The sequence below is a fragment of the Ricinus communis genome, chromosome 1, assembly GCF_019578655.1.
Source record: "Ricinus communis isolate WT05 ecotype wild-type chromosome 1, ASM1957865v1, whole genome shotgun sequence".
In the NCBI taxonomy this organism is placed as follows: domain Eukaryota; kingdom Viridiplantae; phylum Streptophyta; class Magnoliopsida; order Malpighiales; family Euphorbiaceae; genus Ricinus; species Ricinus communis.
Window position 1 is genome coordinate 7,157,107 of NC_063256.1, and position 66,368 is coordinate 7,223,474.

General features: G+C 34.2%; 9 protein-coding genes and 3 non-coding genes across 24 annotated transcripts; 5 read left to right on the forward strand and 7 right to left on the reverse strand.

Moving 5' to 3' along the window:
* Positions 1–339: 339 nt before the first annotated feature.
* Positions 340–3,541, forward strand: LOC8287201 (rho GTPase-activating protein 2). Its single transcript, XM_015720211.3, has 4 exons — positions 340–906; positions 1,706–1,826; positions 1,914–2,264; positions 2,431–3,541. The coding sequence occupies exons 1-4, from the start codon at positions 566–568 to the stop codon at positions 3,046–3,048; spliced, it is 1,431 nt and encodes a 476-aa protein (XP_015575697.3). The 5' UTR covers positions 340–565; the 3' UTR covers positions 3,049–3,541.
* A 684-nt stretch (positions 3,542–4,225) lies between these two features.
* Positions 4,226–5,070, reverse strand: LOC8287200. Its single transcript, XM_002520656.4, has one exon. The coding sequence runs from the start codon at positions 4,900–4,902 to the stop codon at positions 4,447–4,449; it is 456 nt and encodes a 151-aa protein (XP_002520702.1). The 5' UTR covers positions 4,903–5,070; the 3' UTR covers positions 4,226–4,446.
* Positions 5,071–10,154: 5,084 nt separating this feature from the next.
* On the reverse strand, positions 10,155–15,332 carry LOC8287198 (RNA-binding protein BRN1). Of its 2 annotated transcripts, none has more exons than XM_015720200.3 (9): positions 14,837–15,332; positions 14,625–14,707; positions 13,449–13,500; positions 13,149–13,274; positions 12,973–13,052; positions 11,527–11,706; positions 10,990–11,290; positions 10,752–10,895; positions 10,155–10,613 (listed from the first exon to the last, which is right to left on the reverse strand). In XM_015720200.3, the coding sequence occupies exons 1-9, from the start codon at positions 15,003–15,005 to the stop codon at positions 10,486–10,488; spliced, it is 1,263 nt and encodes a 420-aa protein (XP_015575686.1). In that variant the 5' UTR covers positions 15,006–15,332; the 3' UTR covers positions 10,155–10,485. The 2 variants fall into 2 exon arrangements, with proteins under 2 accessions (XP_015575686.1, XP_002520700.1); XM_002520654.4 differs by having other exon boundaries at positions 10,990–11,338; positions 14,837–15,325.
* Positions 15,333–21,529: 6,197 nt separating this feature from the next.
* LOC8287197 (mitochondrial substrate carrier family protein ucpB) lies at positions 21,530–25,848 on the reverse strand. Of its 4 annotated transcripts, XM_015720170.3 has the most exons (9): positions 25,376–25,848; positions 25,144–25,263; positions 24,937–24,998; positions 24,595–24,831; positions 24,329–24,499; positions 24,110–24,159; positions 23,611–23,743; positions 22,649–22,686; positions 21,530–22,217 (listed from the first exon to the last, which is right to left on the reverse strand). In XM_015720170.3, exons 1-9 carry the CDS (start codon positions 25,407–25,409, stop codon positions 22,121–22,123), a joined length of 942 nt encoding a protein of 313 aa, XP_015575656.1. In that variant the 5' UTR covers positions 25,410–25,848; the 3' UTR covers positions 21,530–22,120. The 4 variants fall into 4 exon arrangements, 3 of the variants coding, with proteins under 3 accessions (XP_015575656.1, XP_048230529.1, XP_015575657.1); XM_048374572.1 differs by lacking the exon at positions 23,611–23,743; XR_007215993.1 differs by lacking the exon at positions 21,530–22,217 and having other exon boundaries at positions 22,661–22,686; positions 23,611–23,726.
* Positions 25,849–26,149: 301 nt separating this feature from the next.
* LOC8287196 (U1 small nuclear ribonucleoprotein C) lies at positions 26,150–28,785 on the forward strand. 2 transcript variants are annotated; one of them, XR_007215995.1, is made up of 6 exons: positions 26,150–26,422; positions 26,533–26,575; positions 27,003–27,044; positions 27,156–27,426; positions 27,884–28,304; positions 28,465–28,785. XR_007215995.1 is itself a non-coding variant. In XM_002520652.4 (5 exons), the coding sequence occupies exons 1-5, from the start codon at positions 26,415–26,417 to the stop codon at positions 28,138–28,140; spliced, it is 621 nt and encodes a 206-aa protein (XP_002520698.1). In that variant the 5' UTR covers positions 26,150–26,414; the 3' UTR covers positions 28,141–28,422. The 2 variants fall into 2 exon arrangements, 1 of the variants encoding a protein (XP_002520698.1); XM_002520652.4 differs by lacking the exon at positions 28,465–28,785 and having other exon boundaries at positions 27,884–28,422.
* Positions 28,464–33,766, reverse strand: LOC8272072. Of its 3 annotated transcripts, none has more exons than XM_048374568.1 (8): positions 33,532–33,766; positions 32,699–33,064; positions 30,587–32,361; positions 30,236–30,526; positions 30,047–30,127; positions 29,831–29,933; positions 29,678–29,744; positions 28,464–29,124 (listed from the first exon to the last, which is right to left on the reverse strand). In XM_048374568.1, the coding sequence occupies exons 1-8, from the start codon at positions 33,596–33,598 to the stop codon at positions 29,070–29,072; spliced, it is 2,805 nt and encodes a 934-aa protein (XP_048230525.1). In that variant the 5' UTR covers positions 33,599–33,766; the 3' UTR covers positions 28,464–29,069. The 3 variants fall into 3 exon arrangements, with proteins under 3 accessions (XP_048230525.1, XP_048230519.1, XP_048230521.1); XM_048374562.1 differs by having other exon boundaries at positions 30,587–32,538; positions 33,532–33,765; XM_048374564.1 differs by having other exon boundaries at positions 30,236–30,505; positions 30,587–32,538; positions 33,532–33,762.
* Positions 33,767–33,833: 67 nt separating this feature from the next.
* Positions 33,834–33,905, forward strand: TRNAP-AGG. The gene has a single exon. It is a non-coding gene; the product is annotated as a tRNA-Pro (tRNA).
* A 288-nt stretch (positions 33,906–34,193) lies between these two features.
* TRNAP-UGG lies at positions 34,194–34,265 on the reverse strand. Its single transcript has one exon. It is a non-coding gene; the product is annotated as a tRNA-Pro (tRNA).
* A 962-nt stretch (positions 34,266–35,227) lies between these two features.
* On the forward strand, positions 35,228–36,861 carry LOC112535135 (F-box protein At3g56470). Its single transcript, XM_025157616.2, has one exon. The coding sequence runs from the start codon at positions 35,753–35,755 to the stop codon at positions 36,647–36,649; it is 897 nt and encodes a 298-aa protein (XP_025013384.2). The 5' UTR covers positions 35,228–35,752; the 3' UTR covers positions 36,650–36,861.
* A 1,233-nt stretch (positions 36,862–38,094) lies between these two features.
* Positions 38,095–38,186, reverse strand: TRNAY-GUA. Its single transcript is given in 2 exon segments — positions 38,095–38,130; positions 38,150–38,186. It is a non-coding gene; the product is annotated as a tRNA-Tyr (tRNA).
* Positions 38,187–38,509: 323 nt separating this feature from the next.
* On the forward strand, positions 38,510–40,511 carry LOC8287193 (zerumbone synthase). Its single transcript, XM_015720205.3, has 3 exons — positions 38,510–38,715; positions 39,048–39,107; positions 39,593–40,511. Exons 1-3 carry the CDS (start codon positions 38,696–38,698, stop codon positions 40,392–40,394), a joined length of 882 nt encoding a protein of 293 aa, XP_015575691.1. The 5' UTR covers positions 38,510–38,695; the 3' UTR covers positions 40,395–40,511.
* A 72-nt stretch (positions 40,512–40,583) lies between these two features.
* On the reverse strand, positions 40,584–46,803 carry LOC8287192 (bifunctional 3-dehydroquinate dehydratase/shikimate dehydrogenase, chloroplastic). 6 transcript variants are annotated; one of them, XM_015720201.3, is made up of 10 exons: positions 46,332–46,803; positions 43,040–43,210; positions 42,743–42,944; positions 42,328–42,668; positions 42,153–42,216; positions 41,948–42,056; positions 41,653–41,847; positions 41,410–41,558; positions 41,160–41,322; positions 40,584–40,982 (listed from the first exon to the last, which is right to left on the reverse strand). In XM_015720201.3, exons 1-10 carry the CDS (start codon positions 46,529–46,531, stop codon positions 40,939–40,941), a joined length of 1,638 nt encoding a protein of 545 aa, XP_015575687.2. In that variant the 5' UTR covers positions 46,532–46,803; the 3' UTR covers positions 40,584–40,938. The 6 variants fall into 6 exon arrangements, with proteins under 6 accessions (XP_015575687.2, XP_015575688.2, XP_015575689.2 ...); XM_015720202.3 differs by having other exon boundaries at positions 42,743–42,961; positions 43,102–43,210; positions 46,332–46,801; XM_015720203.3 differs by having other exon boundaries at positions 41,653–41,802; positions 46,332–46,801.
* Positions 46,804–66,368: the final 19,565 nt, after the last annotated feature.

The following is a 66,368-nucleotide window of genomic DNA, read 5'->3' on the forward strand; positions in this document are numbered from 1 at the left end:
TTTAAATTTTATTTTTTAATTTAATCTAATATATATCTAAATTTTATTTTTATACAATATATGTAATTGTATGGAAGGAAGACCGCATTAAAATATTACAAAACATGGATTGATCATTTTATTTCCTTCTCCTGCCCGAAAATCAATTAATGACAGAAGCTGTGCCTTGTTAATTGCTGACAGTTTTCATATTAATAATCCCATGAGCAATTAAAGAACGTCAAATAAAATTTAATAGCGCAAATTAATGCAACAAACAATTATGGCGTTAACGGTAAAACCAGAAAACTACAAGGACAAAAATGTCCAATAACACAGATAAAGCAAAGAGTTCTTTAAAATTTTGAAACAAGTGGCCGTTTAAACTGCAACTTCAAAAAACTTCAAAACCCAAAAAAAAAAAAAAAAGCCTAGCACTCTTCTCTTCAATGCAACACTCCCTTTGCGATAAACTAATCCACAAAGATTTTCCCCAGTACAACGACACTAACCCAAAACCAGAAGCAAAAAACCCATTTCAAATATTCATCTGTTGAGTAGAAAAGCTAAATTCTTGGTGAGAATTATGACAGGTCTTGTAATGGTGACAAAGGGAGGTAGTTGTGGCGGCAGCGGCGGTGTTAGAGCAGCAAGAGGGACAACAAAAGTGAGTAGCGAAGAAGAGCAAAACCAGCTATCTATGGTGGCACTTTTGGTAGCAGCGCTAAGGAAATCACTAGTGTCATGTCGTTTTGAGGAGAGAGAAGATGTGATACCTACTAATATTCATCATCATCATCATATGGAGATTGGATGGCCAACGAATGTGCAACATATTACTCATGTCACTTTTGATCGGTTTAATGGGTTTCTAGGTTTGCCTGTTGAGTTTGAAGTTGAGATCCCTTGTCGTGTTCCAAGTGCAAGGTACTCTTTCTTCTTTTCTTTTTTTGTTATTTAATTCTGTTTTTATTTTGTAAAGTCGGGATTTTTGTTTTTATTTTTATTAGGAGAGCTTAAAGTCACGAGATTTGAACTGGCTTTTGCTTAGAATTATTAAAGTGTCCTTGATTTTGAAGGAAACTAGATCTGAGAGATAGTAAGGAACTAGAGTGGTGTTTGTTTTCATTTTGTCAGAAGACAAAATAATAGTTCAGAAAGAGTGAGGTTCGTACATGAGCTGCGATTCTTAGCTGCAGTTTCACTAAATTTTATCTCTTATAGTTCAGTTGTTGTGGTTTTGCTAATATGGTCATCGGTCACTGAGGATATAAAGGACCAAACCCCAGTCACAAAGTCTCTACCTTTGTGAAGTAATTTGGCATGTACTTGATACTTTTCTGTAGCATACTCGAGTAAAAAGTTTCCTTTCTATTTCTTCACCTTTCCCCCCGTCGAGATTCTTTTTCTGTTAACTTCATGTTTAAAATTTTAATATTTTTATTCATCGGTTTCCCCTTGCCTCCTTGGCAGCTAACATCAATAGAATTAGCTCCATAATAGTCACTATTACTGCATTCCTGATACGCTGGCTTCTTTATTAGACTTAACTTCAGATACATATGGAAACAAATTAGAATTACCTCAAATTCCAGAAAACTGTGTTTCCAACTAAATGTTTGTTCTAGGACATTTTGGTGTTTAATCCATTTCACTTGTCAACTTGGTCGGAAGGACTAGTTTCTGTTCATTCCATTATTTTAACTCGATGCATCAAATTTTGCAGTGCTAGTGTGTTTGGTGTCTCAGCAGATTCAATGCAATGTTCTTATGATTCAAAAGGGAACAGTGTCCCAACAATTCTCTTGCTAATGCAGGAGAGACTATACTCACAGGGAGGTCTAAAGGTTTGTACTGTTCAGCCTCCGTTAGATGACTAATATTATGATACCTTGAATAAATAGTCTTAATTTGTCATTTGCGATGGTTTACAGACAGAAGGAATTTTCCGCATCAACCCAGAGAATGGCCAGGAGGAGCATGTGAGGGACCAGCTGAACAGAGGCATTGTGCCAGATAATATTAATGTACACTGTTTGGCAGGCCTTATAAAGGCCTGGTTTCGAGAGCTTCCTTCTGGAGTGCTTGATGGGCTTTCCCCTGAACAAGTTCTCCAATGCAACACGGAAGAAGAAAGTGTTGAGCTTGTGAAGCAGCTGAATCCAACAGATTCTGCATTGCTCAATTGGGCTGTTGACCTCATGGCTGATGTTGTTCAGGAAGAAGATTCCAACAAAATGAATGCTAGAAATATCGCAATGGTCTTTGCCCCAAACATGACTCAGGTACATTTGTGTCAGCTGGTTAGCACATTGCAGTACATTAATTTCTTGCTAACAAATTCGACAAGGATGTCACTTTTGATTTTAAAATGAGTTAAAACTTGAGTAGCTTCATGCTTTGAGCTTTTTCCAGTAAAATTGATGGTTGTCCTACTTTCTTCTTAATCAGATGTCTGACCCATTGACGGCACTTATGCATGCTGTACAAGTAATGAACTTGCTCAAGACTCTAATCACAAAAACACTGAGAGAACGTGAAGAGACTGCATCTGGAGGATATTCACCCATGTCATCTCACTCATCTGGTCAGCAAACTGACGAGGATTTTGATAGTCAGCAAGAGATGGATACCAGTGGTGAGCTGAGACAGGAACCATCAGACTATGATGATCATGCCCATTACGGTGCTGGCAGTGATGATGATATTGGTGATGAAGTGGAGTCATTAAGTGAGATAGAAGAATGCTTCTTGAGGCAATTAGATGAGAAAAAAAGTGCTCCTGATATTTTCTTTGAGCAACCACCGGGTGATTTACCAAGAGAATTCCCAAGCCCCAAAACATGCTCAGGGTTTAAAATGGAATACGCAATCTCTTTTACTGATAGCAAAAATGAAAATTCGAGTCCAGCTACAAGTGATGGAGAAGATTCAAGAGCGAGTATGATAACTGGAGGACAAAAAATTGATAGAAGATGCTGCCAATCAGGAGGATGTGAAAGCTCTAATGATGTGGAGATGGTCGACAAATTAGCGGAGTCCATTGATCCGGTGCGTCCGTTTTCCTAGCACATCTGTTTGACTTGGCCTTTAATTGCAAAGTCTTTTGGAGAATACTTCCGTTGCATATTTTGGTTTGCGCTCTTCGTCACGGTTGCTTCTGTACATTATCACTGCATTGCTTCGACTGGGGTATTCTTAGTCATCGGTTGTTAGAGAGTCATGGTTCAGCTTTGGGCTGAACTTGTGCTTGTTTTGTGAGTATCGGCATGGAGCTGAAAACTCACTCTCTGTTTTCAGTAGTGTGGAATTCTATCTAACCTTGACATTCTTCTTAGACATGAATGATTCATGTACCCAAGTCTACTTCCATGTCTGTGTCAAACGGATATGTAGAAGTCTGCTATGCTGATTCCTACACAGTTTCATTCAACTCTTTCTGGAATCCATGCATACTACATGTGTTTAATTAGCCAATCTCTTTATTTGTGTTGAAATTAACAATTCAGTGTCCTTGCTGAGTACGAAAAATTTTAGCTAAGTATGTTACTATTTCATTCCAGATGATCCTCATCAAAGCAATCTTGTCCAGTCTCCTGCATATTCTTTTACCTCAATGAAAGGCTGGCTTTCAAGGAAATTCAGTTTTGCTTGAATGGGGTTGTTCATTAAAATAAACAAAACAAAAAAGGGGGCTAGATTAGCATATTCATAATATTGTTTATAAATTGCACAGAAATAATTTTGGATCTGATGACTGGTTTGTACTTGTGCATAAATTAACTTGGGCACATTTTTATGATTTTATTAATATGACTGAGACAGTGGAATCTGATCTCATCAAAGATCCAAAATATTTTGTCTGTTTTACTCGTGCTAAGGACAACAAAATCTCCACTAGATTCTTCAAGATTTAAAAGTGTTTGTTGGGAAGATTAATAATTCAAAATCGCATTTACCTTTGGTGCTTTTACCTTTTTGACTGCTATCCCTTATAACCTCACATTGTTTCCTCCTCTCCAGTTTCATTATCCAGAAAGGCTCTTTGCATGAGACATGTGACCTGACTCACACCAATAAGAGAATCAAATCAATTACTTAATTAGGAAGTTTTCAGTTTGTTTAATTTCAAGAAAACCCTCCTCCATTAACACAGAAGATAAATACTCAAGAAACCAAAAGCAAATTCAATAATATGTTATGATCACATGTAGGACAAAACCTGAGAAAGAAATGAAACCAGGTCTACATGAAATTTAAAGATACACATTTCCAATAAAAGTAACTGAAGTGTTGAGTGCCATATTATCATATGTACAATTGTTTTACTTTCAAGAATTGAATGTTTAATCCCTCCTCCTCCATACCAAACCAGAGGAAGCTGTGAAGAATAACAATAATAACAAGAAATAAAAATAGTGACCCAATGATTGAAGGGAAAGAAAAAAAAGAGGAAGAAGCCAGACTTCATGATGCCAAGCAACTTTCCCAAAAGAGTCTGTTCCTCTCCTTTTCATTCATCGGTTCACTAGTCGATTCTACAGAAACACATGATTTCTTATTCACTTGTACTCCATTAATATGCCCATCAACCCATGTGCGATAACTCTGAACCTCATCTTCATCTTCATCTTCATGTTCTTGATATTGCTCTTTATTATGATCAGTAACACCATGAACGGATGCTTCTTCAACTTCACCGCTATTGGTATTATCACCAACACAGGAATAATAATAATAGCAATCTGAAACATCACAGCTACAAGATTCTGCATCATCATTATCATCAGGAGCAGCAGCAAGGTCTTTAGGATCAAGACCAACCTCAGAATCACCAGAGGCTTCTACAAGAAAGCAAGAAGACAAATCCACTCTCTTCTTAGTGTCCATTTGTCTAGAGCACAAAGACCAGAAGTCGTCCATTTTTTTTTTTTTTTGAGAGATAGAGAGAGAGAGAGAGTTGAGGTTTCAAAGATTTCCATTCACATAAATATGGCCAAGTCCTTATATAAGCAGAGAAATAAAAAGTAAAAGAAGGTAATGGTAATGGTAATGGCGACCCATGAGTTTTGAAATGTAAAATTGTTTAGAGTCGGCCTCATGAAAGTGAATCATTTTCATTGACTAAAAAAAGAAGGCAAAAAAAACATAGAGAAAGAGATGGAAAATGAGACAACCATGTGGCCTAGTCTTCTAGAAGGAAGGGAATAGAGAGTAGAGAAATGTCCATCTAGAAGAAGGTTGCCAAAATAATCATTAATCTTCTGCCCAGTAAACCCCATCTATCCCATCCCTATTATTATTATTATTATTATTATTATTATTTTAATTTATTTTTGCTAACTTCTCTTGGACTGCCTATAAACAACCCCTTAAATTCCATTATACTGCTTTTTGGTCTTTTCATATTTCTATTTAATGGATTACTTTTCCAAAGTCTCTCAATAGCGAATGTCAACATTCTCTCCTATAACTATAATATATATATTATTCTCTCAAATTAATAAATTGTGCTTTTTTCATATTATTCTTTATAGTCTAAAGATTAAGTTGTAAGATATTTATTTATTTAAAATGGACAAGATATTCGAGTTAGTCCCTTAGTATAAATCAGAGAGAAAATTGTTAACCAAATCTAATTTCTATTTTATGTGATCTTAAGAATATAATCTTATATCAGCCCTTTTATTCTGTTGAAAAAAAAATAAAATGTCTTTAATGCTGGTTACAAAAGTTAAAATTCAATATAAAATAAGAGTAAACCTTTTTATCATTTAACTAACCTTTGAGATTATTTACATGGAAATTATTGTCTAAAGTTGACTTAAAACATCTACTTAGAATATTCCTAAAACGTGGTCAAAAGACAATTTGAACCGCTAAAAACTTGAATCGATTTATTACTAGATCGGTCAAATTTAGAATTAGCTTAATAAATGATTTGATTTATAAATTACTTAAAATTTTTAAAGATAATAATTAATTAAAGTCTAATATCGTATAGAATTTGAGCTCGAACCGCTAGCCAAACCAGTCAAGTCTTAAAGAAAATATATGAATATAAAGTTTATATTTAAATTTAAATTTAATTTATTTAAAATTTATATAAAAATATTAAACTATATTGTTAAAATATTTAGTTAAGAAAATTCAAATTTAGTTTAAAACTTAAAAAAATTACCTAAATTTAATTATATTTTTAAAACATATAATTATTATAATAAATGCCATAAAAATATTAAATAAATAAATTAGAGGATGTGATAGATTTCTTTTCAAATCCGGCTTTCATAATTTTTAATATAAACTTTTAATTTTTTATTTTACTATTTTGAACCGGATATAATAATAATTAAAACCATAATGAACCTTCCGTAAACTACCGCTAAACTGTTCGACACTTAACCGCAAACTGAACTTTTAATATGCGGTCCGACCTTTCAATGATCTTGAACCCGGTTCCGAGTAAGTTCAGATGCTTGACCTAGTCTACTGTATATGAACTGCCCCCCTTTTTAGGTAATAATTAAATAAATGAGTGGCTTCATGACTTATACGAAAAGAAATAAACAGAAGGAAGAAATTGCAATAATGAAATATGGGCCTAACTTATTTTTAAAATTGTAAAGAAGCAACGGCTATTCTATGATACCCCTTTAATAATCGGCCGACTTGAAGACTTTGACATCTTCTGGAGGGAAAAATAAACAGAATGAAAACTCCCTAAAGAAAATTTCGGACAAAATTCAATGATCAATAGCAAATCAAATTCATTCAACATTAAACACTCGAATATTTGTTTTCAACAATTGTTTTAGAAATTCTACATAATGACATTAGTTCAAAAAAGGCTTTGGGTACGAGTAAATCTAGGTTTAGAAAACTGGAAACCCTAGTCATTATAGATTTTTCATGTTTGAAACGTGGAAGATCTTTCAAGGGGACTTTATTGGAAAAATTCCTCACAAAATAAATAACTTCTGGACTAGCCCGCGAAATATCATAATATTTTAGTTGATTAATTGAATTTTGAGACAATAACAGTTAATTGATTATGTTCAGATTCGATTTGGATGATCAATATTTACCCCACATTTTTAAATGTGATATCTGGGCAAGAGAGTCCTTAAAATCATCGTTTAAAATGTAACAGTAGCTCATATAAATATATATGTATTAACAGTGGCTCAATTCAAATACCATTTTGCTTTTATACCCGAAAAAGAAAAACAAAAGAATTGTAAGCTTGACTTCTTCACGGTAGCGGTGGCATCGTACTTAACTCAATTGCTTACGGCAATCACATTTGATTGATCACACACTTATATTAGACCTCTCAAGTCATCATAGTCGTCCACGTGTTAGATTGGACAGCAGTGATGGCCCCATATGGACATGGAAATTGCCAAAAGTGACTAGGCTTTCCTCCTGTTAGGCCTATCAATATGTGAATAACGCCATGTGTAGTGCATTTCCTAAGTTCCTTGTCATGCGCATTTGAGAGTTCCATCCATCAAAATCTTCCATCTTACATTCAATTGATCACTTTTCGGTTGTAGAATAGATGATATAATTTATAATGCCTTGCCCCAAAAAGACAAATGATTTTATCCCAACTTGTAAAGTGGGCTAATCCCTAATCAAATATTATTCTAATAGAGCCGTTTAATTCTGGTTTTAGTACAGCAGTACTCAATTGACTGATTTGAAACTCATCATGCCTACTTTTATCTGCCCAAAGCATCAGCATCCATCACGCAAGCATTATTTGCAAATACAAAGATCAGCGGATCAAACCACAAACATCACCATCTATATGCACGAATCCGAACCTTTTGTCTCTACCCACCTTCTAGACTTGATGTGTGATAAAAGAAAACAATATATATATATATATGAATGAAGCACAAATACGTGCAAGTTGATTTAAACGTGACACCGGCAAATTCCGATAAGACTATTAATAATAGGATTCGTACAAATATATAAGAATTTTAACTTCGTCAAAAATCACCACCACTAGTCTCCAACTTGGACACAATAGAATCCATTATTCAGATGCGATTCTCAGCAAGATCATGAGCCAAAAACAGCCGTGAAGGGTACAATCCTGTAGTTGCGTATTTCACCAGTTCTTACAATGATCTAGCAGTTAAAAGGAAAAAATAATAATAACAATTACTAAGCACAAAGAAAAGAAGAGGCAAGCCTGAATTCATGAATAAAAATGCGGTCAATAGTGTTCTCTGTACCCAGTTCAAATGACAAACCATGATCAAGCAATCCAGCTAATGTTATATTTCAGACCTTAAAAATATCAATTTCACTACAGATGCTTTCAGCTCAAACCTGGGATAAAAAAATTATAAAAGTGTATTCTTAAAGTAGCACTGTTTGTCATATATTGTTCTCACCTGAAGGGATCCGAAGATACGGCAGAATACCTCTTCGTTTATTCTTGAAGTAACACTGTAAGTCATATTCTTGAAATAGCCCACCACCAATAAAATGAACACATCCCAACTCTCTGCAATCCTCATGATTTTAAAAACTTATCTGAGATCTGAATTCCTCCAGGGTTCCAGCTGTTTTACAACTTACAGCTTTGGGTTTATTTCCCAAAGCATCAAGGAGGTGAGGACCAAAAATTAGAATGAGAGGAACATATCAAACATGAGAGTAGCCATATTATGCAAAATGTCGATACATTTAATTAGGTTTTCTTTAACTGTGTAGGAATAACAAGTCAAACCCTTTCTCAATTGTCATACAAGCATATTTATTCATATTTAAAGCTGAACTGTGAAGTCAAACAAACGGATATATCATCCATCCATTGCAAATTTTGTCAATTGTTACGTCCAGTTTTTGTGCAATTAACAAGTATTGGCTCAGGCGTGGAAGATCCCTGCTAGCTACTTATCCAGCTACTCAGGTATAGTAAAGTCTTAACCACAATCCAAAGTACTGAAATCTAGCAACCAAAACTGCACAAGCAGAAGTTTCCAATATGTGAAATCCTTAGCCTACTCATGAAGCTAATTAACTTCTTCAAGGAAAGTTAATTTTAAAAATGTTAGTAATCATAAACGAGACTAAGATGAGAACGGGTACTGTTGCACAATTAAATGCAACTAACTAGCCACATATAGATTAGTGGCCATAATGAAAAATGATAAACCTCAATTACTAAACTGCTGATAAAGATCTAATATGATGTAAGACACTATGCAGAAGTGTGAATCAAGGAAAAGCAAAAATAAAGTAGGATATCAATTCAGTACTTTCTGCCAGCTTGCCTTTCTAAGTATTTCAGGGCATTACCTTTTTAGAACACTCAAGATCAGAAAGAAAAGTTCTAGTGCATAGAGCCCCTTAAGTCCTTAGGTTCCTTCTGGCCAGAGCATATAGAGTAGCAAGTTAAAGCATAGATAGAAGTACCAAGCTCCATAAAACTCAAATAGCAGCTTTTAAGGCTAGAAACCATAGTCCTGATACTTAAGAGTAAGATAAAATGAGAAAGTGAATAAGTGAGCAGGTATCAAGCCTGAAAGCCAATGGCTAAATACCTTTTATGTCCAGAAGTAGCGACGGAAGCCTGAGATGTAGAATCTTCCATTTCATCCTTGAGTTCTGTTTACTTTAACAAGAGAAACGTTCATGCAGATAAAACTCAATAAGTGAAAAAACAATTAAATGCATGCAACAGTTTCAAAATCAACCTTACCTGAATATATGAAACAAGCCACCGCCAACCACATCTCCAAATTTGTGGAATTAATAACTGAAAGAAATAGGAAAATGTTACAAGTGTAGTAACTTTAAATCCTATTGATTTTGCCCAGTGAGTTCATAATAATAAAGCAAATAAAATATTCCAAACCTTTACATATGACTAAGCAAGCAATGGAGGAAGAATACATAACTACTCACTGAATATGTCTTTTGGCATAAACAAATTGGACAAGCACCCCGTATAACTTAAATATGATGCAATCACCCACTTAAGAATAGTACAGAAGGTGCTCACAGATAACAGAAAATTTCATGCTGGACACCCTCAAAGCATCTCCAAGATAGCATGTATTCTTTCCAAATGATTCATTTAATTGATGACAAAGGAAACAAAAGATCTGGTTTTTCTTTTGTTATTTAAAAAGAATTTGAACTGCAAATAAGAAGAATAAAGGGTCATCCACTAATGGATGTTTCTGCTGACATTATATTAACAGAGGTTCTCGAGGGAAAAATCAATAAATTAATAATTGATCTCTAAAAGAACTTCCATGGTACACAAATTACAAATCGTATTGGTGCCGAAGGCACCATGAATTACAAGTTTTGGGGAATTCAATCCCATGAAGCAATTACACAGGTGGAATAATGCACATAGCCACATATAACCGATCCACCACAAATGTTGATACTGCAGTCACTCCCATAAATCCAGGTTGAATGCGACCACGTATCACAGAATTCTGCTTGCTTCCATGACTCACCTTCTGATCAATAAGGTTTACTCTGTTTATTGTCTCTCTTAAGCTGAACTTTCAATTTCTTACCACCTAATTGGCATCCATTCATCATATTGATTGCAGTTTGAGCCGCTGTCGGTGAGTCATAACTAACAAATCCTGCAAATAGAGCATATCAGAGGCAAACCCCACATTTAGAATACTGAATTCGAATCGCATCATCTCCATCCCCTTCAAAAATTTCTACTGTGCCAAAGAGGATATTAGATTCAAAAGTAACTAAGAAAATGTGCATACCAAAACATTTGCTAACACCAGTTGCTTTGTCGACAAACACCTTAGCACTCAAGACTTTACCATATGGTTGAAATGCACTGGCAAGCTCTTGGTCACCAAATTCTTGCGGTATGTGATATATGAATAGGTTAGAACCAGGGGGACCTAAGTCAAAGAAAACAGAAGAGCTAGCACAATACCACCACCAAAAGCACCAAGCAAAATGTAAAATACTGAAATGGTAACACAGAGAACAAACCTTCTAACTGACCGCCTGAACTTGAACTGACACCTGAAGATGTTGCAGAATTGCTGCTTCCAACTGTAGGAGACACTGCACCAGGTGAACTACTTAAAGGCCGGGGACTCATCATTCCTCCAGGATATGCCATGGGATACTGAATACCTGGTACCGCAGGATAAGCAGAGCCAACATAACTTGCAGGAGGCAATGCATAATTTCTGGGGCCCATACTGGGACCAAGATCAGGTCTGACTCCGCCACGCAATGCATTTCCTTGATTTACTGGAGGAATAATACTATGAAAAGCAGGTTGACTCTGCAAAGGTGGCAAGCGGTACGGCATAAGTCCATAAGTTCCAGGAGCCTGCAAGGATAACACCATAACCACGGTCTAAATCCATTTGGATCTAAGGGAAGATTTGACCAAAAAGAGAAATAAAATAGACAGCCAGAATAGTCAAAGCCCCGTAAGAAAAAGGTGCTAGCATGTCCAAAACCTAGGCATTGTATCAGTTGAACTATTGGTGACATATATGTAGCAGTAAAACTGACCTGGTATCCATATCCATTATATTGGGGGACATACCCCATTGGCAAGGCTCCAAACAATGAAGGATGTTGTGAATCAGCATTTGGCAGGTTAGAAGCCTGAGATTGTACTTTCTGAGCCCTACGAGCCTGCCTTTCCTTTTCCGTGTCTGCCCATTTCACAACCAAGGGAACACTTGAACCCTGGCAAATAAAAGATAACAGTTAGGGTATAAGTCACTGAAACTATTTCACAAACTATGCCGATAGTCTAGTAATAAGTAGTAACAAAGTGTCAACTCGACAAAATAGTTAATAAGCAAAAGGTCTCGTTACTGCAGCATTATTGATTATATTGACACTAGAAAAGCAAATAAATAAATAAATAAGACAGAATGCACTATCTGTTTTAATGATCCAGTCTATCAACATAATTCCAGAACGACGGATGCATATTTTGTATAATATATTCATTACTTACAAAATTTTGGCTGTTTGAGATCACAGGAAGCAGAAGAAACTGTCAAAAAACTGCAGAGCTTTTTTGCTTCTACCAAAGTTCATTAATACTTCATAAAAAATGTTAGCATAGTCCACTGATCAGGTTCTAAAATAAATTTCATTTGATCAAGTCTAGGATATAGCATTAAAAGGAAAACTGTATCCGCCCATGTGCCACTAACTGGTCTCGGTCTGTGAATGAAGCTGGCCCCTATAAGGGACAAGTAATTACTTAACCTTGAGATCTGGGTCCACCAGGTTCTGTAAAGTTCGAGCTCAGGCCAGACAGTTGGGCTTGACTCTAAAATCCCTCAGCCCGTGCGGGTCCATGGCCCCGGAAAAATATCATTTTTTCTTTTTTATTTCTTATATATAAATTACATTATACCAGTAAAGATTGTATAGGGTGTACTCAATCTGTCAGAGCCTGCCCCACAGATTGGGATGGGTGTAAACCTAAGCAAATTGCTTCTGCTTCAAGAACAGAAGACTGTTGGTTCTAAGAAATGTGAGACCGCATGTCCAACAAATTTCTTGAGTATTTGAGTTTATTTATGACATGAAACAACCCGAAGCACGGGTCTACCTTATTGGTGCTTCTCATATCTTTAAAAAATATCGCTAGTCATTTATATAATCAAAAGAATAGTAAATGGGCGAGATGGGAAGGGCTTGACCGATACCTCAGTCCGTGAACAGGTGTAAACTCTAACCTCTAAATGATACTGAAGCTGCATTATCCTACCCCTCTAACAGATCTTGTGTAAGATTAATGGCTGAAACATAGCAAACTTTTCTACAGAGCAATGCATTTATCTTGCAATTGTTACAACATAATTCGCCTAGGAACTTAGTCAACATAGGATATACCAGGAATAGAAACCACCAGAATCAATTCTAAAATCCCCTAAAAATTGTTTACAATTGGTCTTGCAACAGCTAAAAACACATTAAAAGAGAAAAAAACACCTCCATTTTATGCTTTCCATTGATGGCCTCCAGAGCAGCAAGGGCTTGTTCTTTCGTCTCATACTTCAAAAAGGCACATCCTACCAAGTAATTAGTTGAGATTAGCAGAAACATTAGATTTTAGTGCAACAGAAAGAATAAAACTCAGAATTAAATCTTGATTATTCAATAAGCACCTTTGCTCGTTTGCTGGGAACCTCTTAGAATTTGTAGGTCCTTTATAGTTCCATAAGTAGAGAATAATTCAGATACTTCAGCTTCAGAAACATTTTTTGGAAGCATACCAACAAAGAGTTTGTGCTCTGAATTGCAAAGAAATACAGTCATTCAAAAAAGTAGATAAGAAATAATGAAAAACCAAAGTAATAAACACTGTATAGAAGAGAAGAAACAGATAAGAAATGAAAACACTGGCTTTAGCAGATCACAGCATCTTGAGCAGATCTAAATAAACAGTCAATGAAAATATACTATACCTAGCCTTTCCAACTCGCCATCTGCATACTTCACTTGCAACGGGCTAGATGCCTGTATTGGAACAGAAAGAATAGGCGCATTTCAGTTAAAGAGATAATGTAATGGATGCATCAGATTGTATAGAAGTAAGAAAAATAAATCAGCATCGATCCAGGCAAACATGCACGAGTGATTATATAACTCAATCAAGTGGATTGAAAGTCTTTCTAAGTCTTTTGAGAAAAGAAAATTGCATTACGAATTAAGCCCTGAATGTCAACTAATTAAACATAAATGAGCTGCAATCCCTAGGTAAGCAAAATAGCAAATTGCATAAATAAGCTTCTTTAGTAATAGCTGTGCATATGTCATGACTTCAGTAAATCAGTTGTAGGTCTTCTTTTTTACTTTACACCTTGTTGATGCATGAATAGGTGACACAATTGGCACCTATATATCTATCTTAACCTACATCAAGTTGAGAACCTAATCAAGGCCCAATCACTTCAGATTCCACATGTTAAAAGAATTAAAAAAGCTCCATCTCCTTTTCATTAAAATTGAACTTTTTCTTTCTAGTCATTAGCAGTAAAAAATTAAATTGGAATTTTGAAAGAGTTAACCTGTTTCAAAAATTCCATCATGACTTAAATCCATTGCAAAGTTCCTTTTCATCATAATGGTCCTTAAACATGATTCGTCAATAAATGGAATCTAACTGTGGTTTCAGAAATAAGTTTCATCACTATTTCAATTGACATCAAATTAAGATCCTAATTCTGTTTGATCCTCTAACAACTTTCTAATCAATTAGCAATATATGAGTTCTTTACTGAAATGGCAGGAGAGTTGAGACTGACCTCATAAAATTTTGAACTAACCAACTTAACAGTAATGCCATGCATTAATGAATTAATTAAACAAGGTTGAGTCACATATCAAACAATGCGGATATAATTCAAGATACCCAAGCTATTCTCTCTACTTTTACTGCTACTTACAGTAAAACCAATTGCCATAAACAGTCATTTCTAGACGCTCATGATTTCTTAATAAAATGCAAGAGATCGGTAAGTTGACAGTGAGAAAAGGTTCAAATACTAAAAATGCCTCACAACAAATACAACTTCCATAATGCGCAAGACAAATAATAAGAAAAAGAAGTGACATAACACACGAAATTTAATACCACTAACCCCAGGCAATGTCTTCTTGTTATGGCAAGCATTAACCGCCTTATCTGCTTCTTGCCTGGACGGGCAAATTACAAAACAACAACCTACAGCAAACCAAATTAGGGTTAAAAACTAGAACAAATCTTGAAGTAAAAAAGAAGAAATCACACGCGAATCAAGAGAGAATGCGAGATTCATTTGTGTTTGAATGTGAAACGGGAAAAAAAGGCAACCTCTAGATGCTCGAGTAGTTTTGTCTTTGATGATGTTAACCTCGTCGACCAAAGCAAACTCTTTAAACATTGCGAGAAGTTGAACTTCCGTCATGTGCTTGGGTACTTGACCAACAAACAACTTGACGCTCTCTTCGCTCGATTTCTTTTCCTTTTTATCCTCCGCCATTAATGCCTGCACCACAGCAACACTAACAGAAACACACGCTTTCTCTTTCTGGCTTCTGTGTTTTTCTCTCTCTAGATTCTTGTTTTTTTTTTTTTTTTTTTCTTCTCCTGTAAATTCAGTTTTCTTCGAAGAGTCGTCGCTGGGAAATTGGGGAATTTCTGGATGGCAAAGTTGGATCTTCAATAAATTTATTATAATTAAATGAATTAAACCAGGGCTCGATCTTCGCCGGAATTACGGGCGTGACCTTACAGCTGTTTTTGTTTACAGGCTTGGATATGGGTGTACTTGTGCAGTTGAGAGTGGAAGTTACGGGTTGTACGTTTGAGAAAATGTGGAGTCAAAAGACGAAAATGCCCGATTTGCTTTGCATGGGAAGTGGTGACGAGACAAGGACAAGTGAAAAGGGGAATACTAAAATTTGATAAAAAGTGGATGGATATGACATCTTGGGCTAAGTGGGACATTTCCTCTTTCAGTTTACACACTAACATCTCAACATTTTTCAGAATACGGATTTTAGTTTTCTTTTTATTTCTTTTTCATTGATTAGTTTGGTATTATTTTACTGAAAAATAGAGTGAGTACAACTAAATATAAAGAAACTCACTTGAATAATAAATAAAAACATGTGCTCGCGTTTTTAAATTATGTTGACTGAAATTTTTTTATTTTATAATTTAATTAGTGTATTATATTGTTGATATTTTAAATTTTTTAAATTAACTCCTAAACTAAAAATTTATTTTTTGAAATAATTTATATATTTATATATATTAATTTTTAAAATTTAAATTTTTTACTATTTATATTTAATTTTGATACATAAAATTTTTATTTTGATACGTGTATTTCTTTTAGCATATAAAATTTAAATTTATATGAAATTTTATAATTTTTCTTATTAATTTATTAATTAATAAATTACATTCCTAATTAAATACTGTTTCTAATTCTAAAAATAATATATTAATAATAAATTAATATTTTATTAAATAATAATTATTTTTTAATTAAATAATAATTATCTTAAAAATTAGTATATTAATTATATTAATTAATAAATTAATTTTCTTATTAAATAATAATTTTAATTACTAAAAAATATTTTTAAATATTTTATTCAATAATAAATTAATTTTTAATTATATAATAATTTTTTATTTTAAAAACAGTAATATCAATTATATTAATACTATTAATTTATATAATATTAGGATAAATTGATAAATATTTTTAAAATAATTTTTATATTATTATACTAATAAAATTTTAAAAATAAATTAAAAATCATATAGAATTAGTTAGTTGTTATTATTTTTAATATATTAAAAATAAATATTAAATAGTAAAAATATTTTTTTTTTTGGTTTTGAGAAAAAAAATAGCCTATGTTCAGGACCTTAGATTTTAGTGCTATTCTCTTGGTGGCATTATTTAACATTTTTTTATAAAAGAATATAAAGTCCCACTGAACGAATATACAGAAACTTGCATGTAAGACGGATAAAAACAGTACACATAAACAGTTATGATATATGTTTATTTATTACAAGGATCAAAGGTAATAAAAGATTGGGCAAAAAATAGAAAAATAATAATAACAATAACGGGAGGATTGAGGAACTTCCATTAGTGGTCTATGAACCACTGACGGCAGCCATTCATTTAGAATTTGGAAGGCTTTTTTATTATTATTATTTTTTCTCTTAGGAATAGGGATAATGTGACTAAGAAGAAGACAAGAGGTTGAACATCTAATAAATTATTGTAAATTCGATTCATTAATTTCATAATAAAAATATACTCAAAAATTAACTCTCGTATTAATTATTGTATATCTCGATTAATTTTTCTCTCTCTTATTTTGTATAATTTCTTGACTTTTTTAAATACTATTTGAACATATAATATTGTAAGTGCAATACAATTCCAATGAAAAATCAAACTAAGTACTTTGGAGTTTTAAAATCAAGAAAATTACATAGCAGCTAATTTTGAGGTTCAGTGACGTCATAGGTTTGAAATATTTGATTGAAAAGCAGGTGGAGAATTGAAGTGAGCAACATGACTCATGGAGTTTGTTTTTATTACAGTGAATGGCCAAGTATGGTTGTTCATTCCATTGATAAAGACAATTCTTCCTTTTGTTTTCTCTCCAAAACTCAAACACAACCATTTTCCCTCCCTCCTCTTTGAATTTTTAGCTATTACTTGTTTGTTTGGACATAAAACAAGTCTTCTTCTTTCTTTTTTTTCCCCTTTTCACTTGCTTCTTCTTTTTTTCTTATTATTATTACTGCTGCTGACAATAAATATAAGTTCTTCATAAATTTCATTTCGATCACGTGAATTTCTTTATCGACTTCAAATACAGTAACATCTAAACATTAAGATCTCTTCTTCTCTTTTTAAAGAAAAGAAAGGAAGCAAAGAAGCAGTAAGAGTATAAGAAGGGAAGCAGCGCTGAAATAGAAAAAGGGCTGTGATTGTGAGAATCGATATTTGGATAAAAGGGCGCATATGAATTTGAAGGCTAAAATACAAAAAGCAGCCTTTCTTTTTCGAGCGAGTCACGATAGATCGCTCCCGCGTCACTCACTGCAGTAGCCGGAAAGTGTACCTATTTCTTGACTTGAAAATGCGATGCGATAAACACGTGCCTATCACCATTTATTCCCTTAATAGCAACCGACATCTCATTTTGTATGGGTTACTCACACCTCCGCTTATTTGTCTGGTTGTACCCATATTTCACATTTCATTTAAATTAAGTACCAAAATTCGATTTTTATTTGTACTATCCAAATTAAAACAAGAAGAAAAAACTAATTAGTAAATCAATAGTGAATGGGATAAATTACCTTTTAATTGCATCTTTTTTCATGATAATAAATCTAAGTACAAGTTTATTAAAATTGCTTCCATATTCGTTGCCTAAGTTTATATTTGTATATTTGTTTTTCAAATTAAATGCTGTTGGTCTTTTACATTGAAGAATTAAGAAAAAAGAAACCATTTGCATATCAAAATAACTTAAATTTAACAACAATGAAAGCATAAAAATTTAATACCATAAACTAAAAGTGCAAGGATTAAATTAAAAAATAAATAAAAAAAATTGATTAAATTCAGCTAAGCCAGCTTAATTCAACACACAGTGGTTGCCCTCTGTTAAAAATCTAAAAATGCATGCAAATGGATTCAATTCAATGATTCTGCTCAGAATCAAATTCATGTCACTGCCCATCATCAAGTACATATAGGGTCTTCAATCTTCAGAAATATGTATGCCTTGGGTGTAACTTAATGAAGCTATCATCCATTTTAATTTGAACACGTTAATTTTACATGGATTTACTTTGATGGACCATGTATGGATCCGGTGAAGGTGATGCTTGGTCTAGTTAGCCTGTAGCCAAGCACAAGTTAAAAATGGGATTAGCCTTCTAGTAGGAGAAATTTTAGTTGTCAATTAAGAGTTTCTTTTAAAAAGTTACGAACAGTTAGGAGTGACTCAGTATTTATAATATTTGTAGCCTTTTAATTGATTGATTCAAATGTATAATGTGTCTATTAAAATAAAATAAAATAAACTATTTATTTATTTTGATGTTGGATCTAGAATTCAGTCTCAAACTTGGGAGGTTACCAAGCCTACTCAGAAGGCTGAACCCCTGCCACCTTCTCAAGTTAAAGGGTATATTAAAAATCAATGTTATTATTATTTACTAATTTCAAGAGTTATAATTTATTTAATACATAATTTCCTATCATAAAGGTTTTTTTAAATGCGCGTGAAAAATGCGAGGTGACGGGTTTAGAGTAAACTTGCACGGAAACGGAGAAGTTGTTGACCAAACATGGATGCAGTGCCAGTGATGGGGATTCGTTATTTTGGTCTGGGGCATAGTAGGGATTAACATTCAAGTAAAGGGGTGCTATTGTAATTTCAATAAAGAAGGTTATAACGGTAGTTTAGAATCAAACAGGAGGCTCAAAGATAAGCACGCCAGACTGTCCCGCCAATCCCCCTCTCTCCTCTTCTGTCAGCACTTTGCATTTCCGTACCTATTTTTTTTTTTTTTTTTCCCCTTCTTTTTCTTCTTCTTCTTCTTCTTCTTCTTCTCGCTTGGGAGTTGCTCACCTCTTTAAAAATGTTACTCTCTGATTTTCAACCATTTGGTTGATACAGTCTGCTCAATTTAACTGATTAAACATTTGAGAATGCATGTCTATATAAAATTATTCTATTTTCTACATGATATATAAGTACTTATATAATTTCTTAAAAAATTATTTATATGATTCTTTTAAAAAAAATTATTTGTACAATTTTTATTTATTTATTTATACCGCTTTTTATTTTCTTAAATTTTGTCAGAATTTTTTTTATAAATTATACGTAAAAAATATTGAAAATATATTATTTAACTTTTAAGATAATGCATTACTAATAAATCTAGCAAATGAGATAAATTAATCGTTTTAATTTATATTTTTGTGTTTGTTATACCAAACATATATTAATTATATATAAAAATATATGAATATCAAATTAGAATTAAATCAAAAAAGTCATTTAAAGATTCAAAAAAAAATTAATTTTATGTTTGTAGCAACTACTTGAATTTTATGACAATAAAATAATAATATATAAATAAAAAAATAATCCTATCATAATTTTGTCAAAAAATAATACTAAAAATATTATCATAACATAATTTTAAAAACCATATAAATAAAGATTTTTAGATTTTAAATTATAAAAATAAAATAAATATTTAGCAAAAATATAAAATTTTATACCCATTTTCTCGTTACAATAAATTTAGCAGCATGATAGAGGTTACAAAAAGTTAGAACGTTAAATTTAAACTTTGATAATTATCTGAAAATGATAACAATATACACTGCCCATCTTAAAAGAAAAAAGAAAAAAAAGAGGATCCGCTAAGTAATAATATCTGAAAAGCATTTCTAAATTTTTATCCACTTCAAAATTGTTTATAATTCACTTGAATTTTCTCTTATATATAAATAAAAGGTTTTAAGTTTGAGGTTGCTTTTTTTTTTTTTTTTATTAAGATAAATTTTTCATAAAAGTATTTCTTTTATAAATAAAACACTTTAAATTCGAGCTTTATTTTTCTGCATTTGATATTTTTTTTCTATTTTTATGATGAACTATCTCATAATTTTACTCTAACCCTAGGACATTTGAAAAGGAATTATTTCTAATTTTATGGTCAACAATCCAAAAGGTGTTAGTAGTTTTTGTAGAAGCCGAGCAAAATTACGACTTGTCGTTGGCTCCACCAAAAATAACGAAAAGGGAAAATACTAAAATCAGAAACAAAAGAAATTGCGAATGAAGCAAAAAGTGCTGTCCATGTATGTATGAGGGTGCATTTAATTTGTTGATTGGCTGCCAGCAATAACCAGCAAACAACTTAAAATGGGACAGCCTCTCAGGTCAAAGAGCTATAATTGGAGCTGAATCTGATGATGCCTTCACTTGTGTATAATGTCTCAGATACCTTCACCCTTTTCCTGCCTCCTAGTCCCAATACAATTGCCTCCGAAACAATGGAATTTCTCGCCTTGTGCCCTTTTCTTTTTGGTCCATGTACCATTTTTCTGCAAGCCCTAACAGTACCAAATGAAATCAAATAAACAAAAACATTTGTGACTCGTACCCTTTTTTTTCTTTTTTTTTTTTCCTTATAAAGATTTTGTGAAATCAGAACCGCTTGATTGAGCTGAATTTAGTTTTAAAAAGTTAGATGTATCCTTGATAAATTGTGATGAAAAGTTAACTAATTAGTTGTTCTTCTCACGTTTATTTATTTTTTATACTTTTTCTTTTATAAAAAAGAATAAATCTGTATCCTGTCTTAATAACCAAATAAATTATTACTACATTATCCTCGTGACTCGCAAGAAAAAGAGGCAAGATGAATCATTGTGAGAAGAATTAGTTAATTGACAAAAGATAATAACAGTTTTTTAAGTATAATAATCTTTTATTTTACACTCTTATTTTTACCCGTTATTTTATATTCTTTTCAAAATGGAAAGAAAATATATGATTAAAGAAAAAGTTTCCTCTCTCTGGTTATATATATATATTTTTTAAAATTTTCTTTCCTCTCTTATTTTTCTCCAATCTAAACAAAGGGTTAGGGGATGATTAAAAAGGGGAAAAATAACAATAGTAAAAGCAACAAATTCAGACTTTGAAGAAAATCTTTCTGATTCTCAAAGAACTGAGGCAAATTTCTTAATTTTGATTTTTTATTTATTTACTATTCAGGCTTTTATTGAAAAGCCTATTAGAATAATATCAGGTCACATAACAGTGTTTATGTCGGCTCAAATCAAACCAGCTGTGGCTTAACATAAAAACACGGGTTAGGTCAGGCCACCACCATAGTCTAAAGGCAGAACATAACCAGTCAATCATGAGGAGGACACTACAGGGAAGATAGAGAAACTGACGAAGACAGCCAATCATAGAAATCTTATGAGTAAAATTTCATTTGTATGAAGGAGCATTTGTATAAAATCAAATAATAGTGTATTAATTGGACCTACAACTTTGAAAAATTGAAGGAAGGCTGCTTCCCTCAAACTCATACCTTCAATTTCCATAAAACCCAGGAATTTCATGGGCACTACTGTTCTACAAACAATGAAATCATGAATTGATCCTAGATGACAGCAACAGAAAAGAACTCCAAAAGTAATGCTGCAGAGAAAGCTGATCGAATTTGCAGAAAAACCAGCTAAACTGACTATCTTCCAATTCAAAAACCAAGAATGTGGATATATGACAAGAAACAAAATTCCCCATTTCTACTTTTAGTATAGGGTCAACCCAGGAGTAAAATAGGGCATGGAGCAAAAAGAATTATTCCATAACTCGATCAAATAATTGACCCCCTGTGACAATTAATAAGGTCTAGACATACACCATTCCCACTAGAACCAAACCAACTCTTGGTTCCCCCATATTATTAGAACGACCATATAAATAGTATGCTACAAAGACTTATATATTCCCCCATTCTTGGTAAAATATTGTGAGTGAATATGAATGGATAGTTCCACCGTTAGATGGCATCCAAACCAGCAAGCTCCCGTAACTTCTCACACAGTATAAACGTGATTGTAGTTTGAGGACCCAATCTCGCAAAAATTGCAAAACCCCTGTCAAAAGTTTAAAGGTTGACATTTCATAATAATGAAAAGAGATAAATTAGTGACAAATACTTGCAAACGAGTCTTTAAGTTAAAAGTATATCTTTGTTAAAAAGAAAACAATTAATTGGTAACACATTTTAAAACTTCAAGAACTGAATCAGTAAGTTGCTTTCTTTTACCGCCCAAGGAATAACAGGGTTCAGAGGCCCGAAAGGGAAAAAGATGCAATTATTGACTATGATCTAATTCTAATGTCACAAGTTCAAATCAGATCCTATAGGGGAATGTGTCTGAAACATTTTGAGAAGCCATTTAATGACTATTGACTAGATTGAAGTGAAGTAAACTGCTTTTGAAATTGCATAATAATTAATAGGCCTTAAAACTATGAATCTAACTAAAATAACCCCAATTATAAAGCCTCTGTAGGATCTCACCCCTTGTAAAGTGCTCGAGGGCCTTCAGTAAGCATAACCTGAAACCCAAAGTTAAAAAGATATTAGACAATAAAGCTAAAAGTCTTTGGTTCAACTCATTCACATTAACTGTTATGGATAGATCAAGCTTAAAGCATAAAGATAATGGGCTTGATGAAGAGGACCAACAAACAAGGAAGGCTAGGATTGTCAATGATGGGTTGGCGTGCTAGGATTATGGTTTAAAGGCTTGATTTCCTTTAAGTTCTAACTCCTAATTGATCATTCATAATCTGATTTAGAATTGATCCTAGGGTTTGAAATCAATTTGCTATAGGATTTGAATGTTAGTGTTATACGGGTTCGTAATTGAAAGGGGGTTCGTCTAATCTATTCATATAGGTTCATAACATTAAGCGATCCTCCTATAAATTCAACCACATACCATAGATACTCCAGCAAACACCCAAAGAAAAGGGGATATCAAACAAACAACCAAAACATTCACAGTAAATTTTCTTCTGTAACTTGCATATTTCATAGCAACACCAAGCCATGTAGCATCAATTTCCACAACAATAATTGTCTCCAGAAAGCCCCATCAAAGTGGCATCTAGAAAATAAGCCACCACAGCAGTAGGATATGGAGAAAATCCAACTCCACCAAATGAACAGAAATTCCAATTATCCAAGCAACTATCTGAAGATGAAAATGTCATTTCAGTTTAAGATGCACAGAAAACATTTTCTCCAATTCTAGTTGTATGTTAATGTTGGCTGTAATATCTCTCTCTGCCCCTATTTCATCATGCTGTTTCCACACTCCTGTTCCAAATTAAAAATGTTTAGGCTTCCCCTTGAATGCAAACCTAATTACGTTGAGAAGGACAGGGACTTGGATGAGACATGCAATGATAACAAAAAGGAACAGTTCCGCAATCACAAATTAAATTGAGATGAAAGAGAAAGAGAAGAGTTGATGCCTGATATGCACAATGAAATCCATTTTTATAGCCTCCAACTCTTTTGGATTCTCGTTGTAACATGAGGCGGGTTTTAATCATATCCACTGGTGCAGTTACAGAGGTACTAACTGTGCCTGCCACAGTACTTGATCTGCTTAGATAACACAAACATGAATCAAAGAAGGAAGATGCATAAGTGCCCTTGAAATTACATGCGCCCGAACAAAAGTATTCTACAAGTAATTGGAAAAGAGGTAGGGAGGGAGGCAAACAAGGCTTTGCTAGATTATGAATGTGCTCATTTACGCATAATATATCACTCATTTTTCAAGCTTTAATCAAATATTACATTGAACAGTCCAAGAAATTGATTGAATTATTTTTATACTTCTTTTTATAAGAAATGGACAATCCAATTTGGTCAAACTCCTAGAGACAAACAGCATGCTTTTTTTTTATTGCAAAAGTTAGTGTAGTTGTGAAAGAAAAAAGAATACTGAAAGTGGCAGTTTCATACACTAGATGAAGATAAATTCCTTCTTCCATAGGAGTCCATCTAACCAGAACCTGAACCATTGAAAAGTTGAAAACCTTAAGAGAGAGAGGATACAATGAAAAGAAATGTAAAGACAGATGATCAGTTTAAAATGCAATTAAATATAAATCAACCATATAGAAAATGTGGAAATTACTTCGTGGATACTCAAAGTGAAAAAGAACATGCTTAGAACTTGACCCGCTTGGTTTCGTCATATGTTGCCAATTGTGATGCAGTTAAAGCAGCAGCTCTGGCAGTAGCAGGGCCAACCCCCTTCCAGAGAGCCCTTATTCCTTCTTCAGAAACAATTTTACGCATTTCTGCAATTGGTCCAACTTGTATCCGGTTTGTATTCATCTGCAATCTAACCTGATAAACAGAAAAAAGGAAATGAAAGGAAAAATAAATTGGTTCTTCAATCAGAAGTTTAAAAAAAATTGAGAATGACTAAGATGATAGAATACCTTGAGAACCTCAACTGGATTGGTCAGTGCAGTTGCAATGGCACCAGCAAATGCTCCTGATGCAATCTTAACGAATATATTGGATGACCCAAAAACCAAATTACAGGCATACTTTGAAGGTTCATACAACCCTAAACGGAGACCTCCATAAAGAAGTGACCTCGTTAGTGCAGGTGTCAAACCCAAATACAAAGCCTTTGGTCCTTCATTTTTCAATACTTGAACAAATAAACTTCCCTGTAAATCATACGACAAGAAGCCAACATTATTCATTTCAAAAGAATCCAATAAACCACCAAAATCATCATCACAAAATTAAAAAACACTAAAAGCATCTCCCACCATTCCAATCAAAGGACCTCTCTGGCCAACAAGTTGCATTTGAAGCCGAACTTTAAGGACATCTGCTTTCACAAGTTCAAGTATTATATGAATATAAAATTTCTAAATGCACTTATGATCAAAGGCAACCATAGGCAGATCTCTCTCACACCAGCAAATACATGAAACATGAAATAAAAGATCAAAGCTTTAAAAGAAAAAAGAAACCTAAAGGATGAGTGAAACCGGTGGCAACGGCAACGGAGGCTCCACTCGTAGCGAAATGATAGAATACTTTGGATGGTGAGGTTGCCCATCCTTGCTTTTTATTTACTTTAGCGACGGACTCTGCAATAAGTAATAACTATACGAGTTTAACATCAAATTTCTTTCTTTAATTGTTATTAGAGAAGAATCCATAAAGAATCGAATAGAGGATGAGAAAAGGAATTCCAGGAACCTGAATGGCTTTCCGTCATTGTCCTGGATTTCATGATCCTAATTTCATTTCCCTCCTCCAATGGAGCCAGAAATAAATGAACAGTGTGTAATTTGCTTTTACTTTACAAACGACATCGTTTAGTACATCGATGCAGCCAAACAGTGCAGTGGGTCAAGACACGACGCATAAATGTAAAGCATAATAATTATGCATCAAAACAAAAATGTAATCAGAACTAACGGTTTTGAACTTCGATTCACTATTTGTGATCTAATAGTAAACTGCAATTGAAAATTCATTGTTCATAAAAGACAAAGGGCATAGGACATCTCATCCATCCAGATATATACATATTCTGTTTCTCTGTTACAATGATTGTCCTCCAATATTGAAGATGAGTAATTGAATTATCATTTAATAAAACAATAAATTATAACCAAACAATATGTAAATTTAACCTTTCAACATATAGATAAGAATGCAACAGTCTAGATTGTAATGCATTATCATTAAATGAAATTTCTCAAAGCTACTGCCGGGAACAGTCAGATCATAAGCCAACCAAATGAGAAAAAAAAAAGGGCAGCAAAACAAAGGCGACGTTCTACACGCGAGGCAGCGGGCTTGATTCGTGCAGCATCGTTTTTGTGAAGTAATTAATGTGGCCCCGATACGACGTCGTTCTTGTATAAACTGGGCTTAGCGAAATTTAATCGCACGCGTGAAATTGATTTTGATTTAACTGTAGATCAACAGAGAAACGGGGATTCAGCTGTTTCGTTTAATATTAGACTGCAAACCTTTCTCGACGAAAGAGAGTAGCAGTAGCACACACACTCAAAAACCCCATTCCCTATGTACACCTTCGCTCATCTTCCTCACCCATCCTTTCCGGTTGCGTAGCGTCTCCAATTCCAGCGTCGCCTTTCCTGTTCAAGTCTCTCTCTCTCTCTCCTTTTCTTTCTTTCTTTGCTTTTTTTGGTTGTATATTTCATCGAAAGCATCAAATTAGGGTTTTGATTTGTACTACGATTGCGGTTCGGTTTCAGAAACAGCCATGCCTCGGTAACTGCCATCATCCTCTTCTTTGTTACTTACATTTTTATTTTCTTCTCATAATAGAGAATTAATTTATTAATTGCTTTGGTTTATGTTTCTGGTTCGATAAATTATAGGTACTACTGTGATTATTGCGACACTTACTTGACGCATGATTCTGTAAGTCTCTTTTTAATGGTTTTTGTTAGTGCTGTTTAGTTTGTTTATTATTCTGTTTGCTAAGTTATAGGTTGTATTAGTGATTATCATCTTATTGCTAGCAAATTCCTTTTACCCTCATTATTTACTTATAAACCAATTGATATGGAAAAGCTTGTGGCTTTCTAGAACCTGATTCTTCAATTTATGGACCAGCACCGTGCTCAAGCCTCACATCGTCAAAGAGTTTCTGAAGCTAGTTCTTTTAAAGGGAAAAATCTATTTGGAAAAACGGTCTCTCTAGCAAGAACAAGAAGCCCTGTGCCATATATTTTCTTGAAACTTTAGTTACAGTATGGAATGCTTTTACTATTTGTTGTAGTCAACATCTACAATATGCATGTTCCAACATTTTAAATTGCTGATTATCCCCTGTTATGTATTTCAGCCCTCTGTTAGAAAGCAACATAATGCAGGTTATAAACATAAGGTACTTTTCTTTGTGTTCTTATTTCTTTCTTCATCAACCATTCCTGCCATAATTTATTTTCTTATTTTTGTTTAAAAGTCTTGCAAAGCTGATTCTGTAAATTATCTTTAGGCAAATGTGAGATCCTATTATCAACAGTTTGAGGAGCAACAAACCCAAAGTCTGATAGACCAAAGGATAAAGGAACATCTTGGACAAGCTGCAGCATTCCAGCAGGTTGGAGCTGCATACAATCAGCATCTACTGCAGAGGCCCCGCCTTCCTGTTCTACCAACACCTATGATGCCCATTCCAGGGAGTGCACAGTTACCTGCAAATACACCACTAATGCCTGGGATTAGGCCTCCTCCTGTCTTGCCAAGACCTGTTCCTGCTGCCCCAGGTGGAATTCAGCTATAAAGATGTCCATATTGTTGCATGCTATAATCCTGCTAACTCTTTATAAAAAATTAGCTACTTTCTTTTTAAAAGATCATTAAAAGGATCTATTAGTTATAATAAAAAAGCCTAATATCTTTTTAGGTATGAAATTGCTAAAGTTGACCTGTACAGGTTTTAAGCTGCCAAAGTTGATAATCTTAGCAATCTATTTGTTTTTTGTTCATATGCATACCCTTTTCAAGTGCTTCCATTATTTAATGTCACCATTTGGGATGCATGTGATGTATCACATTATATCCTGTTTATAATGAAATCTGTGATTAATCTGGTTCCCACTTTTCAAGTGCTTCTGTAATTTAATATCAACATTTGTTTTGTATGTGATGTATGTATCATATTGTGATATATCCCGTTATTAATGAAATCTGTGATTTTTATTTGCTTTCACATATTGGTAGGTTACATGTCTTCTCCAGCCATGCCACCTATGGTGGCACCACCAGGCGCTCCTTCCTTACCTGGTCAAGTTAATGGTCTTCCAAGGCCTCCTATGTCAATTCCCCCAGCAACTGTTCCTGGAAGTGCAGCAGTAGCCCCTCCTAGTGGTGCCCCCTCCATGGTTCCACCTGCTAGTTATCAAACTAATCCAGCACCACCCACTAGTGCAGGCTTTGATAGCTTCAATAACACCCCAAATCTTGAGGCTAATCATTAATCTGATCAAATTGGTATTTTTTCCTCCTGTTTCTTAGTGAAGAAAGGAAGTTGAAAAGCAACCTTATACATCTATTTGGAATCTTTTGATGATTAAATGATGTTTGTAAACTTTTTTCTAGGGTAATGAGATTTAAAGCACTCCAGTTCAGAAGTGTTCTTTTGGTAATGTCTATGGTACTATAAGCATTAAGAAAGGATTTCGTGTTTATGGAACTACGATTCCAGTGGTGAACTTCAGTATTATTGGAAGTTTTGTTTCTAATGGAAATGTTTTTTGCAACTGGAACCTAGTTTAAATGTCCCTTGTTTTTTGTACTTGCAGAATGGTTTAATGACAATCTGCTTTTGTTAAAGGCATTGAGAAGAAACCAAAAACACCACTTGCACATTGTGCCGCCTTCAGTAGACCTTACCATATGGTATGTAATGTGCTCCTATGTGGTGCTAGACCCATTATGGTTGAGAATGACCATCACTGTGAACTTCAATTACTGTAAAATAGACGTAATTAAACAAAAAATATCAAGATTTAGCTGAAGAGGTTTGCTTTTCCCTGAATTAAAATTTTCATTTGTTCTGGACATTGTACAGTCTTTTGTGCTTGATGCCACGGTTGTTTAAGTGAATCTATACATTGCTAGCACTGGTCTGTCTTACACAAAATATGGCAACATGCGCATTGTTTTGGTTGCGAACTCTGAATGCTTGAATTTGCAATTTGCTCAGCAAGAAAATCATGTGTTTAACATGACTTCATCTAAAAAGGGTTCTTTAATCACCATAATCTCGGTGACCGCTAATTCTGCAACATCTCACCATGGAAAAGACAGACTACACCTATGTTTATGTTCCTGTATGACTTTCAGACAAAACAAAAAGAAACAAGGACACTAATTACATGTGTCAACAAAATAAGCATTTTTTCCTTCACCTTGTTCCAGGGCGTCCGCTTCTCTTTGCTCTATTTGTGAAAAGTTGATGTCTGTCAATTTATAGTTAAAAAGCAAGTATCAGCACAGAAGTTGAGGCATATCTTCAAAAGATAAGCACCTTTCTGCCACATAACATTTCAAAGAAAATACCCTGATCTACCCCATCATTGATGTGAATGAACTCAACAAAATAAACCAGGGATTCTAGACCTTCTACAAAACATGCTTGATTAAGTAACCTTCTCTCCTGCCTGGGAAAGAGAAGTTTAAGTGGCATATACAATCAATTTTTTCCAGAGAAGCGGGAACCCTAAAATCTAAATCAACTTTTATCAAAATAAAGAAAGTGGCTCAAATCCATCAGCCATCAGTCTGAATATCCGGTCATTTTGTAAACTGTAGACCCATACCGTAAGCTCTATTACAACAAAGCACTTTCTTTAGAAAGTAGTATTCTTACCCTGATCATAATGCTAGAGAATGCTTCAAATGCTTTTTGGTAAAGTTGTTAGACAGCATTCTCTACGGTAACAAGTAATTGTCTTTCTTTAAACATATATTTACCTTAAAAACTATGATTATCTTTGGTAGAGAAATCCTGACCTTTCATATTCGAATTTCTGGATAACTATCCCATTCAACAGAAGCTCTGAACTGTAAACTGCTGCTCCTGCAAGCAAGGTTAGACTCGTATTACTTTTACCAACCAGAGACTTACCTTTGCTATAAAAGAAAAGGAGTCCTATATTATTGTACCTTTATCAAGGAAAGGTACACATATAGAATGATCTTCTTCACATGAAAGGATCAATAAGTCATCAGGGATCTTCAGGTCAGATATTTGAAAATTTTGCACTGCCTGAAGAACATTACTCAGAAACTAAGGAAAACAGACTACAGACAGAAAGGTGTACGGTTCCGCCACCAAAAGCTACTAACCTTAGAATTAAATGGGTAGGAAGTAATACATACCTGGCCATGAACTGCCTTAATCAAGCTAGTAATCATTTCTACATCTGGTTTTATGTTTGGAGTAATTAAGACTCTTCGACCCTGCAAAGAGATCGTTGTTTATACATCCTAATCAAATGAAAACTGAAAACAACTGATTGATAACATCTATGTTGTGGCTAAATAATCTTAAAAGCTTCAGGTAATGACCTTTAGAAGTGGATGCTGGCTTGCACGAGCCAGTGAGGCAGGCATACTAAAACCAATTTCCTTTTCTTTCTTGGCATCTCTAAGGATATAATTTTTCTCATCAATTAGACAGCTTGCTTGCCCACAGCTCTCAAGCCATAAATGAGTCACCACTGGTTTACCATGAGCAATAGCTTCAAACATATTCCTCGTACGAACAAATTTGTCTGCTATGAAATGTGTGGCATTCATTGAACATGATGCAATGGAGATGCCCAGCCGGGCTGTGATCTGTTCGAAGGAAGAAAAATACTATGTGTTTCATAAGTAACTTGATTGGAAGATAGGAAAAAAGAAAAGAAAGAAATATACCTTCTTTTGCTGCTTGATGATATCATCATCCAAATGCTGGCTAAACAGAACTTGGACATGGGACATATCTCTACGTTTTCTCAAATCTTTCCATGTAAAGTCAGGTTTTGGCTCTTGGATGCCTAGCCTAATAAGCTCTTTTAAAAGGGATGATTTGGGAAGAATTTTGTTGTATGGTTTTTTGTGACCTTCTTTTCTATCAATTTTTATGCATAGGATGGAAGGGTTATTAGCTTCATTTAAATGGCTTGGCCGTCTGCGGGGCATTCTTTTCCCTTTGGGGCAGCTCCAAGCATTGAAATCTAAAGAACCGGTTAAAGAAGATACCTCCAAACTTCCTTGCTTTTGTCCAATCAGTTTGTTGTTTCTCGACACCTCAGATATATTGCAACACAATTTGATACTTTTTCCTTCAGCACTCGTCAATTCAAATACCTTAGCACTTCTCTTTCTTTTATATGTTATTATTTTTCCTTTCGTAATAGCATTCATCCTTTCTCCTGCACCATCTGGCCCATCTTTAGTCCCTTCCAGTTCATCTCCAGTTATCCAATGCCTTTGGTGAGTAAATGGCTTCTCTTTGGTACAATTTCCTCCCACATTCAAGATTCCAGATGGTTTAGCATTAGCATGCACAGAACTTCTCTTTCTTTTGTATGTAATTGTACTGCCCTTCACAGCATCATTCATCCCGTACCCTAGATTGTCTGACCCATCCTTTTTTCCTTCTAATTTACCTTCTCTTATCCAACGTCCAGTTTCCTGAGTAACAGGCTCTCCATGATGTATACATTCTTTGCCAAGTAAAATACTCTCAAATGGTATTGATGAACTCCCGCAATCTTCACATTCCTTAGTGTTTTCTTCGCCTACCTTTCTTTTCTTGACAGGCTTTGCAGATTCTCTGGCTGAAAATTCATTCTGGTACATACTGTTCATCCCATTTAATTTTCCAGCCAAGGATTTGACCCTTTTCCTTCTTGTTGTTATTTCCAATTCATTATCTAACTCCTGATAACTAGAGTGTGCCCGAGATGAACTGGCATACCTCTCTCTTTGCTTTGACATTCTTGCGATGCCTTCTGAATTAGAGAATGCACCCTTCTGAAGGCAAGGGCTTCTGAAATGAATTTTACTCTTCTCTATTCCTGGTGAAGGGTCTAAACGAGAACTTTGAGGACATTGGCTGACATTACCAGCACAGATGTCTGTGGGGAGACCATACGATAAGGCTTCCATAGCTTCGGCTGCCATTTGAGTGCCAAAACCAACATCAAACGTATCTGGTGCATTTTCTTCAGTGTTATAAGCATCTATATCCCGCCCCAATTGGACTTCATGCGATTGTTCATTTGAGTTCTTGACAGAGACATTCTCAAAATTCGTTTCAGATGCTTGTTCGAACCTGTTTATCTCTTTTGCTCTGCCAACTGCAGGCCTAGAATCTGAATAACAAGAAGCTGTCACTTCCTTTATGAGGTTTCTAGATTTCTCTTGCAACTTTTTACCTGAGCAGCTAGCTTCCTTACTTTCAACACGCCCAAACTTCTGATGCCCTTTTACAGATCTTTGCTGGGAGCCTCCATGACCCAATGCTGTACCCGTCCTCTTGCTGAAGAAATCAATCCGTCCACAATGATCATTATCAACCCATTCAAAGATTCCATCATTTCCAACTGCAGTCCCCGTTTTAATTTGTTTAGCCAAGCTTTGACAACCCTTTATTCTTGAGACAGGAGAGGTTTTCTTCCTGATAGCATTTCTGGGCTTAGTTCCTGGAGAAGAGTCCACATTGTTAAGTGAGAGGTAGTGATTGACAAAGTCAAGCGCATTCGCTTGGGATGACTCTCTAGGTTCTTCAGAGCCAATATAATTTAACTCTGCAAACACTTGGTCATGTGTTAGCATCGGAGGATGAATTTTTCCTGCATCTGTGCTTTCATCAACTTGTTCTGCCCCCAATGAATCCACACCAAAAGATTTCTTAAATTGGTCACTTTATCGCATAGATGATTCAATAAATGCTCATAGAAAAGAGAAAAACATATAATAATTGATAAAGAAAATCCAAACTTTTCCCAGATGAGACTTCTTTTCTTTTTTCATACTAACCTGTTCCACAATGTTCACCAACAATAGAACCAACATAAGTTTCTTTAAAGTCATCCAGGTGAGGAGATGGTGGAGCAGGCTGCCTCCTTTGAGAACCTACAGCATTCCCTTCTGTTCTTCTGTCTAGTTTAACATAAGAGTTTCCTTCATCTTCACTGTCAAGCACAACTTCCTTCTCATACTCAGTTATCTGTTGGGGCAGCCAAGCATTCTCTATGCAATCAGTATCATCTACCACTTCAATGTCAGGATCAAATGTCACCAAAGGTGTTCCATTGAAGGAACAATCAAGGGCAATTGCATCATCGAAGGATTCTGTATCTTCAAACAACTGATCAATAACATTTTTCTTTTCCCAACCTAATTCTGTAATCAACAAAAGATACATAATTATATTGTTGGATTAATTATTCGCTGAACATACTTCCACAAATTGTAAAAGCAGATTGCATTCAACATAATGGCATCGTTAGACTAAATACTGAAGCGAACAAATATTTTGCAATATACATTAGAACATGAGAAAAATATATCAAAAATCAACATCCTAATGGGGCTCTATTTTTCTTCACTGTCTCACATAACATTCGAAACACATGTGTTGTTTTTGGGTTCCATTTTAAGACCATAAAGTAGCAAAACTTTAACCCACGGTTATAAAAATAAATTAGCAAATGATTTGCAAGGGAGAAACACAACAAAGATAATTTCAAAAAATTGTATTAAAAAAAGAAAAAAGAAAAGAGAATACGGAGTGATAAGCAATTGATAGATGAATAAGCTTTGATAGATGTGATTATCAAATAAAATGAGAGAAATAAGAAAAGAAGTACCGGGTGGTAGTGATTGTGAATGAAAGTGAAGGACTTGGGTCTCACTGCTTTTGCTACAATCAGCCATGAAAAGTTAACTTTTTATTTATTTTTTGGTTCAGTTCATAAAGTGCAAGAAAGCCACAGCATTGAGTCACCAGTTATTAGCACCAAAACAAAAAGGTTTTCAAGTAAAAGTATCAACGAAAGAAATTGATCAAAAAAAGGGAAAAAGAGATGACAGGTTTGAGCGGGAAACGAAAAGCAACCAAGTTAAGGAAATCTCAGACTTTGGTAAATATTTATTGGGCTCATAACAAAATGGGCATTTGGTCTAGTGGTATGATTCTCGCTTAGGGTGCGAGAGGTCCCGAGTTCAATTCTCGGAATGCCCCCTCTTTTAACATTCTTTTATCATTTTTTTGTAAAATTAAAAAAACAATTACATTTTTTACTTTCAGGTCCTTAACTTATTTCAGATTTGTTGTTAATTTTTTATAAAAAAAAATTACATTTTCTACTTTCAGGTCCTTTAACTTATTTCAGATTTGTTTCCAATTTTTTTGTAAAAGGGAATAGAACCAAGGAGTCAACATTAGGAAAAGAAGGGCGTCCGAGACGAAAGTGCCCCCAATTGTGAAAGGGAATAGAACCAATCATGGAGTCAACATTTGGAAAAAAAGGGGGCGTTCCGAGAATCGAACTCGGGACCTCTCGCACCCAAAGCGAGAATCATACCACTAGACCAAACGCCCAACTTGTTTTTTCGTTAGCCAAAAATAAATCCTAAGAACAAGGTTATAGCTAGAATTCTTAAGGTTTAGGTGATTTTATAAATAAAATATTTTAAATCAACTAATATTCGAGTATAATAAATGGTTAAGATCTTATTATCCAGTAATTGAATAAGTATGTTTCAACTTTATTTAAATATTGTTTTTGTTTTCAATTAAACAGTTTAGATTCCTCAAATATAATATATCATGTTTTTTTTTTTTTTTGAGAATATTTACCTTATGATGTTTAACCAAATATTAAAATTTTTGAAAATTATATTTGGAAAATTATAAAATTTATAAGTTTAAAGCTAACTGAATTCTTATGTACAATAAACTTTAGAATCGTAACGTAACTAAAAAGTCTGAGATTCAAAAGTCTTAATTCTTATAAATTGAAATCTGGCAAAAGATCCGAACCCCACAAAGAAAAAGAAAAAAAAAACCTCAAAATTCATCCAAGATGGAGTCTGCAAGTGAGAATAAGGATACTTCGGCAGAACTCCAAAGGTAATATACTTTTTCTTCAATTTTATGATCCCCATGTTGATGTTATATGATTAAGGTCCTTATTCTTATGTAATGCTTATATAATTAACTTACAGTCATGTACTCTTCTCAAGCTTACTATCCTGGAAACTTGCTAGCTACCGCCTCCATCTAGTATGGATGTCCATCGAATCAAAATATTATATTCATTATTATTATGGCTTTTCGTCTGGATTCAAGTTTTATACATTCTGAAAAATATCACAGAAATTGAGTTTGATATATAGTTACCTTCACGCACTAGATTTCCTGACAATTGTAAATGAAAACAATAATAACTATTATACAGTTAAGGCTTCAGCACAGATAGTCCCAAGGAACTTCTTTTAGGAAAAAAAAACAATCTTCCAATATTGTCAACAAGAGATCTTTTACATTGCGAATGGATTGAAGGAGGACCATTTTTAATCATATTTGGCTATTTAAACTTCCTTTTTTTATAGAATTAATTTATACCACACAGTTCTTTTGCTTTTGTAAACAGGTAATGTAATTCTGTTGCTCTGATTGCAGATTGGGTAGCAAAAACAACTTTGAAGGATACTATTCCTAGTTGCTGGGTTGCTACCCTCCGATGTTAACCAAACTGTCTTTTTGATATTAATACGACATCCTTTTAATTAATCACTTTTTTTTTTCTGTTTTCAGGTGTTTTTTTTTTTTTTTTTTACTCTATAAAGTCTTTAGCCATAAATATAATTCCAGTAACAAAATAAGGGTAATGCATAACTGTGAAGTTCCCAGACATGCATTCTGAATTCTCATTTCTGCTTAATTAGCTTGTTATCTGTTATCAAGATGTGTTGGAGAAGTATAAATACATGTTAATTTACTGAAGGAAAAATCTTGGCAGGGATATCGTTGATGACAAGGCAGCCGAAAGAAAATGGTCTGATCTTCCCCTTGATATTTTACCAATGATTGCTGGTAGATTAGGCATAATTGACCTCATCAGTTTCCGCAGTGTTTGTAAGGATTGGAAGTCTGCCTCGGCGACAGCTTCAGCTGAGATAGAATCCTCACCGTTAAGAGAACCTTGGTTTCTACTTTACGGTGGAGAAGCTTCCCAGTGCCTCCTGCTAAGCAGAACTGGCAATAAATACACCATCAACATTCCAGAAATGAATGGTGCCACTTGCATAGCCTCAAAAAAAGGTTGGCTTCTTCTGCTCCGAGAAGAGGACTACTCCATTTACTTCTTCTGTCCATTTTCCCGTGCGAAAATAGACCTTCCAAAGTTGCAGAACCTGGCATCGGTTCCTAATCACTTGGCTGCATTTCCATCAGCACCCACATCCCAAGATTGCTTTGTTTCCATCGTATGCAGGGATGAAACATCGTCACCAGAAATGATCCAACTGTATGTTCTTCTCCGAGGAGACAAAGAATGGACAAAGCATACTTACTCCCACACGTCTGTAGGAGAACTTGACAAAATCAAATGTGTAGCTTATTATGACGATGAGCTACACATTATGGACGCTCGCACACAAATACTAATCACCTATTCCTTTAAGACTTCAATGTGGAAAAAGCATACGATACTTCATTACCCTGTCCCTCATGCTCCATTTCTGAAGTTTTGCATGGCAAGCAGTTACTTCCAAGAAAGAGATTTAAGAGAAAAGCTTGACTTAGAAGGAGATGTTTCGGTTACCATTTGTGGGTCGGCATTTAAAATAGGAACAAAAAATCTAGATAGGGTCATTTTTAGTGAAAGCATCGATGCAACCGGAGGATCTGTGACCCGTAGGGTTAAAGGTGTATGGATCCATCCTCGATTCTTTATTCTTCCTCCAAACCAAAGCTGGTAGGTTTTAAATAATTTTGATTCTTTTTTTAGTTCTTGGATATTCTTTCAGTGCATGTCTTGGATAATTTTGGAGTTTCGAATTTTATAAAATCTTTTGTTTGTTCATTTTAAACTATTTAAGGAACTCAATACTTTCTTTAGTTAACATCTCATTATTTCCATGTATCTGGCTATTACTTTTTTTTTATGAATATTTATCTAAAGTTAATTTAGAATTTGTTTATTACATACGTAAATTACATAAAGAAGTAGCAATCCAACGACCCACCACCTAGGAATAGAGTTTTTCAGAGTTGAGGAGAGGAGGCTACCCAATCAACCCTCCTGTTATAACTTCTAGGAACAAGACCAGCAATATAATAGGAAATAACTAATAAATAGATAAAATATTAAGAGTTTTCTGTATATTTAAGTCTAGTATTTGAAATTTAAATTTAAATTAAATTAAAAGAGACTTTTATCATTTTAGCACCAAACTAATATAGGATGTAATTTTTCAGCATCATCAAGAATAAAAGTTTTATTTTCAAACAAAACTTTGAGGATTTTGATAAACTTTTCTTTTCTAATATATATATATATAAGTACCGATTCAATAATATATAGCCTACAAAATATGAAGTATAAAATTTAAATTGACAAAAAAAGACACAAAATTAATTTATTAAATTAAAATAAGAAAATAGAAAATATTAACATACTAGAAACTATTAATTTTTGAAAAGAATTTTATAATATTTTTTCTAAAGATCAATAGTAAAGTGGCACAATTTTTTTTTTAAATTTTTACAAGTTAAACTATTATTTTAGTAAATTAATTTTTATTTTAAAAATTAAAATATCTCATTTTATAATTTTTCTAAAATCTCCACAAATATTAAATCGAATTAAGATGATTAAACTTACCGCCAACAAAAACGGTTTAATTAGTTTTCTACTAGGATGGGAATGAAAGAACTAACAAATCTATATAAAAAGTACATGTAAATGATAATGAGTAGATACTTTCCGGGAAAAATAAATGTTTAGGGTTTTTGAGCTTGGTATCTTTTTCCAACTGGGAAAACATTGTCTTTGGTGTAGGGTTCCTCACTAGCTAGCTTTTTTTCAAGATAAGATGCAATGAAAATTATACTGTCATGGTATCGTTAACACAGAAAAACAAATCTAGCATGGAAGTGAATATGCGTGTATAAACGTTAGTGGATTTTCATACCCAATTATTAAGAACTTGAAGAAGGCGGTATACCCAGATTAGCTGAAGCTTCCATTTCCTTTCAGCAGAGACTAACTAATGTAATTAGTGGACTGAAGAAACAGATGATCGTGGCCATGGAGGATGATGCATCTTGTGGAGGGATTTCAAAGACATTATTTCCAAAATAAATAAATAAATGAAAAACAAGAATTACTTTAAAAATTTAAAAAAAAAAAAAAAAAAACTTATCCGACCTGCCGGATTCGAACCAGCGACCTAAGGATTAGCTGTGGATTTGACCGACTACAGTCCTCCGCTCTACCAACTGAGCTAAGGTCGGTTTTGGAACTGCCTTGCCTTATAATTTTATTGACAGTTATTTTCATTTTCAAGTCTGTTTTGAGTGAGCAAAATTATATTTTGAATACTTTTCAAAAAAACTTTGACTGATATTTTAGAAAATAAAAAAAAATTGACAAAATCATTCCATAAGAAAAAATAATTGTCGAGAAATGGACCCCAGAGCTTAAATTTAAGTTGGCTTAGCGCCCTGGTGTGCACGCGTGTACTGTGTTGGGTTGGATAAGTACATAATAATGCATCAATGGCCATATGATATGATATCACTCCTATAATTGCGAACTCTTGTCTTATTATCCATTAAAAGAAGTTGCAACTTGCAAGTGCATATATTCTTCCGGTCATTTATATTAGCTTAAGGCGCGTGAATTTTTAGCCCAAAGAAAGAAAGAGAAGGTTCATGAATTAATCCTGTCAAGTACCCTTGTGGCACAGTAAATTGATAAGCCCTCTGTTTCTGATCTGTGTTCTCAGTTGTGCTGTGGAAGTATGTTTAATGTTGGATTTAGGCAAGTTTTCTCTTTCCATCCTTTACATTAAAAAAATTAGTTAAAGCTTCTGTTTTTGCTTATTTTCTCCCCCTTTTTCTTTAATCTTTGTGATATTGTTTGGTGTGTAACCTATCTGAACAAAATTGGAATAGAAAGGCTACTCTGCTTGTGCTACTGTGATGTTTTGAGTTCGACTTTGTTCTTTTTGTTGATGAGTTTAGATAAACGAGTCAATTGACTAGTTAATCTGCAATTATAAGATGTTAGATGTGAATGACTGCAAGTAAAAGTAAGGTGTTGAAATGTATGTTGAATACAGCTAATTTTTGTTGCCATTATTACTATAACAGTAGAAGTGCATCAATATCAAGAGTATCAGTCATCAAGAGATTTTCTACCCAGATTGGAAGGTTTGTGAAATCTTATTCATTTCCTTTCATTTATAATTTGCATATGAATTTGGAAGATGCTACATATCGCCCTTTTCTGGAATTTTTTGCTTTTCTTTTTATTGCAACCAGTTGCTTTAGTCGTCTTTCTTTTAGGGTCTAGTTTTTGTTTTAGCATTTTTCGGTTACCTGGCCGGCCATGAGTTGGCAAGAAAAGCCCTTGTTGATGACTGCTTTTACTATAATGTTCAAGCCCAATTGAGGTGCCTGAATGACTTGTTATAATTCCTAGCTCATCATTTTAATGAACATTGGATTATCTTTGGGGCAAAAAGAAATAAGTCCTTAAATTTTTTGCTCAGAATGGCAAAGGGCCACTATAGGAACATGTTTCCAACTTCTGCATACAAGCTTGAAAACCAATTAACTAAAATAAAATCATAATTCATATTGATGAAGATGGTTGATACATTTGATTCTAAGCATTCTCTTATGCTGTGGCATAGCAAGCTAGAGGGCAAGGTAGCCCTGATCACTGGAGCAGCAAGTGGTATTGGGAAGGCAACTGCGGCCAAATTCATCAATAATGGTGCAAAAGTTGTTCTTGCTGATATTCAACACCAACTTGGCCAAGATACTGCGCAAGAACTTGGACCCGATGCAGCCTTTATTGTCTGTGATGTAACTAAAGAAGCAGATATATCAAATGCTGTAGATTTTGCCATCTCTAAGTTCAACCAACTCGATATCATGTACAACAATGCAGGAGTAGCCTGCAACACTCCTCGCAGTATTGTGGACCTTGACCTTGCAGCGTTTGATAGAGTCATGAACATTAACGTGCGAGGAATAATGGCTGGGATCAAACATGCGTCGCGTGTGATGATCCCACGAAGAACTGGCTCCATTCTTTGCACAGCGAGTATTACAGGAATATTAGGTGGGACAGCACAGCACACATACTCTGTGTCCAAAGCTACTGTTATAGGCATTGTTAAGTCTGTTGCAGCAGAGCTATGCCAGTATGGTATCAGAGTCAACTGCATATCGCCTTTCGCGATTCCAACTCCATTTGTCATGAAAGAATTGTATCAACTGTATCCAGGTGTTGATCCTCAAAGGCTTGTGGAAATTCTCCATAACACTGGTATGCTAAAGGGGGCCAACTGTGAGCCAATTGATATAGCTAATGCTGCATTTTATCTTGCATCCGATGATGCAAAGTATGTTAGTGGGCATAATTTGGTGGTAGATGGAGGTTTTACAACATCCAAGAGTCTGGGATTTCCCGCACCAGATGAGGTGTAATGCAAAGCTCATTTTATGAAGATTTAGAAGCGTTAACCAGTCGAATGAAAATGAATACCAAGTACTTCCTCCTTTTGTTTTTGCAATTTCACTATGCAACTTAGAGGAAGTTTTCTACATTGCATCTTCTGGGTTAACATATTTGGAACATTGGTTGAACATGGGGGGGATTTCCTGTCGTACTTCCAGTTCCAACTCAACAGCATTCCATCGTAATTTGTTGATAAACTTATTCTGAAAATATTAAAGAAAAAGGAAAAGAAGGTGCAATGCTACAACCTTAAGAGATAGGCTTGTAGGTAACCAAACTAGACATAATTGTTTATCATCAAGAGTGACCACAATAGGCATTTTAGGCGAATGGCTGGCTTCATTCTCCATAAGTTTTACTTGATATATTACAGATTCTGATATAGCGAATTCGACCCTTCTGGCCACAGCAACAAGCAGAACGCTGCACAATTTCATTACCTCACTAGCTTAGAGGAAAATCATGAAGAACTCTATATCAGAAATATGTACGAAGCATGTTGAGGGCCTGCAATTAGAATTGTTCCAAGACGAGCTTGCGCATGAATGCCTCTGGAGCTGCAAACCGGAAGCAAAATGAATGTTATAGACACAAATACTACTATCACTATGAATTTTAGCATCAAATGCCCCTAAGAGGCAGCTAGAGAGAGAGAGAGAGAGAGAGAGAGAGAGTTCTGCATATGTAAATTATTCAGGGAAGTTGAAAAGTTGATGAGTTGAAAGGATTGATACCTAAGCCGCCAGTAAACAGCCTGAATTGACCAAGGGCCTGCCTGATGAACATCTCAACCCCACTCACCACCACTGCACCAACCTCCTTAGCCTCTTGCAAGAGCCTTGTATTTCTAGGTGTGTAAACCGCATCAAATACCAACTCATATGATTTCAAGGCCTCCTGAAGACTCGCAGAAACGTGAAGGATGTAGGAATTAGTGTAAAATCTCAATTACACGCTCATGAAGAGACAGTGACAGAAAAGAACCTTTGAAACAGGACTCTGGTGCGTATTAGGTTCCATTCCGACAGCAGAAGCATTTGCAAGAATCATGTCATTCTCCCGCTGGAATCTGTCCAGTGCTTTATATGGTAGTGCTTCTCCTGAAACTGCATTTGCAAGAGACTTTGCTCTCTCTTTCCAAAAGATAACAACATAATTAGACGCAGAAGAAATGTGAATCATATCATTTCCAAGGTAGAAAAACAAGCTTAAAAAAGCCTTGCTCACCAAAATTACGGTTGAAAACAACAACTCGAGCCCCTCTGCTACTGGCACCAAAAGCAAGTGCTCTTCCTGCTCCTCCAGCTCCAATCAACACAAAAGTTTTCCCAGCTAGAGGTGAAGTATCTAATGCTCCCCTGTTAGTAGGCCGTCTTTCTGATTTTCCACAGAAATCAATGCATAAGTTTATCTCCGTTCTTGCTGGATCAAAACCCAGTATTATTTCTTGGGGAACAAAGAAATCAATTGTTTATGAAGATGAAATGTATTCTTAAAAGAACTAAAGATAATCTACTAATACCTCTTAGTGCATCCTCTATTGCAGTAATAGAAGCCTCACAATCTGTATTATAACCAACTAGCTTCCCATCAGTAGGTCTCCTTACTATAGTATTTACAGCTCCTATGGACTGATTGACAAGCAATGCCACAATTTATAAGGTAAATCCTATCCAATAACCAAGAATTACTAACAGGCCTAATCTGGAAAGGAATAGTTTCCTGACCTTAGCCAGTGGATGGACTTCATCACAGCAGCTGACTGCTGCTTCCTTGTGTGGAATTCCAACACTACACCCGTCAAGGAAATGGCCAATGTATCAGAAGGAAGCTTCTTATTTACATAATGAAAATGAGCGTAAAAGCTACAGATGGGGTATGGAAAATAAAATGGATGTATACCTAAAACCAGCAAAGTCAGTGCTTGTATAAGTTCTAAAAAATTCTTTGATATCATCCACTTGCATAGGAACATAAATGCCATTGTATCCTGTGTGTCTAAAGGCAGGATTGTGAAGAATAGGACCTTTACTATGGCCAACTGGATTTGAAATTAGACCAAACACTTTGGTGTCTGAATTTATATATTCAAGCTTATAAACATGCCTCAGACTGAATAGAGTTGGCATGCCAGGGACTGCCTTATCCCGTAGGGATCCATATACCAAAAACCCACCGAACTTAGGGCCCAACAGTTGGCTTATAAGGCCTCTACTGCCTACTGCAAGAGCAATCAAGGGTACCTGCAGATAGAAAATGACTCAGCAGGCACGCATGCTGAAATGCTAATCAACATTACATTGATTAAAGAAAGTACCTGGCAGTGAGCAAGCATCTTAAAAACAGGTGCCAAATCCGTGATGTAATCCACATTGATAACTAGCTTGATCACATCTGCCCCAGTAGATTGCAGATTAGCAATTAGATTACCAAGTTTCTCCGCGGAAGGTTTCCCTCCATTCACATAGCTTGAAACAATCAATTTACCACTGGATCGGTTGTATATATATTCAGCCATGCTGACATCAGAAGCAACCTAAAGATATATATATGGATCCATTTATTCACCAATGAAAACAAGAGATTAATTCCAGCGAGTGACGTGAATACTTACGCACTTTGAGACAGAACAATCTTAAATGAAGGCAGGCAAGGTATACGTGATCGAGTGACTACCTCGTATTCCATTTCGACAAATTCAACATCTAAGTCCAGGGCCAAGCTCAGTACTTGCAAACAAGTTTTCTTGCTGTCCCCATTGCTTGAGATCTTTGATGTTTTGGACCTGTGCAAGAACAATAGATATGGCATTACATTACATGATCTTGCCTTTATTTAATTTCAGTTTGTTAAATCAACTAAAACAACAAACCTTTACTAATAACCGAGCAAAGTTAGTTCTAACATCATTCAAAATCATTGATAGAGAACCCATGAGAATATAGTAACACCTGTAAATTAATAGCTTGCGATAAAAAAAAAAACTATAAATTTAGTGATATCTCATTATTCCGTATTAATTTATTGCAGTTTAAGATGATATCGGTGTTGTTTCGGAATCTGTTTCATGTAAACAAAACCCATCAAAGCGACAATAATACTGAATAATTTTTCTTGCTAGGAAAACAACATTACAACTTGTTAAGGTATTACGAAAAATCAAAGATTAGATCCACCAAGTTTTCAACTTCAAAGATTAAATTCATATTTCATGTAATGTGTGATTTGTTAAATTTATATTATTAGTATGACATATAGAAACTTTTAAGAATTTCATAAATATAGAAAGAAATTAATTTGTGGGGTTTTACTGTAATTGAAAAAAAAAAGGGTTTATTTTGTAACTAAAATGAGGGGTCAGAATATCAAATACTTTTATTCAATTATTGGAATCAAACAAGGATCCAAGAATCTGGGTGTGCACAGGTCCAGAATGGTGTGGGTAAGCACGTGAAAACAGAGACGTCACAATTCTACGAAGGTAAGAGACAAATATGATTTCTGTATGGTTTCTTTGAGATACGGTTGATGACCCAGCGATATGCGATAAGAAAGTTATGGTTCCAAGCCTCGATGAAGACCTCTGCTTTTCACGTGTCTTTTTAATTTACAAAACTATATATATAAAGGAAAGTATAAAAATACCTTGAATTGATTAGAAAAGTTAAATTAAGTTTCTATTCTTTTTTTTTTTCAATTAAACTCATTAATTTTTATAAAAGGTCCAATTAAATTTTTATTTTTTTACTAATTAAACCCATTAACTTTTATGAAAGATCCATTAATCCTTAATACTAACAGCGTCTAAAATGTCATTAAGTGTAAGGACCCTATTATTTTGAAAGCGCGAATAATAATTTCCCTGAATATTTTAAAGTCACAATTATATCACGTGAGAGAGAGAGAGAGAGAGAGAGAAAGAGAGAGAAAACCACTTCTTCTTCTTTATTTAACTTATATCATAGCTCATACAATCGTAGAACCTCCTTCCAGGATTGGTCTCCCTTCATGAAATGTACATTTTTGTAGTTTTATTGCAAAAATATATTAGAGGTGATGAGATGTAGTCTAACTCAACAACTTGCACTCACCCTCTACTTACAAATGAATGTGATAAAGAAGACAAAAATATTGTCAAAAATAAAAAAGAAAAAGAAGCTTTTTCTCCTTCACGTGATATAGACGTGACTTCAAAATATTTAGAGCGGTTATTTTTCATACTCTCAAAATAATAGGATCCTTACACTTAACAGCATTTTGGACGCTGTTAGCATTATTAGTTCATTTGACCTTTTATAAAAATTAATGGGTTTAATTAAGCTAAAAAATAGAATGAGAACTTAATTGGACATTTTATAAAAGTTAATGGGTGTAATTGAACCAAAAAATGGATAAAAACTTAATTGGACTTTTCTAATAAGTTGAAGGACATTTTTGTACCTCTTACATATATATAACTCTCTTAGTTCTAAATAATTTTTTTTTTCTTTTTAGTTAGTTTCAAATTATAAAGAACTTTATTTTTTAATTATCAATTTAGTATTCTACATTTATTAGTATAGATATATCATATATAATTAATTTTGGTATATTATAAATTTAAAATTATAGTATTTATGGAAAGTTTAATAAAAATATTTCAAAAAAATAACATAACAATTAGTAATTTTAATTGTAGATCTCATGTTACTAAAAAAATAAGAAATACAAATAATTTATAAGAGTTAATGTCCGGCCAACTAAGTAGTTAGTTTTATTTACGCTGGTATTGGTTGGACTAGCTCAATTTTATTAGTTAAGTTCTACACTCTCTTACTTTTTCAAAAAATATCAGAAATATTTATATTTTTAATTTTTTTATTAAATTTATATTTTTAGTTTCTTAATTTTTACTATGTTAAAATACCAAAAATATGATTGTTTAACTACTTTTTTTCAAAATTACGATTTTTCTTTAGTTATTTTTTAGTAGAATAATTAAAAAAATAGAAAAACAACCACACTTTAAATTTGAAAAAAAATTAGAAAAACAATATTTTTAAAGAAAACAATTTACATAGTAAAAATAATATTTTTATTAATTTTAAAATATTTTTAAAAAATTTTCTTTATTTAACTCTCAATTGAATTTTTAAATGATAACTGAATGTTAAAGTTAAATTCCAATTATACTTAAGAGGGAATGTTACAACTAACCAAGTGGCTAGAATTAGATGGAACCAAATTTAATTCTATTAATTGGACTATGTACTCTCTTATTTATTTAACTTTCATTTTAATCAATCCTTAAAACTAAAAATCTTCAAATTCAAATTATTTTATTTGCACTAAATAAATATAGTCCAAGACATTTGGCGTTAGCTACATTTGAGATTTGATGCATCATTGATAAGTGAAGCTGTATTTTTGTTACATGTTGTTAGTCGAACATAATGTTTGTACATTTTTAGCGCTCTCTGTCTAAGAACAAAATTTTTATTTTAAATTTTAATCCATCTTAATTAATAGCTCATTTCTTATTTTAATTATTATTATAAAAAAGACATTCATTAATTAATATAAATATTATCATATTTAATTAATTATGATAATTTATATTTTAAATTGGTAGCTTTTGATAAAAAACTATATTTGCAAATAAATTAAAAATAAGGTATCTTTTTGAGAATGAAAGAATAGTATATTTCTTTCACCGACTTGTCCCGTAACAGTAGCTCAAATGAAAAGGAGATTTTTTTTTTAAATTTAAATAATAAAAAATACTCAAAGAAATAGTATCCGGTGTACAAAAATAAATTAGATAATGACAATTAAAAGAAAAAGAAAGAAAAGCTGCATTCCTTGCATATATTCATTAATGGCATGAACCAACTGCCGCTGCATAAAAATCAAGGAAGAGTGGATACCTGAAAGAAACAATAGCAGGTAAAGTTCTGAGCTTAATCAGTTTCTCAACTTGAGAAATGTGAGAGAACGACATGGAATCAACGCGAAGCTCCACAAGGTCAGCACCTTCGCCCCTTGCTTTCTCCATGCAGCTTAACATTTCCCCGGCCGTTTCGCATTCTAATGGCGTGCAGACCAGTAGGTTGTTCTGAAATGCCATATTTTTCAGACGCAAGAGAGTTAAAGAGACGGACAAATTGAGCAGGAAACTGACGGTGGGGGAACAGATGCTTTGAACGCACTAGTTTGAGCTCTGCTCTCTCGGTTTCTTGCAATGAACTAGCTCAGGAAGGGTTTGGTCTTTTTTATAGCTGAAGGCAAGATCTTATAGAAAATTACAATTCCTTTTTCTCTGTTCCTGTCATATTACAATTTTAATTCGCGAAATGATAATAGGTTGAATTAAAAGGTGGCCATTTCGTTTTCTTGATTCATTGTGCTTTGGCAGAAATTTGTCACTATCGCACTACTTATGGTTTATGACAGTGATAACAAGACTTAGGTCTTATAAGGAATTGCCACGTATTGCTGGACATCATAATTCTTTTAAATATTACTAATTTAAAATAATTTAGAATTTATTATGGACGGCTCTTAAAAATGATAATATCTATTTAAAACTTTTAAGATAACTGCATGTTTATAATTCAAATATAATAATTTAATTAAGTTAGAAATCATGTCATGTAAATAATTTCGAATTCAACCTTTTCTTAATGTCCATAAAACTTGTACCATCCCCATACTTATATAAAAATAATCTTTATATAATCATTAAAATATATTAATTTAAATTTATTCTAATTATAAATAAGAATAATCTATATATTTTAATTTTTTGTATCTCATTTTAAAAAATTGATCTTTACATGATAATTAATATCTGTTTTTATTGATGTGAGATACGATTATTAGTATTATTTTAATTATCAATAATAATATAAAAAACTAATAGAATATTTCATTTTATAAATTATAACTCTATATTATAATGAGTAAAATGTTTCATATATAACTGCCAAATTTGTTTAAAGGCTTATAAAAATGATTAACATCTAGAGAAGGCTTTGCAAAACTAAATGAGTGTTAGAGGTTTTATGCAATTAGTAATTGTTTTTTATTCAACGGTTGTATTAAATTTATTTAATTTTTTTTTAAAATTTTTTAATCTATAAATGGTATTATAAAATAAAATTATATTCAGTAGTTATTTAATATATTAACAACAAAAATTAATAATATTTTATCAATAATTAATTTATCAACTACTAACTACTAATTGCATTGATTGAATTGCTACATAATTTTATCAATAAGAACATTTTGCTAAATCAAGGGAATAAGAGGATTTCATAAATTTGAACCTAAAATAGAGAGATTTAAAAAAAACCAGGTCTGGATGCTGGATGACCAAATGTCGATCGTAAATAGACAAAGGCCTCCTGTCAAGCACTATTTCAGAATCAATTTCATTCTTCAAAGAAACAACAACAACAACAAAAAGTATTAATCCTTTTATTAAATTGAGAACTTCCTTTCTGCTTTTCATGATTTATTAGATATAACCTCCTTGGCTACAACACTATTCAATATTCAATTACTGGAAATATAATTCCTTATCCACACACATCAATTTCCCTCGAACATTCTCTCCCTCTCTTTAGTTACTAGTGTCAGCACTGGCTCCATCACGATAGTTCCTTACAATTAGACCTGTTCATGGGCCTAGGTACCCGCCCAGGCCCGCACTCTTCGAGTCGGGTTTGGACAATAATTTTTATATACAAGTACTGCCCGGCCCGAATCCATAAAAAGCCTGAATTTTTCAGATTGGGTTTGGAATTTCCATAAAAACTCAAGCCAGGCCCGGCCTGGCCCGATGTTTAGTTTAATTAGAAAAAAAAAAAAACGTCATACCTAGCATTCGAACTTTCGACCTTCAACTTATAATTAAGTGCTACATACCAATTAAATAAAACTAAACTCAAGCCCGACCTGAACCCTCCCAGAACCGATCCGTATTTATAGGTTTAACAATTGGTCGGACCGGACCGGGCTTTTTAAAAAATTTCGGACTCGGGCTTGGGCTAAGAGATATTAAAAAATTCTCGGGCTTGGGCGGGCTCGGGCTTGTTCAAAATAAAGTCAAGCCCGGTCAGCTCGGCCCGAGCCCGCCCATGCCCGGCCCATGAACAGGTCTACTTACAATTAACGTCCTTGCTTGGCTTTGGATTCATTCATGAGGTATGGATAATGTAGTAGCACCGATGTTTTATAAATTAGTGCATTTTTTTAGTTCAATTTGCTATTATTTATTTACTGTGACCAAGTCATTTTCTGTTCCTATTTTTTATGTTAGTTTCAGTCAAATAGTGAAGTATCAATAAAAGAGTATTTTACTCAAACTGTTAGGATTTTCTTGTATCTTCATTTAAGGAGAATTAGTTATGCTTGAGTCTTTAAATATCAGCAACTGATGTAATTCTATTTACTTGATTAAGACTTCAGTTTATTCTCCAGATATTAACTTTTTTTGCTTCATTAAGAATTTCCTCTTTTTGTTTGTTTTATATTTCCTTTTATTTTATGGTATCAGAGCCTCGCCTGAGGTTCTTTTATTCTTTAACCTGTTAAGAAGATTGAGATCTGTTGAGAGAAAATTCTTTATTTATAATATGGAGCTAGCTAATGGAGGAAGTGGTGCTAACACACATAATGGTGTTGAGAAACTTGTAGGTACGAACTACCAGTATTGAAGAATGTGTATGGAGGCTTATCTTCAAGGTAAAGACTTGTGGGAACTAATTGTTGGTTCTGATGGAGAAATTCCAGCCGACATTCCGGAAAATGCAGAACCACAAAGGAAATAGAATATCAAATGTGGAAAGGCTTTGTTTGCTTTGAGGACATCAATTAGCAAAGAGTTCATCGATCATATTCGTGATATTGGTTCTCCAAAGCAAGTCTGGGAAACCTTGAGAGGCTATTTACTAAGAAGAACACTGCAAGATTGCAGCTCTTAAAAAATGAATTGGCCATGATGACGCAAGGTGCTATGTCAATTTCAGAATATTTCTCGCGCGTAAAAAGCATTTGTGTTGAGATTTCTGAATTGGATGCGGATGAGAAGATCAGTGAAGCTCGTTTAAGAAGATTTCTTATTCGCGGTGTAAAGGAGTACACTCTTTTTATTACTTCCATTCAAGGCTAGGCAAATCAGCCATCGGTTAAGGAATTGGAAAATTTGCTTTCTAACCAAGAGGCTTTGGCTAAACAAATGGCCAGAAACTTCAACCATGAATTGGACTTTATCCTTTACTCGAAAGGAAAGAGAAGCGAGCATGATCTAGAAGAAGGCACAGACGGGAGGAAGGCTACTAGAGATAGCTACAGTCCACAAGATAGTAGAACATTCAAATGCTATAGATGTGGAAAGATTGGGCATATCAAGAGAAGTTGTTGTGTAAAGATTTCCAAAGCAAATGTTGTTTATGAAGATGGAGAAGATGATCCAATCAACTGGGAACGATGCTTTACAGCTGAAGTAGTTGAAGGAAGAGAAAATGTTGCCATTGGATCCACACCAGACTAAACTGACATCAACTTTGTCAACTACAAAGAAGAATGGATCATTGATTCCGATTGCTCATACCATGTGACCGGAAATGATTCGTTATTTTCAGAGTTGCGAAAACATAATGGAGAATGGGTCATCATTACAGCTGATAACTCAACTTACCCGGTAGTGAAAGAAGGTGCTGTGAAGATCAGTGTCGACAACACAAGCGTCAAATTGAATGATGTCTACCATGTTCCAGGTTTGAAGAAAATTTTAGTTTCTGTTTCTCAAATTACTAACTCTAGAAAATATGTTTTGTTTGGTCCAAATGATGTGAAGGTGCTGGATAATGTGAAGAATGTTGCAGCTGATATTGTTTTTATTGGTGAGAATAGAGGATCTCTATTTTTCATGTCAGCAGGAGAAGCGTATGTAAAGAAAACAAGCCAGATTAACAGTTTAGCTATTTGGCACGCTCGGTTGGGGCATTTGGGCTATCAAATGCTACAATAAATCTCTTCGAAGAAATTGTTAGATGGCTTACCAACTCTGAAAAGTGCAAATGAAAGTGTGATCTGCCAAGGCTGCCAATATGGAAAATCTCATCGCCTGCCCTTTAAAAGCTCATCCAACCGTAGGTCGATTCCATTCGAATTGGTTCACACAGATTTAATGGGACCAACCAAAACAACAAGCTATAGTGGCTATCAATATGTCATGATATTGGTGGACGACTATTCAAGGTACATTTGGGTATATTTTTTGAAAGAAAAAAGTGAAGCACTCTGAAAACTTATTGAATTCAACAACACTGTAGAGAAGGAGTTTGGGCAGAAAATTAAATTCTTAAGAAGCGACAATGGCAGGGAATTTATGTCGGGAGATTTCTTTCAATATTGTAACCAAAATGGTGTTCAGCGACAAATGACATGTCCTAACACCCCTCAACAAAATGGGGTCACAGAAAGAAAGTTGGCACATATTGCTTCTACAAGTCTTTCATGGATACATGATAAGAATCTTCCCGGGAGCTGTGGGCAAAAGCATTTAAATGTGCATGCCATGTGATAAATCGGCTACCTCCGTGGCCAGGTAAAGAAAAAGCTCCTTTTGAAATTTTGTACGATTCAAAGCCAAATGTAAATTACTTTCGGGTATTTGGTTGTCACGACCCCACCCGTGGGCCCGTGACCGGCACTAGGGAATGGGTAGGCTTAAGGCCACCGAAACCCGTAGTAAGCCTGACACTCACTGATTTAAACAAATCTCAACTCAAATTTATATTATTAAAACCATAAATTATCTTAATAGTTACACTTTACAAAATTACTTCGGTCTACCAGAAAATACTAGGGCGAGACCCAAGCTCGGAAAATTTACAACTGATACATATACTAATTACTACTCATGGAGAATCTAAGATTTACCATTTTACATACCAAATCAAATACTTCACCCGATGATGAAGGAGTCGGGTTCTTGAATAAGAGTCGCGAGAGAACTAACACGAATCCGAAAAACAATAAATGGAGACCGGTCTAGAGTGAGTTAAAATCATACATCTAAAACAGTTTCAAATATCTCAATGTCACATTCATTTAATTTTAAAATAATTAATAAATCACGCGAACCATACGTGTCATGTTAAAACATATGTGTCATGCCATGCTTAAACAAAATTTATTCCACATGCAACGGGATGATTACTTCAGTGAGAACTCTAATCCCAACTCTAAAATCTCGATTATTTCAACACTTATGTCTCAACTAACCTCAACTCTATCATCTCAAACCTCTCATTCCAATAGGATCGGGCGCCCGGAGAGCAAAGCTCGACCAGGGACCTTACCTCCAAATCGGTCCACTTAACTCTCGGCCTTAGCCTTTTGGCTCTCTTATCCAATAAGATCGGGCGCCCCCGAGAGCAAAGCTCGACCGGGGACCTTACCTCCGGTCACTTAAGTATCCAAATAAGAAATCTAATAGCCATTCGACTCTCTTAATCTAATAAGATCATGCCCCCGAGAGCAAAGCTCGACCGGGGACCTTACCTCCACCGGTCACTTAAATATCCAAATAAGCCGGCCGAGAGCAATGCTCGACCGGGGACCTTTACTCCCGGCAACCACACTCTACTAAGCCCAGAGAGCGATGCTCGACCGTAGGCAGTCCTAATCTTTCTTTCTCAAAATTTTTACCTCTTTACCTTTTTCTTATCTCTCTCATATTATATTGGACACTCATCCAACTCCTATGTTCTATCGTCCCATCCCCGAGTCATCATGCAATATTAAAATTGGTAATAAAGGAAAAACATATTTAAATAGTAACTAAAAGCATCATGCAAATGATAATAATAATAATTGAATGAAAAATTGAAATTGCAAATAAATATTCTCGAGCAAATCAAATTTTATGCATGACACGTGCGTAAACGATATATGACTTTAACTCACGGAATTAGGGCGACCTCCTAGCTCGGCCTTAGGTGTCTCGGTAGGAGCGAGCCGAGCAGATGATCATCTAATCACGGAAAACAATTTATCAAAACGATGAAACAATTACAATAGATCCTAGGTCTAGATTCCTAGACTGCCTAAGAATCTCGACTCGGGAACTACCAAAATTCGAACCTCCCTACAACACGAACATTACCCCCCGTAAAAACGGGTCCAGGACTGCCGGAAAAACACTCCAAATACTTACAATTAAAACAACGGGAGTCGGGTCCCCAAACTTCACTATTTCCGACTCGCCACACAAAGACAAAACACAAGGCAGTAACCGAGGACAATTATTTTGACCCACAAATACCATCAAATACACAATATAAACCAAAAGACACAATTAAACTAAGAATTTCTAAAAAATGACGGGCTAAAGAAAATTACCAAGACGCTCGGTCGGCCGACTCGCCTACCACGGAGTCCGATCGACGATCCGAACACACCATCGGACTCACAATGACGTGGCGATCCCCGCTTTCGATTTTCCGATCCGACACCCGACCATCCGGGAGAAATTTACGGACGATCTCGACCGTCGATTCACAAACGAAGCCCGATCGCCACGAAACCGGTGCCATCGCGAAGCTTGAGCCGAGGAGAGTCGGGATACATCCTCCGATCGTCCCTCCTCCGGCCGGATCTTCCGTTTTCGGCCACCATCGCGCCGTCAGCCGCTACCAAAGAAAGCTCTCGTCGAGAGGAGCCGATCGCCACCCAACTCGGCCAACAACGCCGAAACACGCCTGGAAGCCGCCGCCACACGCGATTCCGCGCCCATGCTGGCCGCCATCGCCGCGCAACTTCCCTTCTCTCTCTTCCCGACGCACTCTCTCTCTCTCCTCCTTTCTTCTTCCCCGACTTCTTTTTCTTTCAATATCGACATTAGGCCCCCGAACTTTTCCTTATTACAATTTGGTCCCTCAACTTCCTTAATTACTTACAATTTCATCCCTGCGAATTTAAATTTGACCCCCAAACTTCTTTTTAGCCTATCAATTAAGCCCTTAACTATTTAATTTGGGCCAAATTAGAATTCGAAAATACACAATTACAAAAATACCCACTGACATATTTATTTACGAAAATACCAAACTCACAAATTTCCATTAAAACCCCATAAAAATAAAATTATACTTTCAATCCTTATTCCAAAATAAATTTCCAATTTAGTCCTAACACACAATTAAATTAAATAATCAATTTTTCCAAAATTCTTTTATAAACACATCCTTTACAATTCTACCATAATTTTCCAATATATAATTTTACTTATATAAATATGCATTTGGAAAATTTGAATAACTAAAATATAATCATTTTAAATTAAACCCAATAATAATGAGGCTAAAATTAACTTAAATAAAAACTCATTATTAAATATATAAAAATTCCGGGTGTTACATTCTCCCCCTTAAAAAAAAATTCGACCTCGAATTTTAAAAGAAAAGGGCTACACTCTAAGACTGAAACTAATTAGGAACCTCTCATCTCCAACCCTATTTCTGGGAAACTTTTCCTCGTGAAACTAACTAAACCACAAGACTCATCGACAAAACCCTTAAACAAAACGAACTGAAAATCCGCGATCCTCACTTACTACTCCTCGGAAACCAAATCTTCACTTGCTTCCACACACTAAGGGTCCAACACGAGCAAAGATCGAAAATACACTTCCTCAAAATTTCAAACTTACAAACAACTGGATTTAACCTCGGAGAACATTACTAATACTTGGCGGCAAGTCCAACTTACATGCCACCTCACCAACCCTGCCGACAAAACCAAGGGTCTCCCACACAAGAAGGGCCAATTCGATCCCGCCAAAAATCCACTCACCAAGTTTCCTTCCTAATGACGCGCCCGTAAAAATCCTTAACATCTACATCACATCATCCTCGACATAACATCCATCCGATCGCATCAACCGACACAACCATGCCATCCCCGACACAAGATTCCTCCTTGACTGAAATCCAAAAGCGTCCTTTATTATCTAACATGGGGCCTATACCCACAAACTTACTCTCATCCAGAGAATTCTCAAGCTAACACTATTTACTTTGAAAAATTTACTTATTTATTTACTTTATAATCATCAACGATAAAAACTTTATTATCTTGAAAATACTTTTACAAAATCGTAAAATCTCTAGCCATTTTTCTTTATATAAAATTCTACAATATCGCGCGCCAGGGTGATGATGCCCCCTATCACCAAGGGTTGCAATGCACAATGTATGATGCATGTCCTAAAATGAATTTATGCATGCCTAACAGTGAAATGCCATAATGCATTCTTACGGAACTGGGCGCAATATTGTATTTTAAAACACTTGTTCTACTTAGAAAAATAAATAATGTTCGCTTAAGTTTCTCTGGATTCTGAGCGTCCGAAAATACTGCTGCCACCTTTCTTAAGCTTCTTACAATCACCAAAACTCAACCATAGAGCTCTGACATCTACTCGACTTCCCAGGCACTACTTTCGGCGCTACTCAATAAGACGATGCCTGATGCGATGACGAGGCAGCTCATGACATGACTGCAACCACGCTCTATACTAAAACAGACTGCGGTGCCCACTATCGAAACAACAAGACAAACTTGATCCTAACTCCGCAGTACCAGGAAAAATCTTAACTTAGGTCGAAGGAAATCTAAACCTAAGCTCTGATACCAACTTTGTCACGACCCCACCCGTGGGCCCGTGACCGGCACTAGGGAATGGGTAGGCTTAAGGCCACCGAAACCCGTAGTAAGCCTGACACTCACTGATTTAAACAAATCTCAACTCAAATTTATATTATTAAAACCATAAATTATCTTAATAGTTACACTTTACAAAATTACTTGATTCTACCCGGAAAATACTAGGCGAGACCCGGGCTCGGAAAATTTACATCCGATACATATACTAATTACTACCGCGGAGAATCTAAGATTTACCATTTTACATACCAAATCAAATACTTCACCCGATGATGAAGGAGTCGGGTTCTTGAATAAGAGTCGCGAGAGAACTAACAGTCGAATCAAAACAATAAATGGAGACCGGTCCTACCCGAGTGAGTTAAAATCATACATCTAAAACAGTTTCAAATATCTCAATGTCACATTCATTTAATTTTAAAATAATTAATAAATCACGCGAACCATACGTGTCATGTTAAAACATATGTGTCATGCCATGCTTAAACAAAATTTATTCCACATGCAACGGGACAGATTACTTCAGTAGAACTCTAATCCCAACTCTAAAATCTCGATTATTTCAACACTTATGTCTCAACTAACCTCAACTCTATCATCTCAAACCTCTCATTCCAATAGGACTGGCGCCCCGAGAGCAAAGCTCGACCAGGGACCTTACCTCCAGTCTGGTCACTTAAATATCCAAATAAGCCGGCGCCCCGAGAGCAATGCTCGACCAGGGACCTTTACTCCGGCAACCACACTCTACTAAGCCCAGAGAGCGATGCTCGACTGTAGGTAGTCCTAATCTTTCTTTCTCAAAATTTTTACCTCTTTACCTTTTTCTTATCTCTCTCATATTATATTGGACACTCATCCAACTCCTATGTTCTACTGCCGTCCCATCCTGAGTCATCATGCAATATTAAAATTGGTAATAAAGGAAAAACATATTTAAATAGTAACTAAAAGCATCATGCAAATGATAATAATAATAATTGAATGAAAAATTGAAATTGCAAATAAATATTCTCAGTAGCAAATCAAATTTTATGCATGACACGTGCGTAAACGATATATGACTTTAACTCACAGAATTAGGCGACCTCTAGCTCGGCCTTAGGTGTCTCGGTAGGAGCGAGCCGAACAGACAGATCATCTAATCACGGAAAACAATTTATCAAAACGATGAAACAATTACAATAGATCCTAGGTCTAGATTCCTAGGACTGACTGTCTAAGAATCTCGACTCGGGAACTACCGAAAATTCGGCAGAACTATACCAACTTTGTCACGACCCCCACCCGTGGGCCCGTGACCGGCACTAGGGAATGGGTAGGCTTAAGGCCACCGAAACCCGTAGTAAGCCTGACACTCACTGATTTAAACAAATCTCAACTCAAATTTATATTATTAAAACCATAAATTATCTTAATAGTTACACTTTACAAAATTACTTGGCTACCGTAAAATACTAGCGAGACCCGAAGCTCGAAAATTTACAACCGATACATATACTAATTACTACTGCGGAGAATCTAAGATTTACCATTTTACATACCAAATCAAATACTTCACCCGATGATGAAGGAGTTTACACGAATAAGAGTCGCGAGAGAACTAACAGTCCGAAAACAATAAATGGAGACTGTCTAGAGTGAGTTAAAATCATACATCTAAAAGCGAGTTTCAAATATCTCAATGTCACATTCATTTAATTTTAAAATAATTAATAAATCACGCGAACCATACGTGTCATGTTAAAACATATGTGTCATGCCATGCTTAAACAAAATTTATTCCACATGCAACGGGATGATTACTTCGGTAGAACTCTAATCCCAACTCTAAAATCTCGATTATTTCAACACTTATGTCTCAACTAACCTCAACTCTATCATCTCAAACCTCTCATTCCAATAGATCGGCCAGAGAGCAAAGCTCGACCAGGACCTTACCTCCAAATTCCGGCCACTTAACTCTCGGCCTTAGCCTTTTGGCTCTCTTATCCAATAAGATCGGCGCCCCCGAGAGCAAAGCTCGACCAGGGACCTTACCTCCACCGGTCACTTAAGTATCCAAATAAGAAATCTAATAGCCATTCGACTCTCTTAATCTAATAAGATCGCTCGAGAGCAAAGCTCGACCAGGACCTTACCTCCACCGGTCACTTAAATATCCAAATAAGCCGGCCCCGAGAGCAATGCTCGACCGGGGACCTTTACTCCCAACCACACTCTACTAAGCCCAGAGAGCGATGCTCGACCGTAAGGTGTCCTAATCTTTCTTTCAAAATTTTTACCTCTTTACCTTTTTCTTATCTCTCTCATATTATATTGGACACTCATCCAACTCCTATGTTCTACTGCCGTCCCATCCTGAGTCATCATGCAATATTAAAATTGGTAATAAAGGAAAAACATATTTAAATAGTAACTAAAAGCATCATGCAAATGATAATAATAATAATTGAATGAAAAATTGAAATTGCAAATAAATATTCTCAGTAGCAAATCAAATTTTATGCATGACACGTGCGTAAACGATATATGACTTTAACTCACAGAATTAGGCGACCTCCTAGCTCGGCCTTAGGTGTCTCGGTAGGAGCGAGCCGGTATGATCATCTAATCACGGAAAACAATTTATCAAAACGATGAAACAATTACAATAGATCCTAGGTCTAGATTCCTAGGGCTCGACTGCTAAGAATCTCGACTCGAACTAGAAAATTCGTGAACCTCCCTACAACACGAACATTACCCCGTAAAAAGCGGGTCCAGGACCTGCAGAAAACACTCCAAATACTTACAATTAAAACAACGGAGTCGGGTCCCCAAACTTCACTATTTCCGACTCGCCACACAAAGACAAAACACAAGGCGTAACGAGGACAATTATTTTGACCCACAAATACCATCAAATACACAATATAAACCAAAAGACACAATTAAACTAAGAATTTCTAAAAAATGACGGGCTAAAGAAAATTACCAAGACGCTTTCGGTCGCTCGGTCGACTCGCCTCCACCGAGTCCGATCGACGATCCGAACACACCATCGGACTCACAACGACGCTACCGATGACGATCCCCGCTTTCGATTTTCCGATCCGACACCCGACCATCCGGGAGAAATTTGCGGACGATCTCGACCGTCGATTCACAAACGAAGCCCGATCGCCACGAAACCGGTGCCATCGCGAAGCTTGAGCCGAGGAGAGTCGGGATACATCCTCCGATCGTCCCTCCTCCGGCCGGATCTTCCGCTGCCACCATCGGCGTCGCTACTAAAGAAAGCTCTCGTCGAGAGGAGCCGATCGCCACCCAACTCGGCCGCCAACAACGCCGGAAACACGCCTGAAGCTGCGCCACACGCGATTCCCCACCGCTTGAGCCGCTGGCGCCATCGCTGCTGCTGCCAACAAGACGCCGCCTCCACGGCCAACGCCCACGCCTCGACCCACGCCTCAACTTCCCCTTCTCTCTCTCCCACGCCGCACTCTCTCTCTCTCCTCCTTTCTTCTTCCCCGACTTCTTTTTCTTTCAATATCGACATTAGGCCCCCGAACTTTTCCTTATTACAATTTGGTCCCTCAACTTCCTTAATTACTTACAATTTCATCCCTGCGAATTTAAATTTGACCCCCAAACTTCTTTTTAGCCTATCAATTAAGCCCTTAACTATTTAATTTGGGCCAAATTAGAATTCGAAAATACACAATTACAAAAATACCCCCGTATATTTATTTACGAAAATACCAAACTCACAAATTTCCATTAAAACCCCATAAAAATAAAATTATACTTTCAATCCTTATTCCAAAATAAATTTCCAATTTAGTCCTAACACACAATTAAATTAAATAATCAATTTTTCCAAAATTCTTTTATAAACACATCCTTTACAATTCTACCATAATTTTCCAATATATAATTTTACTTATATAAATATGCATTTGGAAAATTTGAATAACCAAAATATAATCATTTTAAATTAAACCCAATAATAATGAGGCTAAAATTAACTTAAATAAAAACTCATTATTAAATATATAAAAATTCCGGGTGTTACATTGGTTCTATTTGTTATGTTCATATTGTTAAAGTTAATCGAACTAAACTTGACCCGAAAGCAAAGAAATGTGTTTTTGTTGGCTATGATTCTTGTAGGAAATGATGGATGTGTATGGATCCAGAAATAAAGAAATTTATCACATCTAAAGATGTTGTATTCGATGAGCTGTCATCTTTGTACTTAGCTCAAAATCAACCGACATAAATGTTTTGTTTGATGATGATCAACAAAATTTGGAGATATTCCCTGAAGCAGATGCACAAAGAAGTGATGAATCAGCAGCCTTAAGAATGGATTCCACAAGTTCAAAAGATGGTGAACAAACAATTAGAAGATCGTTGAGGGAAAAAAAGCAACCAGGTCACCTTAAAGACTATGAAGTACAACTTAATCACTGTAGTGTAACCTCTTGCTTCTTTGTTGGAGCATTAAATGAACAAGAACTAGTGTGTTATGATGAAGCTAAAGGTTGTCAAGAATGGGAACTTGCAATGAAAGAAGAGATTGAAGCTTTAAGGAAAAATGATATGTGGGAGCTTGTTCCAAGGCCAAAAAATTGCATACCGATTACATGTAAATGGGTTTATCGTTTAAAGAAGAAACCAGATGGCACAACTGACAGATGCAAAGCCCATCTGGTTGCCTGTGGTTTTTCTCAAAGCTATTGGCTTGATTATGAGGAGACTTTTAGTCTTGTTCCAAAAATGGTGATTGTGAGATCTGTCATTTCTCTTGCTACATTTAGAAGTTGGAAGCTATGGCAACTTGATGTAAAGAATGCATTTCTTTATAGTGAGCTGGATCGTGAAGTTTTAATGGAACAACCTCAAGGTTTTGCCTTCGAACAACTTCCTAATCATGTTTGTCGATTGAAGAAGGCGTTGCACGGACTCAAACAAGCTCCCCGTGCTTGGCATGGTAAAATTTCTCAATATTTCATCTTTTGTGGATTCAAAGTTTCTGATTCATATTCGAGTTTGTTTATCAAATTAGAATCAAAAATACATTTGTTGGTTTTGTTGTATGTCGATGACATGATAATTACCGGAAGCAATAAAGCTGAAATTTCTCACTTAAGGAATGATTTATCAATTCATTTTGAAATGAAAAACTTGGGTCAGATTGGATGTTTTCTTGGCATAGAAGTGGAGGAAATAGAACAGGGATACTTTATATCTCAAAGCAGATATGCAAAGAGTCTTTTGCAGTATGATTTTTAAAATAATATGTACAAATATTACTATGTAGAGGAATATCGTTTTTAAACAAAACTTAAAAGATTTATAACTTATTAAGGATAATTACAAATGCCCTGCATTTACATATTCTAGTTCTTAAAAGCATACACTTTCATCCCTTCTTTTTGTATGTCGTTCATCATAATAGTTATTTATTAGTAGTCTATCAGTTTAATGAATTTTTAAGTTGGTCAAAATACTGAGGTGTCATATTTTACTAACTTTTAAGACATTTTTACCTTTATACGAATCTATATTAAATTAAAATTTATTTTAGAATAAAATACATATATTTTTTATTTAAATCAGAAAAACAAATGCAGCATTTTATTTTCTTCCATTTAAAAAATTCATATTTAAAAAATAATAAAAATCTAGAATTGAGCAAACCTAATAACTATCTTTCAATAATTTCACATAATACTAACACTTAAATAGACAATATTTAATTTGAGGAATAAAAATATATGTTATTAAAAATAAAAAATATAAGTGCAGATTATGTCAAATTTCAAAAGAATGTTTATAAATTTTTTAATTACTATAATAAAAAATTTATTTCTATTAGAAATAGTTTAAATTAAGATTCAAATATTTTATAACTATTATTTGCTACATAATTTTAATGTATATGGCAGAAATAATAGAAGAGTAGTGTGTTGGGCCAATTTATGTTTGCAGGAGGGAGAGAGTGGCATGACTGTATCAGAATCTGTGACATAAAATAACAGATAGTTTTAGTGATATATTTGTAGAAATTTAGATTCCTAAAATCCGATAGTGCAAAGTATTAAATTAAATCAGTTTCACTAAGAAATCTATCTTCAGTAAAAAGTACAGAAATCTACCAAGTCGGCACGTGCAGTACTGTCGGCCCTAATTAAACAATTTCTAGACAATCATTGTCTATCCTTTTATATATATATATATACAATTTCTTTTGCTAAGTTACGATGTTATAAATATTAATTATTTAAATTGTTATGATTATAAAATAAAATAATATAAACTTTTAAATTATTATTACAAATATTTATTTAAATTGTTATAATTAAAAAATAAAATAATATAAACTTTTAAATTATTATTGCAAATATTTTCAGTGTTAGGATAGTATATTTATTTGTAATTATTAAATTTATACTGATTATTTATACTTTATATAGCTATCAACAAGTAAATTTAAAATATCGTTGAAAGAAAATTAAGAATCATATATATTATAAAAATATAATAATAAAATTAAATGACAATATAATATATAATAATTATATTTAGCAAAATGAATTATCTTTAAAAAAATTATACAATCAAATATTTTAATTCTAATATTTAGGATAAATTAATTAAAATATATTTAAGCCATTGTTACTATTTAATATAAATGTAGTTGAATGGAAGCTTTATAGTTTACTTTTTAATAGTTTTTAAAATTTAAGAAATTATCCAAATCATTATAAAAATATAATTCTAATATTTTCTTTAAAAATATGTATTAATTAAAGTAATAATAAGTAATGACAAAACAAATAAAAAAGGATACAAAAGGAAGAATTCTCGTAAGATTTGATTTGAACTTGAACAATTCATACAGCATCAACTGAGTAAATAAGTTGAATCCCTTTAGAATTTAATTTTTAGCTCTTTGTTTAATTAAACTTCAAATATTATTAGGAATAGGAATCTTAGGCCTATATCAAGACATTCTTTCAAGTAACTTATTCATTTAATATATGTACAAGCAAATTCATAAACTTGTATTATTGTTGAGATATTAAACTAACTTAATAGTCGAAAAGTCTTATTTTTTTTATTTTTTCTGTTTAGTAGGAGAAACAAAAAACCCTTGATTGACTCCATCAATTTTTAAGATAAATCATCAATAACAGTCGTACGGTATATCAAATAGTAGACTAGATTTGATAAGATGTTTATTATATTTGTATGGGTATCAGATTTTAGCAAATGTTTTCCTTTGAAAAAAAAAGTTTTGTAAATATTTTTACAATTTAAATAGGTTATCAAACTTCATTCATTTCGAAATTATGTCTGAAAATGTTTCTCAAGTCACTTATTGCTGAATTGATTTGTTGTGAATGATAAACGTGTAATAGGAATGAAGGTTGAATGATTAAATTCGTATCAAGCCCACATGGGAAGTATTATGCATATACCCTTTCCATCAAATATAAAAAAGAGAATCAGACCATAAGATTTGCCCCACAAGCAAAAGGGACCTACCCATATGCATAAAAACAGACATCATCATGAGTCCAAGAACCATATATGTTTATATATATATAATATGATACTTGGTTAGCAAAAGTGAACTTTTTATTGTTGGAATCTATGGTTCACAAAAGTTCTAGGCATTTACTTTAATCAGTAATTATCATTATATTATTAATATATAAGTCTAAAATTAAATAATTTTTAATATTTTCAGTTGATGGTTAAAACACAATAAAAAAATTATTGCTTGATAGAACTGATCTGAAAATTAAATTATTCTGGATTCACATTTTCAGACACAACAAAATATAAAATAATAATAATAGCTGATATTAAATTCTTAAAAATCAGAGATTTTAATATTAATAAATAGTTAGGATAAATATCTTTTTATCTAAAATATTGCAAAGTAAAACCACAAATATAGTTTTAAAAGTTTCTCTATTTATTCTCATTCTCCAATAATTTAGGGAATGATATGTTATGGTTCTATTCATTATTCAATACTTTTCTTTTAACATGTTACATTTTAGTTTCCTATTCATAGAGTACAATAATGTTACAAGTTCTTTTATCAGTTCAGTATGAGTTGGACAACTAGGGAGTCTTTTATTAGGTGGGATTGGGACCATCATATTCTGCTAATTTGTTTTTTGAACTGATATAATTTCTTTTTGTTGGTTATGCACAAAATGAAACCCAATTGATTTTATTAAGCTGTTGCTAAGTTAACCATGGTCAAGGTGGATCAATTTGGACCTTAAACTCTATACTATACCAAGTGTCAACCATTACTCTGGGAACTAATTTGAACCCATGATTCTATCTACACTTCATGTGGGAATTGCTTTGGTTGAAAGTTAGTTGGAGTTTGGGAAACAATCATACTGGCATTTGGAATTCGATGAGAAATTTTAGAGAAAATTATTTGAAATTTCATTAATTAAAATTCATAAACTCGTCCTAAGTCTATAATGTTAATAATTTTGGAACTATTTAATAAGTAAAAGATGAAAACAGAAGCTGTAAATTCATATTGCAGCGGCTTTAATTTTCAAACCTATTACAACTATAAAAGAAGACGCTGGATATTTGTGGTGGGGGCATGTAAAAACATTTACTGACAGTTAAATACAGGCCACCAAATGAATATGGATAAAGGGTCAAATACCCCCTCAATTTGTGTCATTGAGTCAAATAAGTCCATCTTTAACTCTATCAACAAATAAACCCACAATTTCTATTTTATGGCCAAATGCCCCTAATTTTGTCTAATCCATGTGCGTGTATCCCACTTGCTAAAGTTCTATTAAAAAAAAATTGTTTTTTAGTTTTCTGTAACAAAGAGCCTTTTTATTCCCAAAAAAAAAAAATGCTTTTTGTAAGCAAAAGGTTTTGATTTTTTAAGTTAAAAAGGATTTATCTTTCTTCTTTCCTTCAACACATAGATTGTTGCCCCACTCATTGTCGCTTCCACCGCCACCAAATATTGCCACCTCTATCGCAACTTTCTTCTTTCAGTAATGGCCAACATCAAACCCATCAAGCCCGATATCCACTGCCTTTATCTCTATCATATCAGAATTTATTGCCACCAACACCATCACCATTATTGACAAAATCACTCTCTTCACAATTGCTCTACAATCTATCTGTTATTGTAATCTTCAGTGACAATCCCATTACTAGCAACACCACCACCATCACAAAACATTAAAAAAAATTTGCACACAGCTAAATAATCTATTGCTAGAACCAATGCTCTACTTTTTTATTTATTTTGAATCAAAGCAAAAATAAAAGGAGCCTTTATGATTTGAATAAAGAGAGATGTAAAGATTAGAGCATATTGAAGAACCCATTTGTCTTTGGCTTATGATTTGAAATAATCCGTTTTTACAGAGTTTATATTTAGACTGTAATTTCTTGCAGTCTTTGGCTTTTGAATTGGGTGTTTAATAAAATTGGAAAAAAGTTTCAGTATAGAGGTTATTGTTGAAATAGAGGTTGTAATGGTGGTCATCGATGGTGGCATTGATGATGAAGCCGATGGTGTGGTAGTCATTCAACTCGAAACAAATCAGATTGATGAAGGAAATAGTCAAGCCAACGAGTACCATTTTGCTTTAATTTATAATCAAATTGATGGAAATAGATAGAATTGGTTGATTCTTTAGGCAGCAAATGCAATGTGAGTTTCAAGATTAGAATAAATCTCAGGTAATAGTGAAAAAGAATAAGCTAATTGATGGAATTGGAGGATTTTGATAGTTTTGATTTTCTGGGGATTTGGAGATGGAGAGATAAGGATTACCAGTTCTTTTTTTCTTGTTATTCAGTTTGGGTTTTTTCAACTTTCCCACTATCCAAATAAACACAGTTTATTTTATTTTATTTTTAAATTAAAAACAATCGGTCACTCTCTGTCAAAAGTGTTGAACGCACTTGCTTGACTCAGTCAAAACATAGGGTTATTTGGCCATAAAATAAAAGTTATGGGTCTATTTGTTGGTAAAGTCAAAATTAGATCTATTTGACATAGTGACACAAGATCAGGGGTGTATTTAACCCTTTATCCAAATGAATATAGAACCGTTGCTGGTATACATCACTTTGAGGGGACATCGTGGCCCTCATTCTTTGGAAAAGGTTGCACATTATGCCTCAAGAGGACCATGGACAAACATTGATAGGTCACATGTATGATCCCAGCAAGAAACTATTTGTGATTCCGAATATCCTCGGGCCCCATTGCTTTTTTCTTTTTTCATTTTCAAGGCATATATCCGTTTAGATTTTCAGAAAAATTCTTATTCTCACTGCACAAAGTGTAAGCACCACAATAAAGGAATAATATATATATATATATTTTTTTATCATTGAATAATTAAAATATATTTTATTATTTAAAATTAATGAGTAAAAGTATTACATTTGGATTAAATTAAAAAAGATTATTTTAAACAACTAGAACAAATTCATAATTCGTCATTCCACCCATTAAAATTACATACAAATCACTCTTCAAGAACTGTAATTTCAATAACCACCAGATTATCACCTAACGCTATTAAGAATATAATTGAATATCTTACATCAAGTGTTGCAAGAGCAAGACTCAGCACGTGCTTAGATTCAATAACAAAAAGCAGCATATGTTAAATAGATAAAGATCAAACCCTCCCTAAACTTATAGCTCAGACATAAATAAGTCTGATTTCAACTATTTTAATAAATAGTTCAGAATTTCTATCTAAGGGCTAAATATATTCAAATTTAAAAAAAAAAAATTATAAACATATCTACCATACTCATTATTTAAATTAGTTAAATAAAATAAAAAAATTATTTTTAATATTCAAAATAAAATTTAAATAAATATTAATTTTTAATATTTAAAATAAAATTTAAATATAAATTTTTTATATTTTATCAAAAAGTTAAAATTAATAATTATTGTCTCTATTTCACTATCAAAACTTTGCTAAACCATTATTAATCCATTATTAACACTATTGTAATCAATTTCATTGATTTTAATTAAAATTTAAATTCATTTGGCCTTTAAATAAAAAATATAAATCTATTTATTAAAATAATTAAAATTAAAGGACGAAGTACAAGTTATAGTTTTTGGTCTTTTGTCGTATGTTAAATTGTTAATTTCGTGGCTCCTGCAGTATATTACCACT

Bases quoted from the DNA above. Each gene is read 5' to 3' on its own strand.
- LOC8287201 (XM_015720211.3), top strand. From the start codon at position 566: ATGACAGGTCTTGTAATGGTGACAAAGGGAGGTAGTTGTGGCGGCAGC. The intron at 1,827-1,913 runs GTTTGTACTGTT...GATGGTTTACAG, and splicing joins ACTCACAGGGAGGTCTAAAG to ACAGAAGGAATTTTCCGCAT. The intron at 2,265-2,430 runs GTACATTTGTGT...CTTCTTAATCAG, and splicing joins TTGCCCCAAACATGACTCAG to ATGTCTGACCCATTGACGGC.
- LOC8287200 (XM_002520656.4), bottom strand. From the start codon at position 4,902: ATGGACGACTTCTGGTCTTTGTGCTCTAGACAAATGGACACTAAGAAG.
- LOC8287198 (XM_002520654.4), bottom strand. From the start codon at position 15,005: ATGGCGGAGGATAAAAAGGAAAAGAAATCGAGCGAAGAGAGCGTCAAG. The intron at 14,708-14,836 runs GTTGCCTTTTTT...GGTTTGCTGTAG, and splicing joins AACTACTCGAGCATCTAGAG to GTTGTTGTTTTGTAATTTGC. The intron at 13,275-13,448 runs GTATAGTATATT...TTTGCAATTCAG, and splicing joins TGGCGAGTTGGAAAGGCTAG to AGCACAAACTCTTTGTTGGT.
- LOC8287197 (XM_015720170.3), bottom strand. From the start codon at position 25,409: ATGAAATCCAGGACAATGACGGAAAGCCATTCAG. The intron at 24,999-25,143 runs GTTTCTTTTTTC...TTGTGAAAGCAG, and splicing joins CGGTTTCACTCATCCTTTAG to ATGTCCTTAAAGTTCGGCTT. The intron at 23,744-24,109 runs GTATGAAACTGC...TTATCTAAGCAG, and splicing joins GGAATTTATCTTCATCTAGT to ATCAAGTACTGTGGCAGGCA.
- LOC8287196 (XM_002520652.4), top strand. The intron at 27,045-27,155 runs GTACTTTTCTTT...AATTATCTTTAG, and splicing joins ATGCAGGTTATAAACATAAG to GCAAATGTGAGATCCTATTA. The intron at 27,427-27,883 runs GTGGAATTCAGC...ACATATTGGTAG, and splicing joins ACCTGTTCCTGCTGCCCCAG to GTTACATGTCTTCTCCAGCC.
- LOC8272072 (XM_048374562.1), bottom strand. From the start codon at position 33,598: ATGGCTGATTGTAGCAAAAGCAGTGAGACCCAAGTCCTTCACTTTCAT. The intron at 33,065-33,531 runs GTACTTCTTTTC...TGTTGATTACAG, and splicing joins TTCACAATCACTACCACCCG to AATTAGGTTGGGAAAAGAAA. The intron at 29,125-29,677 runs GTCAGGATTTCT...ATAAATTGACAG, and splicing joins CAGAAATTCGAATATGAAAG to ACATCAACTTTTCACAAATA.
- LOC112535135 (XM_025157616.2), top strand. From the start codon at position 35,753: ATGATTGCTGGTAGATTAGGCATAATTGACCTCATCAGTTTCCGCAGT.
- LOC8287193 (XM_015720205.3), top strand. From the start codon at position 38,696: ATGTTTAATGTTGGATTTAG. The intron at 38,716-39,047 runs GCAAGTTTTCTC...TTACTATAACAG, and splicing joins ATGTTTAATGTTGGATTTAG to TAGAAGTGCATCAATATCAA. The intron at 39,108-39,592 runs GTTTGTGAAATC...GCTGTGGCATAG, and splicing joins TTTTCTACCCAGATTGGAAG to CAAGCTAGAGGGCAAGGTAG.
- LOC8287192 (XM_015720201.3), bottom strand. From the start codon at position 46,531: ATGGCATTTCAGAACAACCTACTGGTCTGCACGCCATTAGAATGCGAA. The intron at 41,559-41,652 runs GTGAGCAAGGCT...TCTTTTGGAAAG, and splicing joins TGTTTTCAACCGTAATTTTG to AGAGAGCAAAGTCTCTTGCA. The intron at 41,323-41,409 runs GTTCTTTTCTGT...GCGAGTCTTCAG, and splicing joins ACCAGAGTCCTGTTTCAAAG to GAGGCCTTGAAATCATATGA.